This window comes from Monodelphis domestica, chromosome 4 (assembly GCF_027887165.1).
Source record: "Monodelphis domestica isolate mMonDom1 chromosome 4, mMonDom1.pri, whole genome shotgun sequence".
NCBI classification, from domain to species: domain Eukaryota; kingdom Metazoa; phylum Chordata; class Mammalia; order Didelphimorphia; family Didelphidae; genus Monodelphis; species Monodelphis domestica.
In genome coordinates, this window is record NC_077230.1 from 384207423 (window position 1) to 384279511 (window position 72089).

The following is a 72089-nucleotide window of genomic DNA, read 5'->3' on the forward strand; positions in this document are numbered from 1 at the left end:
ATGGACTAATTTGGAATGTAGTGAAAACTTCAGTTTTTCAGTTGGAGCCTGGATGAATGACATCTTGCTTGGGATGTTGAGGAAATTTCCATTTCTAATTCAGAGACACTATAATAGATGATAGTGCAAATGTGATAATCCTCTTTTTTTTTTTGGTCTTGGAAACATAGCAGACACAAAGGTCACACAGCTAGCTAGAAAACAAGTATTGAGTAGCTCCAATTTTAGTGCTTTTCCTCCTAGATGCTAATGTCTGTAATGCCTAGGGGGTGGTAACTTGCTACCTTAGTTTACTCTAGTGTAAATTAACATAGTTTGAAGTTTGTAGGCAACAAATCATCTGGCTGGTTTTGATCAGATACAGTTTGGCTTGTTAGATGTTTGTATTTCTTATCTAGTTAGTAGTGTTTCTCATTCTTTTCTCCCAGATGCAGAGTTGATCTTAAGTCTTCTATACTTCCTCATGTTGTACATGATTGAGGTGACCACTAGAGAGCAGAAAAGTGCCTCTGAAAAGGTTTGTCTTATTTACTACAGCTATTTAAAATCAAGCTGAGCTTCCAATTGCTATGACCTGGGTGATGTGATTTTTAGCAGGAATTTTTCTCTCAGAGACCAGCATTCTTTGAAAGAAATTACAAAGGTTATCAGTTTTGGAGGGCAAATTTAAAGTGTTTTCTTGGGTTAGTCAAACTGTTCAGGACTTGATTATAAAGCCCTTGGTTTCAATGCTTATATGGCTCTATGATAGACCTTCCAATGATGCAAATCACAGTCCTCTACACCTTATTCTCTGTAATTCTTGTCTATTCTCCCATAAAACCCACCCTCTCTATAAAGGATCTTCCTGTAAATACTGGAGGTCATGCTCTAGATTTTAATGGCCTTTGAGTTAATATACTATTACTATATCACATTCTGGTTGTTGGATATCCTTATCCTTTCCCATATGACTGGTTTACTCCTTAATTTTCTGATTATACAGTCCTTAAACTACTGTTTGGGATACTTCTTGCACCCAAGTCATTGTAGGTAAGATATTGCATCCCGCTAACATTCATCATTCATTTTTCTACTGCCCTTTAGGATATCTGCAATTTTGATTCTTTGGAGTTGAGGTACTCAAGATTTGCAGCCATGGTCAAAAATCTATTAAGTTCCTGATCTCAGGTTGTGTGGTAGGTGCTTGAAGGTATAGATAAAACTGAACTTGGAAAGAGCTTAGATTTTAACAAGGTGAGAGGTCTTTGATTGTGGGTTATTTGCAGATAATTCTTTGGACTATCTTTTCCTCCCAACGAAGGTATATTTTGACATTAACCTTTTATAATTTTTAAATTAACAAGCACTTGTTTTTTCTCTTCACTTGACCCTTACTTTATTTGATTTGTTGTTTTTTTTTTAAATCTTACCTTCCACCTTATATAGAATCAATACCATGTATTGGCTCCAAGGCAGAAGAGTGGAAAGGGCCAGGCAATAGGAGTTTAGCTACTTGCCCAGGGTCACCCAGGTAGGAAGTGTCTGAGACCAGATTTGAACCGAGGACCTCCCAATCTAGGCCTGGCTCTCAATCTACTGAGCTATCCAGCTGCCCCTTCCACCCTTACTTTAAAAGAAAAATAAACCACTATAATAGCTAGGCCCAGCTAATCAAAGAAATGTCTACTTACATGTCCAAAGATATATGTCTCATCCATCATGAATGGCTTTGATCATCTTCAGTCTTGGGAAACATGGTTGGAGATTGCATTGGTAAACAATCCTAACTATTTCAAAGTTCTCTTGATTCTATTCAATTCACTTTGCATCCATCCATATAAGTCTTCCCATGTTTCTCTGATCTCTTTTTCTTCCATCATTTATAGGTGCAACATATTACACTCAGATACCACAATTTTTTGACCATTTCCTGATTGATGGGCACTGTCTACTCCATAGATTCCAGTTGCCACTACAAAAAAGAGATGCTATAAATATTTCTGTACAGATGAAGCCTTTTCCTCTTTCTTTGATTTCTTTGGAGTGTAGGTTTAGTTGAGGTGTCACTGGGTTAAAAGGTCACTGTTCAGTCATTTTTTTCAGTATATTTCCAAATTACTTTCCAGAATATTTGTGTCAGTTCTCAGCTCTACGGACAGTGCATTGATGAGTGTTCCTGTTTGCCAATCTGATGGATGTGATATGGGGCCTCAAAGTTACTTTAGTTAGTATTTCTGTAATAGTGGATTAGAGCTTTTTTTTTTTTCATATATCTGTGGATTGCTTGAATGTCTTCCACTGAGAAATGACCATTTATCTCTTTTGAGCATTTATCAGTTGAAGAAAGGGTCTTAATTTTTATAAATTTGAATCAGTTCCTTGCATATTTTTGGAATTTCTATCAGAGAAACTTGTAAAAGTTTTTTTCCCAGTCAGTGGTTTCCCCTCCCTAATTTTAGCTGTAATTTTGTTTGTGAAAAAACTTTAATTTTACATAAAACTCTATCTGTAGATCTGGAAAAATATTTTTATTATTCTTTTAATTTGCTTATAATGTGATCTTTTAAATCACTTTCCATTTGGAGCTCATCTTGGTATATAATGTGAGATGGACAAAGACTTTTCAAAGGATATAAAATTATGCTAAAGTGCTTGTATTCTGAAAGGAATTTAATTTACTCCATCTCCTTTTTCTGGTATTAATGTCTTTTCTATCAGATTTGTAGAAAGTGAATTATTTAGGAGAAATAACTCCTGGAGTAATTACTTGGAAATTACAGGGTTAAATAGTAACTTGAACACTTATGTGAGGAGGCCCATATATATGTGTGTGTATATAAATGTATGCATATAACATGTTAATATGTATATATATTTTTATATATGTATGAGTTAATATGTATACACATTGTCTTTATATACATACCTTTATGTATAGTTTAAAATCATCTCAGAACAAGACATGCTATTGGTTAGAGTGGCTCTACTCTCCAAGTTGTTGTAGAGTATGGGGAAGAGCAGTGGACGGGAATGACCGGGTTCAAATCACAACTCCTGATCTTTATTTAGCTTCATGACTTGGAGCAAGTCACTTGACCACTCTCTGAGCTCCATGTTCTTTTGTTAGTAAAATGTGGGTGCTAATACTTGCATTTTCTACCTTTTGGATATTTGACCAAAAACCTTAAAGTATCATATCAATAGCTAAGACAGCTTGTTGTTAAATCTGTTGTGGTAAAGTGGATGAGAGCCCTAGCTCTGCAGTTAGAAGAATGGGAGTCAAATTTCAGCTCTCACTTATTAGATGACCATAGGCAAATCACAACTCTCATGGACCTCAGTTTCTTCATCTGTGTATGGATAGCTTTGAGTTCCAAATATATCAATTTAGGATTCCTATAACTTCCCCTCACAATTAAGCTGATGTGAAGTGTACTGTCTTGAATTAATCAAAACTCTTCTTGACTTTTGATATTTTTAGCCTATACAACCTCTTAGAGAATGTAGAGAACTGTGTAATGTAGGCCTTAAAAAAAAATCTCCTCTAGATAGCATCCTTCCAGTTTGAAGAGCTATATCCCGTAATTCTGTTGTTTTAAGATTTGAAGAAGTCTGTTCATTTTAATTATAACCTTGAATTGTAATCCCTTCCAACTTTTAACTTTCTAGACATTTTAGCTTCTTAAGTTCAGTTCCCATCCCTACCATGTGCATACTGTGTGACCCAGAGCTAGTCACTACCCAGTACTCTAAGCAGCTGTCTGAAGACCGAAGTTGCAGACAAGATGGTGATTTCTTACCCCAGGGTTCTTTGTAAGTGTGAAAGCCCAATTCCTTATCACTGTCTCCATCCATTTGAATATTACAAATTCTTATCTTTGACTCCTATGTCTTTCATGAGCTCTATATGTGGTGACCAGAGGTAAATAAAATGTTCTGGGTAGATGCAGACTCTGGTTTGGGGGTATAGTAAAGGTTATTCTTGTAGGTTTTATGCCCTTGCTGGTAATTCCCATTTTTCTCTTTGTCCTAAGATAGGGTCATTATCTTCATTTAATGCCATCCTAGGGATTGTCTTTTCCAGTGTTCTTGTTTTATTTTGGGGGCAGCTGAGACCCAGAGAGGGGCCAGGTCCCATAAATTATTAGCAAATAACACAGCTTGTTTGACTTTTCTGTTAAGACTCAACAACTGTTTTGTTAGGTGTAGAAGACAAGTATTAGTATCCTCATTGTATAAATGAATAAACTGAGGTCCAGAGAGAAGTGGCTTTCCTTAAGATATGGTGAGATAGTGAATAGCTTATGGGATATGCCCAAGATCACATAGTATTGAAATAACAAGAAGGAGAATTAAAATGGACTGAGTAGGGGCAGCTAGGTGGCTCAGTGGATTGAGAGGTAGGCTCAGAGACAGGAGGTCCTGAGTTCAAGTCTAGCCTCAGATACTTCATAGCTATGTAACTTTGGGCAAGTTACTTTTGCCTAGCCCATATTGGTTTTTCTGTCTTGGAACTGTAAAAGTGGACCTACAGGTTGTTGAAATAAAGGTTCTTGTTTACTGGATGAGATGATATGCCAGTGAAGTACTGAGTGGAATATGAGAGCAGGATCAGGGTGTGAGGGAAACCCTATGTGAGAGAAGGGATGGCAGTTCCTCTCTTTCAATTGACAACAGGCTGACAGCTATCACTTGATGCCTCTTGGGGAAATTGCTGAGGGGATAAAATGTGTCTCCCTAGTCAGCCCACTTGTTAACTGTTACAATGTCTTTCCCTCACAGGGGGGTTCAGTGGCAAGACTTTAATCTGGGCCCTACCACAGAGGGAATGGTTTCAGGCCTGAGACCTGTCCCCAGTTTCTTGGAGCACCCTTCCTACTATGATTAAAAATCAATACAGAGATCTGACTGCTATTGAGGGATTTATTGTTTGGGATAGGTAATTGGTTGAGAGGAGGGGAGGTAGTCCTGTCAAATTCCTACATGGTCCATGGGCCTGTAACAGTGCCCATCTCCGCCCCTTCCCAGGTAAATAGCCCCTTCTATTGACTTAATACTAATATGTCCTAAAGAAACAAGAAATGATTCAGGGAGGCAGGGAGTCATGCTCTGCTTTTGTGAGTCCAATCAGCCCCCCTCAGGGGTCTGAGATGGTTTGCTACAGTTGGAGGGAAGCAGTAGTTGTGTATCTGGTGAGAGAACAGCAACAAGCTTTGGGAAAGAAGCTTGTCTTCTCGGGTGGTTTCAGTGATCCTTCAGCCTTCCTCCAAACTGGACTTCACCACTTTAGGTCCCAAGGCAGAAGACCAAGAGCTTCCTCAGAATCCTCTCAGAACCCTTAGTTGTCCCACAAGCTCTTGCTCCTTCAACTGTCACTCAACTTCCTTTAGTGCCTGTCTCAAAATTCCAGATCTCCCTTTCTCCATCCTAACAGCTAATACACAGTATTGATTCTAAGACAGAAGATTAGGGCTTAAAGAAAGAAAGTAAATTGAGCCTTGATGTCTGGAGGGAGAAGGAGATAGGAACATCAAGGCAGGGATCTTTACCTTCTCTGTGGCATGGACCCCTTTGGCATTTCTATGGACCCCTTAGGAGAATGTTTTTAAATGCTTAAAATACATAAGCTTACAAAGGAAACCAATCCTGTGGGCAGGTAGTTACTATATATTTTTTTTAATCCATAGACACCCAGTTGAGAACCCCTGATGTATGAGAGAGTAGAGCATCCTGCCTTTTCTAAAATCTTGAGGTGGAGAAACTCTTTTCTGTTGCTAAATGTACTCTGCACTAAAGATCAAAGCTGGAGTTATGCCATCAGTGTAGTTGATACTATACCTGCTTATCTTTCCCAAGAGTCTCTATGAGATTTAACCTGACTTTGGTAAATACATAACCTCAGAGCTTCACTTGCCTCATCTACAAAGCAGGGAATTGGATTAGATGATCTTTAAGGGGACTAGTGGTTCTAAAGCTTAGAGTTTCTGTATATCACTGTAATGCAGGCACAGGTCTAGTGAGACATTGCTAAATTTACTCCAGATTGTTCCTAGTTAGGCCTTGCTAGATAATTGATTTGACCCACTGACAAGAATCTGCCCAAACAAGATTATTCTCCTTTCCTTTACTTGGTGGGTGAGTCCAGGAAAGAATGAACCAAAACACTGTTACACAGTGAATTAATAAACCACAGAATAAAACTGAAATGGTTTTCTCCCAGGTCAAGCCAATTACTGTTTTTTTTTAATAGTTCTTGACTTGTCCCTATCTATATTTAACACCAGTGTCCTCCCCACTCCTTCCCTCTCTTCAGTGCCATGTTTCTGCTAACCCTCTGTTTACTTCTGGTTCCTCTGCTTCCTCTTGACTTGGACTTCTTAAAGCATTTCCCCAAAGCTCAAGCTTAGGACTTTTGACTTTTCTTTTTCCTATGCCTTCCTTAGGGGCCTCTCATCTACTGTTCTGGATTCAGCTTCTACTAATGAGGTAGCCTTGTGGTTCAGTGGATAGAGCAAGCACTGGACTCAAGAGTCAGGGAAGAGCCGAGTTCAAAGCCAACCTTCTGTCACTAGTTGGGTGACTTGAGATGAGTCCCTTAAACTTCAGTTTCCTCATCTCTAAAATGGGGCACCCATTTCATGGGGTCCTTTGTTGTAAGGATCAAATGAGGTAATGTATGCAAAAGCAATTTTAAACTGTTAGACCTTGTATAAATGCTAGTTATCATCATCATCATTATTATTTCTACATATTCCCTGGTCTACTTTTTCCTTATGGGTCTCACCCTCTTTCTGGTCTCCTATTTCTGATTTCCTAGAGCAGCGGTTCTCAACCTCAATTTGTAGCAATGAGAATACATAATGCATATCAGGTATTTACATTCCAAATCATAACTGTAGCAAAATTAGTTTTGAAGTAGCCACCAAAATAATTTTTTGGTTTGGGGTCACTGCAACATGAGGAACTGTATTGCAGGGTCATGGCATTAGAAAGGTTGAGAACCACTGTCCTAGAGGATTAATGAACTAAAATTATTCTTTTCTCCTTCCCCCCAATAGTTTTTTCCCTCCAACTTTGCATATTGTGTTTTTCTACTGATGGCCCAGCTGCATCATAAACTGTTGCCTCCAATGTAATTAACCTAATTGACTTCCTGATTCCCACCATACTCTTGGGTTTAAAACCTTTTAAATTTGTTCAATATAATTACAACTTTGGTCTTGGATTTTATCTTGTTCCTAAGTTACTGCAACTGCCTCAGGAGTCTACCTAGGTAAAATTTCTTTGTCTAGATTAGATTTTTAGAAAATACTCTTTGTAAGCACCTAAATTTTTTTTTTTTTACAAAAAGTATTTTTTGACATCTGAAAAGTGTTGACTTCTCAGGACACTGCCTTTGGTATCTTCTTTTCCAACTTATTCATCAGCTTATTGCACTGTGCCTTTCTCAGAAACATCCAAAAATTTTCTGATATCATTGTTTTTGATTATGGTGGCCTGTTGAAAGAGGGCAGCTGACTTTGAGACAAGTTCAATATCATTTCCTTCAAGAATTAACTCATCTTTCTGAATTTGAGAAACAGCACAAGCCACACCTGGCCTCATGCACATTCTTTGGATATATTTTTCACCCAAGAAATTTCTCATTTCAACAAGTGAGCCATTTTCTTGAATAACAACATTGATGGGGAAGTGAGCATACACAGACCTCATCTTGTAATGAGAACCCAAGATTACGCCTTGCAAATGACTACAGATTGTGCACACAGTGGCAAGTTCTTTTTGATTTCCCCACCACTTGTCTGCCTGGAGCCTTTTTTTCTTTCCAAGGAGACTGAGCTCAACATTGATATGGTTGAAATCCCTTCATAGAATCCCTTCGTAGAAGGGCCCTCTGGGGCCCTTCACAATAACTGTCCGACCCTTAAGAGAGATGTCAACATTTTCTGGGATGTTGACCGCCTGTTTGCTTAGAATGGTCTTCATTCTGGTAATGAACATATCAAAGAAAATGAGCTCCTAAATTTTATCTTGTATCACTATTGCTTGGCACAGTGCCTGGCACATAGTAGGTGCTTAATAATAAATGTTTAGAAGGTCAAATCAATCTTGGCATTTAGGTTATTGTTTCGTTTCAGTCATATTGGGGGTTTTCTTGGCAGTGACACTGGAATGGTTTGCCATTTCCTTCTCTAGCTCATTTTACAGTTGAGGAAATTGAGGTAAATAGGGTTATGTGACTTTACCAGAGCCACACAGCAAAGATATTAAGAGTGGTTTGCTATTTCCTTCTCAAGCTCATTAAGACAAAAAAAAAAACCTCACCTTTATCTTCCATCTTGGAATTAATACTGTAATAAGGGCTAGACAGTGGGGGTTAATTGACTTGCTCAGGGTCATATAGCTAGACAGTGTCGAAGGCTGGATTTGAACTTCGATCTTCCTGACTCCAGGCCCAAAGCTCTATCCTCCATGCCACCTATGAAATGCCATCCCTTCTCCCCATTCCTCTTTTTCCTCATTTTCCCTATTCCTCTTTTTCCTCATTTTCCCTTTCCAGAGCTCTTTATTACCTAACTTGCAAGATAATAGATTGCTGTCCCCTAACTTAAAGCTTGTTTTTTTCTTAATACTTTGTATGCTGTTGCTTGAATATGCAGTATGCTTTCCTTTCCATGTCTTTCCTGCTCTGATACCATTTGTTATCCCTGAGCATTTTATTACTCTGTTTGCCACATTGTCTTTATTAATAGATTCCCCTATTGGGGTTGGAAGGGTTGTCCCTAGCTAGATTTTAACCTGTCTTGTCAGTGATGTTTTTCACCTCCCACACCTGAATGGAATTCTCAGCAAATGCTCATTAACTGACAAAATTTGAGAATATAATTCTCTCTCCTTTTGACATGACTGTAATCTGTCTAGATATAAAATGCTAATGAATGGGTTGGTACATGTTAGAAAGAGTCTTGGATGGGAAATCAAGAGATTGGGTCCTCCTTTCCTCAGTGCCACCAACTAGCTTACCTGTGTGACCCAACGAAAGATACTTTCCCTCTGAGGACTTCAGTTTCTTTCTCTGCAAAAGTGAGAAGATTGGACTGAATGACCTCTAAGAAGTTCTAAGATTTCATGCTCTAAAATTGTACATAAGTCTGTGACATCAGAAAATTGTGTTGAAGAATATAATACCTGATCTGATCTTTGTCTTCATGGGGAAAAAAAAAACATCAGCCAAATGATACATACGTGGGGGCAGAGGGGAGAGGAGTGTTTAAAGAATGTTGGTCTTTTCCAAATGAGTCATTTCTGCCATTCTTAGAGTCTGGTGTCGAGGTTGGGGTGTAGTTTAACGGTTGATGTGAGTTGGATAGTCTGACACAGCAGAAATACTCAAGTCAGATAACCATTACAACAAATAACATAGCCAGAATCACTGCTCCCCTCAAACTACATCCCCCAGATTCTGAATGCCTACCTAAATAAAGTGCACGTGCTTTGGTATACCTCAAATTCTAACATGGAAAATGAATTTCAGACATTTGTTGAGTACTTATGAAGAATTTGATCTGTATTTATAATGGTCTGGAGGCGAAACCTCTGGTAAGTTGCCCAAACTTTGTTATGTGTGACAAACTTTGTTATGTGTGAATTGTTGAATTGTTGGGGAAAAAAACAAACAACTGGGGGTCATTTATCTTGAGGGGGGAAAAAAACGATTTGGTGGGGAGTGCATATCAGTCATTGTTTTCAAATATCTGGAGGTTATCAATATGTCATCAAGCCTTTGTTAAATGCCCCAGACGGATGCCAAACAAAAATTAATTTCTAATCTAATGTTTGCAGGAGCACATTGATTTTCAGGAGAGACAATATGGACACATTGAAGTGTCTCCTATGAAAGAAGCGTTAGACTGGTTCTGTGTACCTCAGAATGATGAATTGAGATTAGTGGGCAGAGGAGGCAAAATACTAAGGGCTTTCTCAAATCAAAATAGGCTGCCTTTGGAGATGACTATGATGATGAAGAGGATGAAGATAAAGGGCTTTAATTTTTTTAAAGGCATTTTTCTTATAGTATCCCCATAACCTAAATGGTATAAATATTATTCCCATTTTACAAATGGTGACACTGAGTTAGTCCCATTCTATCTTTATAGTTTTCTTACTACTGAGTCTTGTCCATGGTTACATAGCCATTGTCAGAATTGAGGTACCCAGCCAGGTCTCCCAAGTCCTAACACTCATTAGGTCCTTGTCATTGATTATCTTCAAATGGAGACCAAAGGTATGTTGTAGAAGTGATTCCTTCAAGTTAAAAGTTGGGATTAGATCATCTGTCCTACACTGAGGTTCTGCCATTCTAGTTCTGGGTCTCCTCCAATCCCTAGGACTTGGTGGGACACATAGCACCTATGCTGCAGAGCTTTCCTATTCCTTCCTTGGATATTACCATCCTTCCATTCTCTAGTCCCCATGAGACTATGCTTTTGTTCTCCAGTATTGGGTAAGACTTTGGGGTCTTCCATAAGCTTCTTTCCCAGTGTGCCTCAGGCAGGCAGTAAGCTAAGGGTCCATTTGTGGCAAAACTCAGAATATTCCCAAGCTGCTTGTAATCAAGAGGATGCTTATAGATAGGCATGTGCCTTCCTGTTGAATTCTTGGGGACCTAATTAGTGACATGTCGAGTGTCATACAGTGAGAAAGCGATAAACCTGTGACAGGAACCCAGGGCTTCTGACTTCCACATCAGACTCCAAACCTTTTTGAAGGCAAAATGGTATGAAGTCAAAGACTTGGTTCTCTTGGAATAGTAATAAAGGCAGAACCCACAGGACATAGGTTCAAATCCTGACTCTCCTATTTAATATCTGAGTGACTTTCAGTGGAAATTGATTCTGTAACCCTATGAAAATCCCTTTGACAGGTTGAGATGAATAATCTCAATTCCATGGGAGTCAACACCAGAGCCCACCTTCCATGACTTTCATTCTGATCCTCTTTCCTAAGAGGCCTGAGTCAGGAATTAAAAACGAGGAATTGAGAGGAATGGAAACTATGAGTCTGTTGTTATCTGTTTCCATTGTCAATAAGTATTTAGTTTGGCTAATAGGAACAGAAAAAAGCCCCTCTCTTCAAGGAGTTCCCATTCTAATGGGGAGATATAACCCATCAATTCGTATGGGCAAGGTGTATACAGAGTAGATGAAAAGGGAGGACACTAGGCCCTGGGGGTGAAGGGAAAGGTCTCTTGCAGGGCATCACATGAGCTGACTGCAAGGAAACCAGGGAAGCGGAGAGACTGGGTCTCTTATGTGGTCTGTGTAGTAGGGGATAGAGAGCCAAGAAAAGGGCACAGTGGATGGAGTGTTGGAAGAATGGAAAGTGGGCCTGAAGTCTGAAGGGAGGAAGAGTAGTCCGGTTGAGAGGTGATAAGGGCCTGAGTCAGGATGATGGTTGAACTGGTTGTGGGGAGAGAGGGTCCTGAATTGAGTGATGTGAGGGCAGAAACAAGATTTGGCAACTGAATATACGAGTGAAGAGTTGATGTTGCGGGCTGAGTCTGTGTGACAAAGGATGGCGGTAACTTATCCTTGTCTCCAAAGGGAAGGTTGGAGGCTAAGAAAGATAAGTTCAGTTTTGAACTTAAGTTCAAGATGTCTATGGGACATCCCATTAAGATGTCTAAAAAAGGCAGTATGAGGGCAGCTGGGTGGCTCAGTGGTTTGAGAGCCCGGCCTAGAGAGGGGAGATCTAACATCAAATCTGGTCTCAGAAACTTACTTCCTCTGTGGACCTGAGTAACTCGGGCCCCAATTCCTACCCTTTACTGCTCTTCTCCCTTAGAACCAATACACAATTTTGGTTTTAAGATGGTTAACAAAAGGGCAATAGTGAAATTCATACTGGAGTTCAGGAGAGACTATGGTTGGACTTATAGATGGAGCAGCCTTCTGTACATAAATGATCATTTAACCTGTGGGGGCTGATGAGATCATGTATGCCAGTTAGCATAGAAGGAAATGATCCAAGGACCAGGTCAAGAGCCTTGAAGGGACATTCGGTGATTAGTCTGCATGACTTAGATGACTATCTGGCAAGGAAGATTGAGAAAAGCAGTGGTCAGATGGGGAGGGAGAGTGTTTCCGGAATTGGGCAATAAAGTGTCAAATGCTACTGTGTCATCCATGGCAGATTTGATAGTTAAATCATTAGTAACATTTTCCCTCTCCTCCTCTGTTCCTTAACACAATCCTTTCCTCCTTCCTTTTCTTTTTTCCCCATAACACCATAACAAACCCACTTCCAGATGCTTTATCTTAACTCCTTTTGTGACCCCTGATTACATGAGGGTTCCAAACGGACACATGTATTATTGTTAACTCTGGACAGAGCAGTTTCAGTTGAATTTAGAAAGCTAGGTGGTAGTGGGGTTAGAAGAGACTGAGAAAAGTGGTATTGCTAAGTGGAGGCAGATTTATCAAGCCAGGGAGTGGGGGTGAGGAAAGACAATGATAGCTGGATCAGGTGAGAGTTTTTAAAGGTGGAGGGGCACATGGGAGACCTGGCTATGTTTGTAGGTAGCAGGGAAGGAAGCACAGGAGAGGAGGAGCTCGGGGTTAAGAGGACTGGGGTGATAGTAGAGAAGATAGGAGGGGTTTAGAGCAAGGGTACACATAGAAGTTTGGTTTTGGGAAGAAGAAAGCCATCTCTCCAATAGTCAGTACTTATTTTGCATTGGGAGCTTTTTTTTTAAAAGATGTTGGTTTTAGTGCCTACTTCTCAGGATTGTTGTGGGAAAAGCACTTCATAAACCTTGAGGCCCTTGTAGACTTGGGTCAGGTTTGCTATTTGGAATCTGGTATAGTGATTCACTCAGAGCCCCAGGGGTTCAAGCAAATAATCCTTTTAACAAAATCCTACTTCTGTGCCTTCAGGTAGAAACAGTTGTCAAAGACATTAAAAAAATAGTTTTAGGAAGATGGAAAAAAAACCCCACAAAATTAACCTTCTTGCCATCAAGAAGGTTAAAGGCAAGGACATTTTGCTGGGATCTTTTGAGTTCTTCACTGGAAACCCAAGAGGTGCTTTTATCATTTTGCCCAGAGGCCCCGACAGCTTGGTCCCAGATCAATCTACCTTGCAGCAAAGATAACCCACACTGCCCCAGGGCTGTGTCTTTGCTTGTACCAGTATGGAGAGACTAGAATGGTTATAGCTAAACTTTGGCCTCTAATTCTACCAGTGTTCTAGGCCATGACGGATGGAATTGTTACAGCTTCAGTTATTCAAGAGATCCTTGCTTTCATTGGTTGGATGAGCTTTGTGCCCATGAAGATCATAACCCTCCTGTTTAGGCAGGTAACCTTTATGAATTGTTACAGCCTGGAAATAGCCCACTTGGTGACAAGTTTTCTCACTTGGCTAAATGGGCCCCAGAACGAATGCTGAAAGTCCACTACCATTTGTAAGCTGGAAGCCCCCCCAGCGTTGGCATTAGAGGACCGGTGAGAACTGGAGTTGCGATGGCTTTCCCTTTGGAAACTCAAGAACCGCTTTACACTAAGAGAGGTCAAAAGGAGGCCCTGGGTGGTAGTAGCCTTTGATGCTCCCAAAGATGGGCCATTTTATGAGCAAGTTCTCCCTCCACTGCTGAAGATTACAGCCTCTAATTTAGAAAATAATCTTTGGGAATTGCAGCTGATGGCAGGTTGATAGTTTGGATAGAGCACTGGGTGTACAGATGGGAGCTCCTGGATTCAATTCACCGCTTATTTCCTAGCTGTGTGACCCTGAGCAAGTCATTTAGCACCAATTATCTACCCCTTGTTGCCCTTCTGCCTTGGAACCAATATTTATTAATTCTAAGACAGAAGGTAAGGATTTTTTTTTTAAAGAAAAAGAAAATTGCTGCTAGAAAACCCCAACAATAAAAAGCCCTGTGCTTCCAATTTGTCCTATGCCTATCTAGCCTTCTCTGTTGTTAGACACAGCAGCTGCCTCAGCCTTTTCTCGGGGCACCTCCCTGCCAGAGTTTGTGCTTCAGGCCTGACTTCAAGAATTTCAAGAACTCAAGGTCAACTCAATATGATGGTGAAGATTCCAGGGGAGGATTGCCATCGGGTTTACTTTTGGAGAGAAAGGAGCCAAAGCACAGCACCAGGAGTGGAGAGGTCCTTCTGGCTTTGATTCAGTGCTATTCAACGACAAGCATTCAGCTCTTGCAGTATGCTAGGCCCAGTTCAAGGTGCTAGGGATACAAAAACAAACAAAAGCAAAATGAGTGTCTGCCTTCAAGGAGCAAACAACATTTGCAAATGTGTACAAAATGTATATGTAGTAAAAACAAAATTATTTACTAACATTTGGGGCACTAACTTGAAATGGGGAAGACTACCCTTATGCTTTGGGACTTGAACCATGTTTTGAAGGAAGCTAAGGGTTCTAGGAGGAAGAGATGAGCAGGGAAAGGAATGAAGTGATAAAATGATAATATAAAGAATACAGAATGCTGATGGATCAGCAATTAAGTGGAGGGGAAGAAGGGCTTGCTTTCAAAGCAGTTGACAAATATAGATTTTACAAAGCCATAATCTGTGTATCTAATTTCAAAGTTTCAAGGGAGTTTCATGAGTTTTTTTTTGTTCTTAATATTGGTTTTAAAATTTAAGCTATTAACCCACAGATTGTAAAAACAATTGAGAGTAAATTTACTTCCTAATTAACAGATTGGATTTTAGGAGATTACAAAGTACCTAATGGAAAGTTGAAATTTCAGGCTAAGCTTATGGTCTGGCTCCCTCTTTGTATTTGGGCCTTTACTGGCATCAGGGTGCCATGGATTCCAGTGAATGGACCTAAGAGGGTTGGTGGGAAAGGTGCTTCAATATTTTCTTTTATTGTGATTCTTTACCCTATCTCTTCCCTCTGATTCCAGCGGCAGGTATTGCTTGGTTATTGTTGCTTTGAATGCTTTGTTTCTTAATTCTTGAAATTTATGCCTTTCTTTCTCAAAATGGGACAATAACATTTGGAAAAGGAAAGCTGCTGGGAAATCATTCAGAGATTTGAGGAATTTGTTAGAACACACTTTAGAATCTCTAATGCCATTGTGTCAAAATAGACAATTTCAAGTCTAATGCAATTTGGGAAAATACATTTGGAATCATCTAGTTCTGGGATTTGGGTTTGAAAATGTTCTTTTTGCCATTTATTTAAATACATTTTAGGCCTCCTTGAGTCCTGGATCAGAAGCATTAGGGGTCTAAATGACTGGTAAGTTATTTTGCTTGCCTTTCATGTTTTAACTCAGCTATAAAGAGCTTTTTGTTAGCTTTGCTGTTTTATATTTTAAGATAATTTAGTCTGATTACATTTATTAACAAAAGACTACTAACTCAGTTTTGTTCAGTAGTTATCTCTGGTAGCCTTGGTCAGGGTTTTGCAGCATGGTATGAGTTTTATCTTAGAGAAGGTCCTTTTCCCCTACTTTTCTTTACCATTTTGCCCCCCCCCCTTTCAGTCCCTAAATCTTAATATGCTATGTATTTTTAGTATCAGCAATAGCAGATATTTTAAATTGCCCTCTCTTTTATTTCCATGAATGCACTATCAAATGTCTCAATGAGAAATGTTCAGCATAAGGACCTTATTTTTTTAAGACCGGAAAATGCCTCCATGTCTGAAAAGGGAATGCTTCTGATCTCCCTTCTCTAAGTACCATCCAAGAATGTGAGAGCTAGCATGGGGCCTTCAAATCTCGGCTACCTGCCATCTGGTCGTAGGAGGAAGCTGTCTCAGAGAGGGACAGATGCTAGATCAAATCTCACAGTGCGAGTTAATGGCCAAGATTTGATTAGAATCCAGGACTCCTGACTCAATTTGATGCTTTTCTACTATATCCCCAGTCATTGGATTATATTAAGTCAGAGGGACTAGCAACAACGAATACAAGCCAATTTATCTTTCCATGTATTTTTTAACAACCCTTATCTAATGTTTTTAGAATGAATACTGAATGTTGGTTCCAAGGCTGAAGAGCAGTAAGGGCAAGGTGATGGGGGTTAAATGACTTATTCAGGGTCACACCGCTAGGAATTGTCTGAGACCAGATTTGAACTTAAGACCTCCTGTCTCCAGGCTGGGTTGTCAATCCACTGAGCCACCCAGCTGCCCCTCCATGTGTTTTAATTTTGGCCAAAAATATGTTGAACCTCTAAACTAGTCAGCTAGTTTGAATAGGAGATCAAATCTTTTAGCACTGAAACTAGGCTACATAAATTGCAGTTTTACTAAAGTAGATATTTATAGAAAACATTTAGCCTAATTCATATGCAAGATTTAGGTCTGATAACCCTGGAGCTGGAAAGAAGAGCCTTAGCAATCCTGGATCTAACCTTTAGGGCCAGCCACCATTTATCTCCCCTTTGGCCTTGGTGATCTCCTTTCATCAGCTGTGACCTGCATTTTGATACTGGGGTATAATGGAAGGAATCCATGAATTTGCATGTGAACAAAATGATGTCTTTCTTTTCATGTACCTCCAACTCAAATTTAGAATAGAAAAAAAAAATTTAAAAACCATTATGTTGGGGCAGCTAGATTGCTCAGTGGTTAGAGAGGCAGGCCTAGAGGGGAGTTCCTGGATTCAAATCTGGCCTCACTTTGCCTAACTCTTACTACTCTGCCTTGGACAGATTCGAAGAGAGAAGGTAAGGGTTTGAAAAAACAAACCAAAGGGGTCCATGGCTCCAGGGCCCTGATCTTGAATCCTGTGATCCTTTCCCTCTAGACTGAAAGAGTTGTGTGGTTTAGAACCTTTATTTTTACATATAACTAAGATTCATTCCTTAAGTATTTTTCACGGTATACTTTACTTGACAGTCAAGTGCTTTACTTAAGGGATCTGGGATATCCTTATGGAGGTTACTACTACAGATATTTCAAAGATGGACTGAGGGGCAGCTAGGTGGCTCAGTGAATAGAGAGATTGGAGGTCCTGAGTTCAAATTTGGCCTCAGATACTTCCTAGCTGTGTGACCCTGGGTCAGTCACTTAACCTCAATTGACTAGCCCTTACCTCTCTTCTGCCTTGGAGCCAATACTTAGTATTGATTCTAAGATGAAAGGTCAGAGTTTTTTTTTTTTTTAAGTCTAGGATAATTAATATGTCATAAAAACTCATTTTCTCTGAAGCCATTCATGAAAAGTTTCTCCCCAAATTAGCTAAGGTTGGTTCTTGGATACCAGACATCCTATCAACATTGTTCAGGGAACCTTTCCAGTCTTTGGTCTAGCCATTGGGAGCTCAGGGTCAGCTCTGTGTAATAAGGCAGCAGAGAGGGCCTTTTATTTTTTTTTAACCCTTTATCTTTTGTCTTAGAATTAATACTAAGTATTGGTTCCAAGGCAGAAGGGCAGTAAAGACTAAGCAGTGGAGATTAAATGACTTGCCCAGAGTTACCCAGCTAGGAAGTAAGTGCCTGGAGTTAGATTTGAATGCAAAACCTCCCATCTCTAGGTCTGGTGTTCTATCCACTGAACCAGCCTAGCTTCTGCCAGAATAGGACTTTTAAAAAATTAAAATTCATTTATTGACACAAATTTTAGTACGTTTTTTCATCAGGCAAATACTCTGAAATTTAAATAGTTCAGGAGGGGGACCAAAACCCCTTGGAAACTAAATGAGAAAGTTGTTTGAACTCCCTTCATGTAGAATAGAATTTACAGGTGAAAACACCCAGTGTCTTTTCGAAGGAAGGTGTAATGGAAAGGGTACTGTTTGGGGTGGGGGTGGGGGGAGGTCATAAGTCTTGGTTTCAAATATTGGCTCTGCACTTATTTATGTGACCTTGGATAAGTCACTTCTCCTCCTGGGTCTCAACTTTCTCATCTTTAAAGCGAACAGATTGCTTTAGATTACGTCTCATGTCCCTTCCAACTGAAGATCGTGTGATTCAAAGAGAGGCTAGATTCTTTGGGAAGTTATTAGAGAAATATATGTGCCTAAGGTAGGATTTTTCTTTAACTCCTTTGGTTTCATGTAACATAATAGAGAACATTAAAAGGATCTTAGAAATAATGTGCTGTGACCCCCCTTACTTTGAAAGGCAAATGACCAAGGCCCAAGGAAAGGAGTTGATTTACATAATTTCTCTGTTTCCTGACAGAGCTGGGGCCTAGGACCCAGGACTGCCCTGGTGGGTGCCTGTTGAGAATTGTTCAGGGATTTGTGATACCCACAGGATGAAGATGACAGATTCCCACCTTGGCTTTATTAGACCATCATTTGTAAGTTCTCGTGGCTGAAAAATTCACCTGTGAACACCCAGGGGACAAGCCTCTCCGGACTGCACCGCAGATGTCATCGGCAGATGGTCTCTGTCACTGAACCAGCCAGGATTCGAAGCTTTTCCAGTTTGGTGGAACCCAAGCTTGGACTTCCCTAGGCTTGACCCAGGGCCACCTCTAAACCTCAAAACAGATTATTGGGGGTGGGAGAATGAGGAAGGATCCTTTAGGTAAGACTTCCCTAGTCCGTTTAAACATTGCTTTTTGTATTTTTAGGGGGAGAGAGGGAGGTAAAGAAGTGGCCCTTGCCAATGAAAACAGAAATGAAAAAAGAATCTTTAATGATTTATTAATGGGAAGTTCATTTTGTTTAACCCAAAGTGAATTTATCTTCATAGCTTATTAGCTAAACTTTAACGGTTACATAAAGCTAGGGGAATAGTGGCATAGCTAATCTTATAAGTGGTCATTTTGCTTTTTGGTTCAAAAGCGATATTAATGGGGACTGTGTCCTGTTTTGGTTTACTTTGCCCTGTTTACTGACCTGGTACTACATCCCTAAATAGAGAAGGTGCTGCCATTGGTGACGTGGGAAATGAATGAGAGTAGCCAGACGAGTAAGAACACAATTCTTCCACCTCTCTGAAAAACGAACAAACAAAAATAGCTCAGAGTATCATCTTTGGGTAAATATTGACCTCACCAGTTTGTTCTGGAAAATGACACCCTTCCGTAAAGTGGTAGCCTTAGGTGGCCAGGAAGCTTCATGTCTGGCGTCCTGGAGAAGGAGCTGTTTAGACGGAATCTCAGCCTCGAACTGGTACTGAACATGACAGGTCGTGGCCCTCTCAGAGGCCTTCCCCAGGCTCTCCCCGAGGACCTTTGAGGGAGAGTGCCCGCGGGGCTGCCCTCGCAGCAGCCTCTGTTGGGAGGCATGAAATAAGGAAAAGGAGAGAAGAGGGAACTTGGAACAAATGGCAGCTTGGGGATTTTTTAGGGAATAATGAGGCCACGAACCAAGAAAAGAGGGTAAGTTGGATGAAGGGGTAGGGGGCATTTGAAGAAAGCAACATTCGGAATAAATGAAATAGTGAATACATGTAAAATTGAGAGGGCAGCTAGGGGGCCAGTGGATACAGTGTTGGGCCTGGAATCAGGAAGGCCAAGTTCAAATCTAGCCACAAAACCTTACTAGCTATTTGGCCCTGGGCAAATCACTTAACCTTGTTTGCCTCAGTTTCCTCATCTGTAAAATAAGTTGGAGAAGGAAATGGCCAACCACTCCAGTATCTTGGCCAAGAAAACTCCAAGTGAGGTCAGTAGTCAAGACATAACTGAAAAGCAACTGAACAACAAAACTTGGCGCCTACTGTGTGCGGTCTGCCGAGATGTAGTCGGCTAATCCATTGTGCTCACCAGGAGAGGAAGCAAGGAATCATGGGCGGATCTTTTGTCATTTAATTGTTATTCTAGCGCAGCTCCTGAAGTTGTAGGGAGCAGAGGAAGGGCTTGTGTGGAGCTCTGTTGGGAAAAGATTAGACAAATCATGGATCTTTCAGGGAGGAACAATGGAAGCCGAGAGCAGGGCCGTCCGAGGCCCCGTGTCTGCGGCGTGACCCGGCCCCGCTCCTTGTTCAACCAGGCAGCCCGTCGTCTCGTACAGGGCGTGCAATGTGGCTAGAGAATCCCCGCCTATAAAGGCAAATGTGGAAGGGTTACCTTTGATGGATTTCCATAGAACTGCGGATCTGGGGGAGATCTTAGATCGGCAGTATTAGAGCTGGAAGGGACTTAGCTTGTTTAACTCCATCATTCTGCGGATGAAGAAGCAAAGATCTGGGAGTGAGGGAACTCGAGGTCCTAACTGCCGGCTTGTGGCAGAGACGAGACGAACACAGGCCTTGGGACTCCCAGGTATGGGCCCATCCCTTTTTTCCCTCATTATGAATTCATTGTACCCCAAGATCCACCCCACCTTTTAAAAAAACTGCTCTCTTCCACCTTAGAATCAATACTATTGGGGCAGCTGGGTAGCTCAGTGGATTGAGAGCCAGGAGGTCCTAGGTTCAAATCTGTCCTCAGACACTTCTCAATACTCAACACGATACTATGTATTAATTCCAAGGCAGAAGAGCGGTAAGGGCTAGGCCATGGGGGTGAAGTGACTTGCCCAGGGTCACCCAGCTGGGAAGTATATGAGACCAGACCTCTAGGCCTGGCCCTCTGCTCAGCCACTTAACTGCCCTGGATTCATCCCCTTTTGAGAGGGCTTGAAAATTAGAGGTTCAGCTCCAGGTCTAGGTTTTTCAGAGGTCTCGCCCTTGAATCCAGATCTTTTGTCATAGTTGTAGGAGAGGTTTTTTGGTTTGTTTGTTTTTTAATGTGAAGGCTGCTACTTTACTGGTGCCATTTATCTTTTCATACTTTTTATCTTTTTTTTCCTGGAACTAGACCCCATTGCCTAATTATTCTTTAAACTTGGTTTTGCTTTATTTCCTCTTTTTAAAAAGGTGGTTAATTTTGGGCCTTTCCTCCCCCTTCCCCTTCTTCACCCAAATCCTGACTTGAACCTTTTCCTCCCTCCCTCCCGCCTTCCCTTCTCCCCCTTCTTTTTTACCCACACCTGAAACAAGGAGCAGATTTTTCTTGAAGTTCAGCACTGGATTTCCCCCTCCTCTATATTTCTTTTTTTTTTTTAAGGAATAGAAGGGATACAGGCCTAAATGTTTTCATGAAGAATAGAGTGTAAGATAGTCCACTGGGTTAATAAGAATCGCTTGGAGGTTTTCAGATGACCTTTACATTCATTGTCATTTCTTACCCAGGACATGCATGCCGGGTGCCCTCTAGAAGCCTTCTCTCCTGGGGCCGCAGTGTCTTCGTGTGTAAAATGAAAGGATTTAACTAGATGATCTCCAGAGTCCCTCCCAGCTTTGACATGCCTGACCCATGCTTTATGAGCCGGCTTTCCTGGTCATTCCTGGCTGTAGCGTATCCTATCTGTCACATTTATGCACTGCCAGGCTGAGGACAGTAGTGCCGCTGCATTAGGTAATTGGGGAGTGGGGGTGTGTGTGGAATGAGTCAGAGAAGAGGGAAGGAGGCAGCTTTAGTCTCAGGACTAGACTTTTTTTTATGCTTCTAGTTGAATCATTGTGTGTCTGATGAATTTTCTGCCCAAATTCCTGAGGCTTATGAAAATGCCGCCAAGCCCGTGGCTCCAGGTGATCACTTTATAGCCCCGTCTTTCTGTTTCCATTTTGGGCTGCCAGAGGCACCAGCGAGGGCTGTGATGAGTTAGCTGAAGAGGGTCTTGCCTTTCAGACCCCATGAACCACGAGTGCCCGAACTAGGACAGACAGCTGGCGTGTACCGGTATTGCTGTCTTCTTCCACACTTTTTAGTACCCTTTCAGAAAATTAATATAGTACGGAGTTTGAGACTAGAGGTCACACATTCCTCGTTGTGGTCTTGGCTTTGCCACCGGGTTGCTTTGTGATGTATGCGTCCGTAGACCTCTAAGCTCTCAAAGGGCCTATAGGGTTTTTCCCCTCTTCTGTAAAATGAGGGGTTTGAACCAGGTAAGCTTTAAATCCTTCATGTTCCAAACTTTTCAGTGGAGCTCCTGCTCCCTTGCCAGTCCCCAAGTTTCTGCTTTCTTTGGGTTTAAACACAGTCTGTTTAAATAGGAACTCGGGGCAGTAAGAAATGAAATTATTTTTTCCCAGAGTCTAAATTAGGAAAATGGGTATCACTTTCCCAGCTGACCTTGCCTTGAATACAGTGTGAAAATGAAGATGATTCCTTTAAAGGCAGAAGGACTGTTCTCTAAATTAGTGTAGGAATGCCGTAACATGATGAGTAAGGCTCTGAGAGCACAGGGAATTCTGGTTATTAGTTAAAATGTGGAAAATAGGATTCTTGCTTTTAATAATACAAAGTCAATGGATCTAGAGTTCTCATTTGTTTCTCCCCCTTTCTCTTAATCTAAACCAAAATTTTAGAGGCCATGTGCTGCCATGGAAAGAAAATTGAGCAGTCAAGAAACCTAGGCTCTAGTCTTAGTATTGCTTCTGACAAATTGCCACATTAAGCAAGTCTCTTCTCCCTGCTTCTCAATTTCCTGTAAATGGGGCTGGGGCTAAGTTCAGCTTGGCATTACTGGTCCTGAGTCAGGAGATCTGATGGCATACCCTGCCTGATGCGTTCAGTTAGCCTATGTGACCATGGGTAAGTCACTTATATTGGTGTATACTAGCACTACCTACTTTATAAGCCCAAGACATTCACCTAATTCATTCTGCCTAATGAAAATAATTTTGTAAACTTAAGACATTCATCTAAGTCATTATTACCAAATTCATTTGCCTTCCTTCTCCCCTCCCTCCCTCCTTCCCTTCCTCCCTCCCTCCCTCCCTCCTCCATTCATATACTCATTCAGTTGTTTATTTTGCAAATAAGGATGCATACCTAAGGTCATACCAGTAAGTGGTAGGAGCAAGACTTGAACTTGTGTCTCCTGAGTCCAAAGCCTATATCTTTTCACTGTGCTGACTTGCCTCCCATGAACAATTCAAGACCTGCCAATACACCTGCCTATCCAGTTCTATCCTCTGTTTATTGTGTCTGACCCTCGAGATTCTCAAAGCAGATCCTGAAATGGGTACCTACTTGACCAGCAGTTTGGAAAAAGCATTCTGAAGAAGAGTGAGAAGGAAGGGGAGCTCAGTCTTAGCCTTCCCAAAGCCTGCGTGGCTTCTCAGCCACTCCATGGTCAAGAGAAAGAAATGGGAGTGTTCATAGACATTGTTGGCCAAGATGCGACTGACTGGCTTGGGAAAGTTTAACTCGTAAGGTAAGTAAGAGTTTGTTGGAAGGGAAGAATCTGTCAGAATTTTAGAGCTATTTGGTTCCCTGTATGTGGGCAGCGTCTACATTTTCAGCTGCACTGACTTGTCATCTTAGAAAGACTTTTATTAATAGCTGGGAGTACTGCGCAGTCTTGAATGTCATGGAACATACAGACCTGCCCTGTTTCCGCTCACCTGGAGTCCTGTTACTTATTACGTAGATGGAGCAGGTTAAGGCCATCCAATATATTCCCCATTTTAGCCCCCAGAAGAACTAACTTGAAGGGGATCTAATGGGAGAGTTGAACGCCTTGCGAAAATTTAATAAGACTGATTTTAAAGTAGAAATGAATTGACATCATTTTACATATATCAGGTACCATTTGGGTACTGTCTGCATCGATTTGATAGACTGTTCCTGTGGTCGTTCCGAAGATGCTTTCTCCAAACCGAGCTAGTGAGCCGGCTCTGAGGCAGACGTGCATCAAGTGAGTCATTCTGAGCCCGTTCTTGGAGCAGCTCTCACTTGATGGTCCCTGAGAGGGCCCGAGCTCCCTTGGGCCGGCCTCTGAGAAGCAAAGATCATTTCCCTTCCAGGACCGGGAGGCCTCCCCAGTGCCTACAGTTCTGTGTTGTGAAATGGAGTCTCCTGGCATCTTCCTAAATCGACTCGTAGAGGCCATTGCTCTGTGCTCCCTGGAATAAAATTCAGGCTGAATGCTTGTGTAAGGGGAGGTCTCGTTTGTGTCTAGTTTGCTCCAGAGGACCAACAACCTGCAAGAATTCTCATTGGCTGAAAAGGATGAAATACATTGCATTTGAGAAGTCCTAGATAAGTGTGTGCTTGGAGACCCTACCCAAAGCATTCTGTGTGTATTCAGTGAAGGTGGCCCCTTGGCAGGATACTTGGTGTAGAGTAACTATACTTCAGCTACCTAGAGAATGCTACATTTTCTCTTTTTTTGCATTTTAATACTTTATTTTCCAATTACATATAAAGACTTTCTTTTAAAAAATGTTGAGTTCCAAATTCTATCCTTCCCTCTCCCTCTTCCTGAGACAGCAAAGAATTTGATACAGGTTTTGTATACACACGTGTGTGTGTGTGTGTGTGTATATATATATATATATGTGTGCAGTCATGCAAAATGTTATATTTTCTTACTAAAATTTGATTTGCTTGTCAAAAAAAATCAAAATCCCCAATTATACAAGTTGTCAATATAGGAAGAATACATATGGACATGGCAGGAGTGACCCCTCCTTTGGAACTAGAGGATCGCCCCTTTGCAGATGATGCAGCCTCCTGCCCCTGAATTAATTTCTAACCATTGCTCTGTGTAGAGAGACGGCAACTTGCCACCTCATGATAAACTCCTCTTCTCTGTCCCTTGCCTTCTCTCACTGTTAATTCTAGGACAGAAGAGTGGTTAGGCCTAGGCAGTTGGGGTGGAACGACTCGCCCGGGGTCACCCATGTAGGAAGTGTTCGAGGCCAGATTTGAACCCAGGGCCTCCTGACTCCAGACCTGGCCCTATCCACTGTGCTACTAGCTGCCCCATGATAAACTTACAACCTAACGGTATTCATCCTCAAAGTATCAGTGAATTGAGCCTGTCACATCATCATTGTGGCCTCATCTGCAAAGCCAGGGAATCTGCCTGGAAGCTCTCTCAGATTCTGATCAGCGCTCATGTTTCTGTTCTAAGCTCCTGCAAGCAGGCACTTTACATTACACGAAGGCAGGAATCGGCCTACTTTTATCCTTTTCAGCCTGCGTTAACTTGCTCCCATTGGTCATTGTCCATACTCGATCTTCTGGCTCAACACATTTCCCTGACAGTGATGATGATGATGATAGTAATACTAATATGTGTGCCAGGCACCATGCTCAGCCTTTGTAAGCAGTATCTTATTTGGTCCTCACCACAACCCTGGGGAGATAGATGTTATTATTATCCCCATTTTACAGTGGAGGAAACTGAGGCAGGCAGTAGTTAAATGACTTGTCCAGAGTCACACGTCTAGTAGATTTTAACTCGGGTGTTTCTGACTTTAGACCCAGGACTCTGCCCTACACCACCTAGCTACCATAACAGAAAGAGAATAGTAAAACTTATTAGTAGGCTGCTTGGTGGTACAATGGACAGAGTCAGGGTCTGGAGTCAGGAAGACTCGTCTTTCTGAGTTCAAATCTGGCCTCAGACACACTAGCTTTGTGGCTCTGGGCAAGTTATGGTACCGTGTTTGCCTCAATTTCCTCCTCTGGAAAATCAGCTGGAAAAGGAAATGGCCAACCGCTCCAGCATTTCTGCCAAGAAAACATTGAATGGGGTCGTGAAGAGTTGGACATGACTGAACAGGACTTACTGATGTCTTCTCTGTAGCTCCTTGTGGCCGATCCCATCAGGGTTACGGGCAGTGTGCATATTTGCTGATGAAGCCATGAATAACAAACAACAATAATGGTAGCAGAAATGCCTGGAGTTCCTTCTGCGTGTGACAGTATAACTGCGTATCTGGTATCTCGTTTGGTCCTCTGCAACTCAGAGACGTTGAGGAATTGCCCCTTTTTACAGATGAGGTAACTGTAGTCCGATGAGGTTAAAATGAGGACTATAAATGAGTCAGACTTCATTCTGGCTTACACATGAATTGTTTAGTTTCCAAACCCCAGGTAGGTAACTGACTCATGTCATAGGCGCAGTGTATTTAGCTCCGCTGCTCCCCAGGGGCCTATTTTACACCAGCTCTTTGTAAGATGGAATTTTGTCTTTTAATAAACTGATCTCTAAAGTGAGTATTTTCTGTCTCATTTCCTATCGGACCTCCTGCCACCTTATGACGTTATGCCCCTCAGAACCACTCTTTCAACTCGGGCATTTGTTATACACTTATGTACCTAGTATTACAGATAAGAGTGGTTGTCATAAATTGTGAAAATATGGTTTCAAGACAGTGTTTTGAGTTAAATAAAAAATAAAGTGGTCGCCATGGGAAAATTCCCAAATATAAAATATACCCAAGTCAGCTGGGTTTTATGGAGATTTTAATTAATACGAATAAAGGAATTAAAGGGAGAGAGACAGAGTAAGAGGGAACAGTAGGAAAGAGCCTAGGCCAGCCTAGGCTTAAGCCTTAAGAGAGACCAGTCAGTCTTTAATCCACTCACCACAAGATTTGTCCCAAGCAAGATTCTAGTGTTCAGAGAGACCCTCCAGTTTCTCAGCTCCACTAAGTTCAGCCACCAAGCCCTCTAATTCAGCTTTGGCAAGCTCCCTCCTTTAGAGGCCTTTCTGACCTTTTAAAGAGAATTTTCTCCTATGTCACCTCCCCTAAGTTCTCACACCTACCAATCACAGTAGACGTTTTCACAGGACTGACCATTCTTAATTCACATCTTTAGTTCTCAACTTCTCTGGGTAGACTAAAACTTCTGAGTAACTTTGTACCTCTTTGCCCCTTGCAAGTTTGCAAGTTGCCTGACCTTTTAGTGATTAATTTGACCTTCATAGGTATTTAGCACCCTTTTGTATTAGATCTAAAAATAGACCCAGCTTAAGGGTTTTAGCTTCACTTTAAGTATGAGTTAAGTACTTTTCACTGTTCAATAAGGAGTTCACAACTTTATCTTCCCCTAAAGTATGCCTAAGTATGGGTGGAGTAATGTTAGAGCTCTCACATTCCTGATCAAGTACCTTCATTGTTCAAAATGGGGAATGGTCTTAACCAAATGTTCTAAGGTAGAGCATGAGAATTTTTAACATTCACAAGTCTGAGAAATTTTAAGATTCACACTAGCATGGTGTTAGATCCCATGGAGGATACATGAAGAACATCAACCAAAATCCCTCCCCCTCACTCGAAGTTGGGGAGCCAGGCCCACCCAGGAATAAAGCCTGGCTAAACTTTAAAAAAAAAAAAAAGCAAGTCATTTGATGAGTATGCCTAGGGCATTTACAGATGAAGGAACTAGGGCTTCTTGGGATTTAATTCTTGAGACTTTCCCAGGCACTCCTAGCCAGCTAGGGCAAACTTCTGTTATTTCAAAGGTACTTTATCAGGACATAGATCCTTTCCTCCTTCTTCCCTCTCCTCCCTCCCTTCCCCCATCCTTCCCTGCCTTTCCTCCCTTCCCTCCCTCCTTTTTCAAAATCTCCCTCCCTCCCATCTTTCTTCCCTCCCTTTAATTTCTTTCCTTCCCATTACATTCTATCTTAGAATTGATACTAAGTTTTTGTTCCAAGGCAGAAGAATGGTAAAGCCTAGACAGTTGGGGTTAAGTGACTTACCCAGGGTCACACAGCTGATATGTAGACTAGATTTGAACCCAGATGCTCCCGACTAGGGCTAGGTGCTCTCTCCGCTGTGCTACCTCATTGCCCTGGAGTCATACCGGTCAGCCAGGCTAGAAGCTCTTAACCTGAGCTGCTGTCAATATTTTAAAAAGTATTTGCTATTTGGTAACTTAATTTCAATCTAATTGCCTCCCTTCGGAATCCTATGTACTTTCTGCATTTAGAAATGTTCCGAGAGCTAGCCCTAGAGATGGGAGGTCCTGGGTTCAAATCTGGCCTCAGACACTTCCCAGCTGTGTGACCCTGGGCAAGTCACTTGACCCCCATTGCCTAGCCCTTACCACTCTTCTGCCTTGGAGCCAATACACACTATTGACTCCAAGACGGAAGGTAAGGGTTTAAAAAAAAAATGTTCCGAGAAAGGATTCATAGACTTCTCAAACTGTCAAGGGGTTCCCCCTCATGATTCTATTCCACCCTTTTTGTGTAAGAACTGAAGTGACTTGGCCAAAGTTACCTAGCTGAGCCGAGGGGAAGGATTTGAACCCGGATTCTGGGACTCCTCACCTGGCTCTCAAATACTCAGTACTTTTGAGAACTTTGAGGCCAGGAGCTTCTTGTTTCATGTGGGTACCCTTCAGCAGACACTAGCGCTGGGATAGATAGACTCAAGTCCCCGCCCTCCGGAAGCTGCCCTGTGATTGGGAAGGAAGGATGGCGTCATGTGACTAGCGCACTGCTCCCAACTGCATAGAGGGGCCCAGATTGTTGGGAAATTGGAGGGCAGTTTCGCCCCTGCCGTTTGACTGGAAGGGGATTGGCGGACGGCTTCTTAGAATATTTACCGCCTTCATCTCCCTGTAAATGCTGGCCCGAAAGCTTTTCTTAGAACTTCGACCATCACAGTCCTTTCTGAAATGAAAGGGATGGGAGGGAGCCTGTAGGAAGGAGACTCGCATGCTAGCCCCAGGGCTGTTGTAGATGGAACAAAGGCCAGGCAAGTTTTCTGTCCTGCCCTGGGCCTCAGTTTCCTCTGCTGTAAAATAAAGTGGGTGGAGCAGCGCTCCGAGGGCCCTGAAGGCTAGCGGGCCAATGCGGAGGTGCGAGGAGCCAGCAAGATCAAAGGGTTAAAAATAAGCCCGTGCCCATATCCAAGGAGCCCACCGTCTATCTAGCCCCTGCTTTTGTGCCGAGCATTGTGCTAAATGCTTTACAAATATTAGCTCATTGGATCTTCCCATCAACCCTGGGACATACTTAGGTGAGGTGCTCTTAGGATCCCGCTTCATTCCACAGAGGAAACTGAGGCTACCCAGTGATTAAGGGCCTTGGCCAACATACACAGCAAATAGCTGGGGGCTGGGTTTGAACTTGGGTCTTCCTGACTCCAGGCTCAGTGCTTTGTGCTGAAAGAATATAAAAGTGGACAGGTAAAGGTGATAAAAGAGGAAACGCTGAAGCACTTCTGGTTTGGAGAGCCCTTGACAATTTACAAAGCATTTCAGCAATATTTGATTTTCAAACGGAGCACACCGAGACAGGCTATGTGGCCTACCTGGGTTCACACATCTAAAAGAGGCAGGATTCAAACTCGGGTCCTCCTAACTCAAGTCTAGTGTGCTCTACGGTGAGCTCAAAGAAGTAATTGCCCAAGAAGAGTCCATATAGGACGCCTTGGAAGCAGATGAAGGGAACCTCCGGAGGGCCGGGAGGAGGAGAGATCTTGTGCTTGGAGAGAGAGACTGATGAAGACAAAAACTGTTTCCTTTGGGGACATTAACCACAGTTGGCTTTTTCAGCCCCCTGAAGCCCTTTAGCAGCCATTATTTTTTCCCAGTCCTCTTCCTCCCAGGCCCATCCAAATTCAGGGCTTTTCGTCAGCAGGGAGGGATCTCAGTCAAGTGAGTGTAGCCTGTAGCAGCACCAGGTGTCGGCCCCAGAGCAAGTCCGGCAGTCTTCGGTGACATCACGCTATTTTATGTCCTTGGTACGGGCTGGGGGGGAAGTGGAAGAACATACATGGCCGGTCATCCTCAAGAAACAAATATAATAAAAGTCTTCCCATTCATTAACTAGCTTATCTCGGTCCCAATTCCAGCTGTTTGTGTCGGGGTCATTTCCTTTGGCTTATTAATTGAATTTCTGCTAAATAAAAGTTGATGAGCCATGCCTGATTCTTGGTGATCCCATCTGGGTTTTTCTACTGGAGTGTTTGGCCATTTCCTTCTCCAATCCTTTTATTTACTACTTTATCCAATATTTTATAAATGAGGAAACTGAGGCCAACAGGGGTAAGTGATTTGTCCGGGGTTACGCAGTGAGGAAGTGTCAGAGGTGAGATTGGAATTTAGGAAGATGAGTCTTCCCTACCTCGCTCGCTCCGGTGCTCTGCATTGTGGTGCCTTTAAATTCCGTTCAGGGAGTACTTTTGAACGTGCTTCAGGCTGACTCCTCTCTCCAACGTGCTGAAATGAAACTAATTTCAAATAGTGTCAGAGCCAAATGAGCAAGCATTTACTGAGCTCCTGCTCTACCTGAAGCAAGCGCAAAGGAACCTATGATGCTCTCGGATTTTTAAAAAAATGTTTCTTTTTTAAATTAAAATTTTCTTTTTATTTAGTTACATGGAGGAACAATTGTTGACAATTGTTTTCTGACATGTTAGGATTCAGATTTCCTCCCTCCCTCCTTTCCTCCACTTCCCCAAGGCGGTAAAGTCAGGAAATTAATTTTCAAGAAAGCCTTTCTTTTTCCTTCCACAAAAAACAGGAAAGCAAAACCCTTGTAACTGATTCTTAAAGCCCCTGGAGTGGGAGTAAGGCCATCTTTAAGGGAGTCTGACCCTGAATGTCTGTGGATCTCCCCAACGTCGATGGTGCCTCACCATCCATGCCTGCCCATCCTTTGGGATTCTCCTCTGTGTCCTTCAGTCCACACAGCGTTCTGCGGGCTGCCTAGCTTCCTTTTGATACCACCAAGATCAATGCTTACGTATGTGGTATAGATTGTAAATGGTGTAGGCTAAACAGCATAGAGAGGTTCAGGGAGGAGGGGGCAGACAAAGGCCAGCTGGAAAGAACACTGGCCTGGGAGACAAAGGTCTTCATTATGTTTACACCACTTGCTGGGCCTCAGTTTCCTTACCTGTTAAATGAGGGAGTTGTCATAGATTTCTAAAGTTCATTCTAGTGTAAACATTTTCTGATGGGCTGAGCTTAGAAGTATAGAATTTAGAGGGCTGAAGGGACCCTAGCAAGGCTCTAGATGGAAGATAGAGAAAACATTTAATTGAGCCTCAAACACTAGCTGTGTGATCCTGGGCAAGTCACTTAACCTCTGCCTCACTTTCCTCATGTGGTCTTTCCTTCCCCACTGAAGCTGCCATTGTATGACTTGAAGGGAGGTAGAATAGACATCTTTAGTCTTGTCTTCTCCTGGGGAAACTCTGGCCAGTGGCTACTCTGCTCTCCTCAGTGAAGGTACCAGGTTAGAATTGTATCTGCTCCCTTAAATATCAATATAATTTCTGGTTGGTGTATGATTGGGGAGAAGCAGGACGTCAAGATCTAGCTATCTTGACCTCTTTCTCACCAAATAATTTCACAAGGAACACAGTGAATGGCCAAGAAATCCCTTCATCCAAATCTGTGGCAAAATAAATTGTTCTACATAGGAGAATATTTATGCCAGATGCTACAGAGTGAAAGAGATCTCCCTTTGGGAGAGAGATAACTCAGCCCAACCAAGAGAGAGTTCTAGATCTCACTCAAAGGGAAATTACCCCTATTGAAGTTAGCTGGGGATAAGGGCATGGCAGATTCTGCCCTCTTCTCTGATATGTTCCCAGACTTTTTTCTTTCAGCAATCTGAAGTAGGTTTGACCTTATCTGTGTGTCCTCTCCCCCCTCTCATCCCCATAAAACCTCTTACCTTCTGTCTTAGAATCAATGCTAAGTACTGGTTCCAAAGCAGAAGAACAGTAAGGGCTAGGCGATGGGGGTTAAGTGACTTGCCCAGGGTCACTTAGCTAGGATGCATCTAAGGTCAGATTTGAACCCCAAACCTCCATCTTCAGGTCTGGCTCTCAAGCCACTGATCAGGTCACTTAATTGTCATTATAGTGTCTCTTAAGGATAGAAGACAGAAGCACTCGAATTGACTTGCCATTTGGAGTCCCCAAAAAGACCAAAGGGAGTTGGTGCTCTTCCTTTCTTGCCAACCCTGCCCCATTCCTCATGGAGGGTAGGGACTTCATCTCCATCAATGAGCAGAGAGACCCATACCACTGGGCTTTGGAGTCAGGGTTACATTTAAATGAAGAGGATCATGGCACCTATGTTCAAGGGTTGCAAGGACAAAATTACATATTTGTAAAGCATTTTTGCAAATTTGTATTTGTTGTGATGCTTTGCTAGCTATGCTCACCATCATCTCTTTCTGTCCTATTCCAATACCTGAAAACCAAATGGAGCATTTTTGCCACATGGTCCCCCATCCTTTGCTGGAAGACCTTTGATGAGAGGGGACTGCTGCCCTTAGAGTATTAACCCTTTCCACTTTGGAGAGCTATATTGTTTGGGGGAGTCTTAACTGATAAGGGTTTTGTGGGATTCCCCTCAATACCAAGGCTGAGTTTGCCTCTTTGGAATTCATCCCTGTTGCCCTGTTGTGTCTAATTTTGCCTTTCAGGACCAAAAGAACTAGTCTAATTTCTGTGACAGTTATATGATTCCTCCTAAGCCTTGTGTCACCATTTCTTAAGCCTCAGAAGGCTTCCTTTGGGAATCAAGGGGGCCTTTTAGGGTACAGAAAAGAGTTTCAGCAAAGCTGGAAGCTGGGCAGCAATGGGCAGCCAGGTGGATTCAGGTTGTGGCTTACCTTGAAAGTCAGCTGGAGTTCCCATTTAGTGTGATGGGGAATGCTGGAACCCTTCCTCTTTCTTGAGCTGGTAAATGTTTCATCTGAGTCAAGAAACATTTAAGCACCATCTACTATGGCTGAAGTACCGTGCTAAAGCCTGGAGGAGCCAGATAACAGAGACCCTCCTCAAGCGTCAAGTCAACAAACATTTATTAGACACCTGTTATGTGCCAGACACTGTGTTGAGCACCAATCCCCTAACCCAAACCCTAACCCTAAGTAATTTGATTGCAAACATTTTTAAGGTTTTGCACACATAAAATCAATCCCGCTGGCATAAAAAGAAGCTATTGATTAAGGAAAAATAATCTTTCCAAAACAATTTTTTTTTGCTAAAAGTTGGCTATTTATATGAATACGTAAGAAAGCAGCCTCTTCCTCAGTGGATAAGTCATCAAAAGATGGCAACAGTTTCCCAAAGAAATGCAAACTCAACAACCACATGAAAAGTGATCAAAATTTCTACTACCAAAATTTCATCTCGTCTTCATCAGTTTAGTAATGGTGAAGAAATTAAAAAATGGCCAATATTGAAGTAACTGTGGGAAGACCCAAACCAATGTATCACTAGCAGAAACTGAGTTGGTGCAACTCTTTTGGAATTAATTCAGAATGGTTTAATTCATCAGCAGTTCTACTGGAAAAGTCACTGCACTGTATTGTACCCTTTGACTGGGCACATACTTCAAAGAAGCTAAAAAAGAGGGAATATATGCAAAAACTAGCAACGAGGGCAGCTAGGATGGCTCAGTGGACAGAGAGCCAGTCTTGGACGTAGGAGGTCCTGGGTTTAAATTTGACCTCAAGCGCTGCCTTGCTGTGTGACCCTGGGCAAGTAATTTACTCCTTTTTTATCATTCTTGTGCCTTGGAACAAATACATAATATTGATTCTAGGACAAAAGGTAAAGGTTTTAAATAAACCAAAACTATAGAAAATGCTTTTGTGGGACTCATATGTGACTCATCTAATCTCCCAAATTATAGTATGTGTACGTATGTATATGAAGAATTTAGAGAAATGGGAAGTATATGAGTTCTTTAAGACTTTACCACTTTTTGTGGTAGTAGGAACAACAAATCAAGTGGGTGATCATAGATCAAAAAATATTGTATATGAATGTGATGGCATGTCATAAAGAAACTATAAATATGGGGGGAGAAGGGAAAGAACATGAATTTTGTAACCATGGAAAAATATTCTAAATTAACTAATTAAATAAACATTTCCAAAAAATCTAAAAAAACTCTACATAAAAAATTTGGAGAAACTTGAGAAGAACACGAGCTCTTCAAAGCCTGTTTTTTTTAACCCAGTTGTTATATTCCCAACACTTAGGATGGTACCTAGTATATTTAATAAATTCAGGTTGACCAGCTTGTATGGACTGACACAGAATAAAGTCAGTACAGCCAGGACAACAATTTTCCTGACAACCACAATAAGGAAGCAGAAAATCGCATTAAAGATGCCAGAACTCTGATTAATGCAGTAACCAATCATGGTTTTAAAGGACTAACAGTGAAGCATAACTCCCTCCTCTTAGAGGAGAGGTGGTGGACACTGGGTGTTGAATGAGGCATGCATTATCACAGCCAGTATTTTGAGAAAGATGAAATTGTTGTTGAGCATGTACTAGATACTAAACACCTGGGCTCAGTTCTAGGAATACAAATACAAGCAAAAAGACAGTCCCTGAGGGGCAGCTAAATGAAGAGAGAGTCAGACTTAGAGATGGGAGGTTCCAGGTTCAAATGTGGCCTCAGACACTTCCTAGCTGTGTGACCCTGGGCAAGTCACTTAACCCCAGTTGCCCAGCCCTTACTGCTCTTTTGCCTTGGAACATAGTAAGGGTTTTAAAAAAACAACAACAGTTCCTGCTTTCAAGGAGCATACATTCTAATAGAAGAAGATGACAAAAAAAAAAAAAAAGAGCTGGATGAGTGCCAGGGGAGAAGGTACTGGCCTAGGAAGAAGGTGAAGTCAGCTGGGGTACAGGAGGAGCAGTGAACACTACTGGCTTGGGTCTTTCTCTAACAGAGGTTCTGGGAAGGTTGGATTGGAAAGAAGAGACCAAAAGGCTGGAGGCATCTTCTTGGGGGGAAAAGGCTGCTGAGAAAGAGGCACCTTGTAGGACAGTGATGCCAGAATCAAGCAGAGGCTCAGTGACTTAGAAAGCCACAAAATAACATCATGTTGCATTTTTATTTATTTTGTTAAATATTTCCTGGTTACATTTTAATCTCTTCAGCCCACACTTAGGCTAATTTGCAAGCCACTAACCATGAGTTTGACACTTCTACAGTAGGGAGAAAAGGTTGCTGGGGTAAGGGCAACTGCAGAGTGATAAGTCTGCTGGGGAAGAGATGGAGAAATCTCCAAGGTCAGGAGAGATCCATTTTTGCTGAATTGAAAGGGAAAGTTCCATCAGTGGGGAGAGTAACTGGAAAACGATGTGTTTTCCTTAATCACCAGTAAAAAACACTTATTTTAAAAGTCGTGAGTAGGGGACAGGTAGGAGGTTTGATGGTTTGAGAGCCACACCTGGAGATAAGAGGTCCTGAGTTCAAATTTGACCTCAGGTATTTCCTAGGTATGTGACCCTGAGCAAGTCACTTAACCTCCAATACCTACCACTCTTCTATTTTGGAACCAATATACAATATTGATTCTAAGACTGAAAGGTAAGGGTTTTTTGAAAATAGCGAATAGGGGGCAGTTGAGTATCTCAGTGGATTGAGAGCCAGGCCTAGAGACTGGAGGTCCTAGGTTCAAATCTGGCCTCAACACTTCCCAGCTGTGTGATCCTGGGCAAGTCATTTCACCCCCATTGCCTAGCCCTTACCACTCTTCTGCCTTGGAACTAATACATAGTATTGATTCCAAGACGGAAGGTGAGAATTTTTATTTTAAAAACAAAAGTGAGTAGTCTGTCCTTGCTCCTTCCATTTTCTTAGTACCCACTTTTTACCCCTGCAATGTGACTTTTCTTTCCATCATTACAATAAAAAATAAATTATAATGAATCCCCAGCATTACACAAAATCACAATAAAGAAATACAAGTTCAGTACCTACTGAACTTCCTGGCTCTCAGATGTAAAGATGATTTCTCAGGGCACATTCTCCTTGTCTATTCTGTAACCCACCTTTACACCAGCCCTGCTTTCTTAAGACACAGGCTTTCCCATTGCGCTTGTCTTCCCAATATGTTTCCCTGTTATTGCAAGGTTCAGCCCGTGACCCTTTGGAGGAGGAGATATTGAGAGGGATGGGCAGAATTCCCAGCCCCCTGCCTGCACAGCTTCCATGGTCCCTGCTCTGGATGACTCACAGAGCCATGTCCAGTCCACATCCTCTCCCCTACCTACCTGCCCCTACAATATATTGTCCCTCACCCCATCCCCAGAGATACCCTGACAATAACTGGAAGAGAATTCAAGGGCTCTCACTCTTCCTACCACTCTGAAGCCAGGAGAATGCATTAGGAGGATACAAAAAAGAATGCTAGGGTTCCCAGAATGGGGGTCCGAAGTGGCCTTGTCCCCAACCCCCACGGGGTTCTGAGTTTCCCATAAGGAATGCTGGCTGATTCCCACGTGGATCTGGGAACAATATCAGTTCTTCCTGTGGAATGTGTTTCCATGGCAACCTCATTATGCCAGAGTTGTGGAATGATAGAGAGTAATCAGCCACACAAGCCCCCAAACACTCCATAATTGTCCCTAGGGAATAATGAGGTGATGGTTTATTCTTAGAGATGGTGATGAGCAGCGTGAGTGGGGCTGGTCTGGTGGCTTGTGCCTAAGACTCTCTGCTCATCTGGTCATTTGAAGGACCCCTCCCCACTGAAACCAGGACTGTCAGGCACCCGAGAACTCAACAAGCATTCATTAAATGCCCGCTGATGTAGAAAGCCCTGTGCCGGTGCCCAGATTGCCAAGACAAAGGGCAACAGTCCTAGCCCTTAAGGGTCTTCCCTTCTGCCCAGTCTTACCTGGAGAGACAAAGATGAGGGAATTTAGGACAGGAGGTGAAACATGAGCTGAGCTTGGAAGTAAGGGGCTCTGCTAGGAGAACAATGAAGACGATGGGAACAACTTCCAAGGAAGTCAGTCACAACCAACGCTGGCCCATGCAGGGACCAATCCCAGGTGCAGAGGGCTGCTGCTGAAGCCTGCTCCCCATCTCCTGACCAAGAGGTGACAGACTCAAGAAGTAGTCAGACATTTATTTTTGGACATGACAAATCTACCAATTTGTTTTGCTTGACTGGATATTTGCTAGAAGGGATTTTTATTTCCTCCCACAGTCAGAGTTGGGGAGGAAGGAGATGGGAGAGAGAGAACATGAATGCTTTCTAATTGAAATTTTTAAAAATGAGTGATTTGTAAAAAGATTTGGGCTTCGAATAGCAGAGATGAAGAGTTGAGTGTAGCCCTGGCATGAAGGATGCCTTGTACAGACACATGGAGCAGGCAGGGAGATCTGGGAAACAGCTAGTAGTTCAGTTGGGCTGGAATGTCTAGTTCATTAAAGGGAAATGATGCGAAATGAGGTTTGAAAGACAAATTGGAGCTTCATCATTAGGGGCCTCATACGGTAGGCTGGAGATGTTATATTGCTTGGTAGAGGCAAGGGGGAGGCTCTGCAAGCCTTTGAGCAGGGTTATGACTTGATCAGGCAACTGTGCCTTGGAGTGATTATTGTGACAGTCCTGTGAAGAATGGCTCAGGGAAAAGGGAGACCGAATGCACATAAACCCATTGGGAAGGTATTGATATAGACCATGGGAAAGGGTAGAAACTTGGGTGAGTAGAAAGAAGGGGACATGAGATATCTTGAAAGTATTATCAGCAAAACTTGGGGTGACAGAGAAGAGAAAAGCCAGGATGATGGAGGTTATACATCTGAGTGACTGAGAGGGTGGGGGTTCTCTTAAGGGAAGTCTGGAAGAGGGATAGATTTAGGGCAAAAGATGAGTTCCATTTTGGGAATGTGACTTAAGATGCCTATGAGACATCCAGGAGGAGCTGTCCAACAGGCAGCTGGCAATAGATACTAGGCAGAAGTCAGGAGAGATATTAGGCCTTGACATAATAACTAATAATGATAGTAATAGTTAAACCAAATAGATGACTAGAGAAATGGCCTTAGAGGCAAGAAGATCTGAGTTCAGGTCTTGCCTCTGACACATACTGGTTATGTGAGCTGTAGGCAATTTTTCAGAACCCTTTATAACTCCATCTGCAGGTTCTGCTGCAGACTGCTGACCTGCACTGGAAGAGAGAATTTCTTCAGCTGGCACTTTACCATATCAAAGAAATCATAGGTCTCATGCCTATCCCTAACAAGTACTTTAAATTTTGTAAAGACTTTGTATGAAGTATATATGTGCCTGTATATGTGTGTATGTGACCTCATTTGATCCTCCCAATAACCCTGTGAGAGGAAGGGGTTATTAGTGTCCCCATTTTATAGATGAGGAAGCTGAAAGTGTTTGTGATTTTTAAATCATTTACATAGAAATGATAATTGAATCCATGGAAGCTGATGAATTCACCAAGGGAGATGGTATGTAGTGAGAAGAGAAGAAGGTTCAGGCTAGAACCTTAAGGGATTCTAATTCCTAGGTTTGGGAGATGGATAACAATCCAGTAAAGGAAACTGAAAAGAGGGCAGCTAAGTGGTTCAATGGATAGAGAGTCAGGCCTAGAGGCGGGAGGTCCTGGGTTCAAATATGACCTCATACATTTCCTAGCTGTGTGACCCTGGGCAAGTCACTTAACCACCATTGTCTAGCCCTTACTGCTCTTCTGACTTAGAACTAATACATGATATTGATTCTGAGATGGAAGTTGAGGATATTTTATGTTTTATTTTTTTCCCTTTTAAACATTATTTTATTTGGTCATTTTCAAACATTATTCATTGAAAAAAAAAGATCATTTTCTTTTCCTTCCCCCCCTCCCACCACCTCTCCCATAGCCGACGCGTGTTTCCACTGGGTATCACATGTGTCCTTGATTCAAACCCATTTCCATGTTGTTGGTATTTGCATTAGAGTGTTCATTTAGAGTCTCTCCTCAGTCGTATCCCCTTCCCCCCTGTAGTGAAGCAGTTGCTTTTCCTCGGTGTTTTTACTCCCACAGTTTATCTTCTGCTTGTGGATAGTGTTTTTTAGATCCCTGCAGATTGTTCAGGATCATTGCATTGACCCTAATGGAGAAGTCCATTACCTTCGATTGTACCAAAGTGTATCAGTCTCTGTGTACAATGTTTTCCTGGTTCTGCTCCTTGGTGAGGGTATTTTAAAAATTGGAGACTGAGAAAAAGTAGAAGAGGACAGAAAACCAGGAGGGGGGCAGTATCTGTGAAGACAAGGAAGGAGAAGAGAAAGCATGTGGGAGGAGAGGGTGATCAACAGCAGCCCTGCTAGAGAAAGTGGGATGTGGACTGAGAAAGGGTTATGGGATTTAGTAGTTAAGAAAATAGTTTCAGGATTGGGGTTGGGAGCTTTAGAGCAAAAAAATGTGAGAGCTGGAAGACCATTAAGATATAGAATGTGATTCAGAGGAAAAACTGTGGGAGTAGAAACACAGAAGAAAAACAACTGCTTGATCACATGGATCGAAGGGATATGATTGGGGATGTAGATCCTAAATGAACATCCTAGTGCAAACATCAACAACATGGAAATAGGTTCTGATCAAGGACACATGTAATACCCAGAGGAATTGCACATCGGCTGCAGGAAGGGTGGGGGGAGTGGAGGGAGGGAAATAATATGATTATTGTAACCAAGGCATAATATTCTAAATTGACTATATAAATTAATTAAAAAAAAGATATAGAATGTGAGAGCTGGGAGGGTCCTTAAAACACAGAATGTCAGAACTGGGAGGGTCCTTGGGAATATCAGACTAGAAGGAACCTTAGAAGACAGACTTTTAGAGCTGTAAAGGACCTTAGAGATCTAGTTCAACTTCCTTTACCCAAATCACTGATAACATTTTTAAGCAGTATCAGCCACTGACGTCTTCTTTCCTAGTTTGCATTTAATTATTTGTTCAGTCATGTCTGACTCTGTGTCCCCATTGGGGGTTTTCTTGGCAAAGATGCTGGAGTGGTTTGCCATTTCATTCTCCAGCTCATTGGACAAATGAGAAAACTGAAGGCAACAGGTTGAAGTGACTTGCCCAGGGTCACACAGCTAGGAAGTGTCTGAGGTCAGATTTGAACTCAGGAAGGTGAGTCTTCCCAACTCCAAACCTGGTACTCTATCCACTATACCACCTCATTGCCATTTAACCATTAATGACTGTAGCATACCAGGCATCTTAGCATCTGGAAAGTATTGATATTGTATCCTGTATATTCATTTACCAGACACATGGTCAGATCACTTAATGTTCATTGTATGGAAAGGGACAGTCCAAAGGACTAGCAAAGGATGGGCAAATTCCTGGGCTGGGTCTTGACAGCCACACTGCCCTGGCTCTGAGTACATTCATTTGCAAAATGCAGGTTCCATTGATTAATCTCCACCTCTTTCTTTGATCTTGTCGTTGTCAATTCAACCAATGTTAAGACCTTTGCCATGTTTCGTATGCGTTGATCTCCTCCCAATCCACATTCCTAAAACCTCCAATAAATACTGGGGGACAAGCATGAAGCTCTCTCTTCCCTCCTCTTCTCTTACACTCAGTTCCCTGTATCTTCAAAGTGCCCTGTCCTATCTTTTCCTGTTGATCCTCGTGACGCTGTCTCCCCAATGCTTTCTATTAATCCTCGGACTCTCTCATCCATAGGAAGCATTAAGGAGTTGTTACTCCCCACCTGTTTTCTTATTCCTCATATTTCCCATTATCTCTCAGTGGGAAATAATATTGGAGTTCACGCCACTCCCCATATCTTCTAACTTGTTGTCTCTGAGTCTTTATTATTCACCCATTTCCTTAGTCTCCCGTCTCCTCCTCAGGTTATTACCCACAGATAAAAATCATGTAGGGACTCCAGGCTGGGTCTCCATAATGACTGACTACTCTTTGGGTCCATGCATTGAACAGGTTGTGACGCTACCTAATTGCACTACTGTCCAGACTATGTTTTTCACAAGAATAGCTTGACAGGCTGTCAAATTCCTTATAAAAATGGTGGCACACTAGATCTGTAGCATGTGCTCAGACTACCAGGCCAGCATCTTATCAGAAAAGGCAATGAGGTTCATCTGCAACAACCCATTCTTGGTGAAGCCCCACAAGGGTAACAGCCAGTTATGAGAGCAATCTCTTTGAAGCCTGGGACACCGCGTGGTTCTCCCCTCTGCTGCTTTCAGGAATTTATAGTGGATATAAATGTAAGAGAAATTGAAATCTCTCTGAGCCCCAGGTAGGAAAATTCCTCACACATAGACGTTTGTGTCTGTCTTTATTTACATCTCCGGCTATCTCTAGCCTTCTTTATGACTGAGACAGTTCCAGTTACCCAAAGTGTTTGGGTTCAGTAGAAAGAGCATCGAACATTACAGTATTTGTTGATAGACAGCACAGGGATGGGAAGTTGGGGAAAGAACAGACCTTTTCTTGGCACTTCCTTCAGTCTTGGAGTAAGTGGTTACATCTGGTGGCATCAGCCTGAATCTTCTGCTCTGAGATGTCTGGAGATCATGTGTCCTTCCTTAATATCTCCTCACAGCTCAGTCCTATTTTCTCTCCCTCCTTTGGATCACTCCCTCTGGATTGTCTCTGTATGGCTGAGCTCTGAAAGCCCTGATTCTTTCTGTTCCACTGCCAGACTTTTGAAAATCTCTCCTCTTGCCAGACTTTCAAATAACTTGAGTTCAGAATGAGTCTCCTATTTTAGGCAGCTAGTTGGCACTTGACCTGGAGTCAAGAAGACCTGAGTTTAAATCCAGCTTCAGACACTTTTCAGCTGTGTGACCCTGGGTAAGTCATGTGGCCTCAATTTGCCTCAGTTTCTTCCACTGTAAAATGGGGATGATAATAATAGCATCTGCCTCCCAGGTACAGATCCAATGAGATAGTATTTGAAAAGCACTTAGCTTTGTAAGTTGTGAGGATCAAATGAGATAATATTTGTAAAGCATCTAGCATAGTGCCTGATACATATTCGTTGTTATATAAATGGTGGCTATTATGAACAACCCATAAGGTTCCGAAATGAATCTGCACATTCTTCCTATCAAAGGTCACTTTGGTTCATCCAAGGACTTTTCAGTTTTAATCAAAAGTCTTTAATCACTTGCTCAAGACTTGTGTTTACCTGATCAGTATTTCAGGGCTTGTCCTCTTATCATTTACTTTAAATGGGGGAGGAGTAGCCGAGGGACCCCCAACCTTACACGAGATCTTGGCGAACAAAACATTCCTTTCTACATATTCACTAACCATCCCCTTAACAATACTGTGCCTGGCATATCGGAGGCATTTAATAAATGATTAGTGACCTGACAATGACTTAATAATACGCTCCAGATTTTTGCCAGGAGTCAGGATCTAGTTTGCAGACTCCATGCTCTTCTCTTTTTTGACAATGGGGACATTCGCCCCTCTCCAGTGCTCCAAAATCTTTAGTTATCCCAGCGGTGGTTTGGCAATAACATTGACTGAGGCTGTCAGTATTAAGGAGGTAGATCACTTGGGTTAGATGTGTTGAACTCATCAAGGACCGAAAAGTACCAACCAGTGAATCGTTAAGGGTTTATTAAGTGCCTACTGCATACCAGTCATTGTCTTTGGCACTGGGGATACAAAGAAAGGCAAGTGACAATCTGCTCTCAAGGTGGACAACTAGGTGGCACAAGTGGATAGAATGCCAAGCCTGGAGTCAGAAAGACTTGAGTTCAAATTCAGCCTCAGATATTTACTAGCTGTGTGACTTTGGGCAAGTCTCTTCACCTTGTTTGCCTCAGTTTCCTGATCTGTCCAATGAACTGGGGAAGGAAATATCAAACCACTTCAGTATCTTTGCCAAGAAAACCCCAAAAGGGGTCACGAAGAGTCAGACACAACTGAAAAGACTGACCAACAAGTTTCAAAGGACTTCACAATCTGATGGGGGAGATAGCATGCAAACAACTATGTTGAAGCAAGTTATATACAGAGAAGGAATTAACATGAAGGGGCAACGGGATAGGATTCTTGTTGAGGGTTAGATTTTAGTTGGGATTCAAAAGAAATTAGGGAAACCAGGAGGGAAAGTATTCCAGACATTGGGGGAGAGCCAGTAACATGCCTAGAGATGGAGTAAGGATCCAGTGCCACTGGATCCAAGAGTTTGTGGGGGTAAGGGATATAATGTCCAAGAAGACTGGAGGGGTACCAGGAGTCCAGGTTATGAATGCCAAATAGATGACTTTTTTTTTTTAATATTTTTTTAAACCCTTACCTTCCGTCTTGGAGTCAATACTGCGTATTGGCTCCAAGGCAGAAGAGTGGTAAGGGCTAGGCAATGGGGGTCAAGTGACTTGTCCAGGGTCACACAGCTGGGAAGTGTCTGAGGCCAGATTTGAACCTAGGACCTCCCGTCTCTAGGTCTGACTCTCAATCCACTGAGCTACCCAGTTGCCCCCAATAGATGACTTCTTATTTGATTCCGTAAGTGATCAGGAAGCTTGCTGTTATGCTTCAGTTGTTTTAATCAGGCCACTCTTGCTTACTCCATTTGGGCTTTTCTTGGCCGAGATACTGAAGGGGTTTGCCATTTCTTTCTCTTGTCCATTTTTTAGATGAGGAAATGGAGTCCAGCTCAACTAAGTGACTTGCCCAAAGTCACCCAGCTAGGAAGTGTCAGAGATCAGATTTGAACTCAGGAAGAAGGAGTCTTCCTGATGCCAGGCCCAGTGCTCCATCCACTATGGCATCACCTAAATGCCTGAATAGGAAGCTGCTCGAGTTTACTGATTAAGGCAGTGGGAGGTCAGATTTATATTTCAGGTGCTCTCTTAATGTCTCTCTGCTTATAGTACAGGGATTCATCTTCTTGACCATTTTACTTCTGTTTTTTTCCCCCCAATCCAAAGATCATTTCAGTGGCAGAGAAAAGCAGAGTGGAACAAAAATCGAGCATCTCTGCCTTTTTTCTGTCCCACATCATCCTTTATTCTCTCCTCAAATTTCCTGCGAATGGCAATTCTGTCCTTTCTTTCATAATCATCCCTCTCTGCCCTCCATCCATCCCCCGATATCTCTTAATTTCCCACCATTCTTTTGTTGTCCCTCACCTTCTCCAGAGCTTCACCTCTCTTGCGCCTTTGGCCCTCTGGACACTCTTCCTCTGGGACCATGCCTTGCTTTTTGGGGTATTAGTCCTCCATTATTGGCCTGACTTGCATCTTTTCTATATGTCTTGGAAAAAGCTAAGGAAATTAATAAATTGCCCATGAATCCAGCATAGACAGACTTGCATCAACTAGCTTAGGGGGTATGATATGGAGGCAAACAAGGAAGAGAGGAAATAGAATATGAAAAGAGGAATATCTAAGATCTTAGCTCTTCCTAACTAGTCTTCATGATGGATTAACAGTCCATAAAGACCAGGCAAATTTCCTAATATACTCACTATCAAGTCTTGCCTGTCCTCAAAAACCTTCAATGGTTCCCTATTCCCTTTTTTTTTTTTAGTCTTACTTTCTGTCCCAGTAACAACTCTAAGACAGAGGGGCAAGGGCTAGGCAACCAGGATTAAATGACTTGCCCAGGGTCACCCAGTTAGGAAGTGTTGGAGACTGGATTTGAACCCAGGTCCTCCTGACTCCAGGCTTGGTGCTTTATCTACTGAGCCATTTAGTAGCCTCTCATTCCCTTTTACTTTACACATAAAGCTGGTCCTAGTATTTAATGCTTTCTAGAATCTGGCTCTGACCTACCTGTCTAGTCACTAGCCATATTAGATTTCTTTGCAGAGCCTACATTTGATAGATCTTCACATACCCTAGACCGGTCCCATCACACCATTCTCTGTGATGAATGTGGGCTTCCCCTTCTTTCAAGGCTCACCTCAGGTGCCACATCCTACAGGCAGCTCCCTCCAGTGAAAAGGATTTCTCTCCTGTCTCATTACTTTGCCTACTTCTACTTTGTGGAGCTCATTGAACTTGGAGTCACGGCACCTGAATTCAGATCTCTGTGGTATCACTTAATAATAACAAAAGTAAAAATAGCAAACATTTATGTAGTGGTTACTATGTGCCAGGCATTGTGCTAAGCACTTTACAAATATCTCATTTGATCTTCATGATGATCCTGGGAGGTAGTTACTATTATTGCCCTAATTTTACAGATGAGGAACCTGAGGTAGACTGGGATTAAGTGACTTGCCCAGGGTCACACAGCTAGTAAATGTTTGATGTGGGACTTGTACTCAGTTCTTCCTGATTCCAGGTCCTGTGCTCTATCCACTGTGCCATCTAGCTGCCTTAGTAACTATGTGACCATGAGCAATTCATGAAACCTCTCAGTTTCCCCATTTGTCAAATTAGGTAGTTGAATTTGGCAACCACTTTGGGTACTTTCCCAAGATCCTATGACTCTATTAAAAAAACCCTTCTCCTCCCTCCTTCCCCCACTGAAATGCCCCAGTTGAGAACAACACATGGGGTTAGGTCACCTTCATCCCATCCCCAACATCTTCCATGAGGGTGGATGGAAGGAGATGGGCTGGTAGGGAGAGCCCTGTAGACTTGGCTTCTCTTTCCAGCTCTGCCCTCGATTGGCTCCATGAATTCTGGCAAGGTGCTCTGCCACTGTGGGTCTCAGTTTCTCTGCCTGGTAAGTGTGTGTGTGAGTGTGTAGATAGGGTGGGGAGAATTTCAATGAGAGGATCTCTAAGGCCCTGGAATAGTCTATGATTTGCTGAAAATCTTTGCTAAGCCAAGGCAAAGTGCTGGGAAAGTCAGTGTGACAGGATGTGAAAGCCCCACTCCACTTAGCACAAATGCGAGCTGGAGCGAGATGTATTTCTGGGCTGACATCTGAAATGGAGGCTTAATTGCTGATAAGTGGCTGACAACTGGCAAATGCATTTGGGGGAGATGAGAGGAACTAAGTCTATAATGGGCCTCGGAAGCTGCTTCAGAGAGTTGGGCTCTTACTGAGGACGTGGGTGTTGTGCAGGTGCGGGGGGAGAAGAGACCAGACTCAGGGGAGGAGCGGCGCCCTCCAGAGAGCCCAGTATTGTACTCAGGGCAGAAGGAGTGGGGCTGCAGATGGGCTAGGGCTGGTCATAGGAGTATTCCAGGCCAAATCATTGACTGGGATTGACTCCTGACGAGTAACGATGAGACCTCTCATACCTCCTCTAAGTAAGAGAGGTTGTAGGGGGGACTACAGGTATGGAAAGAGGCATACGCTGTCAGAAGGGATCAATGGATCAATGTGGATTGCTTTAACTTAGAATAAAAAAAACACTGCCCCCTAAAAAAATGACATTGTACCTATTTTGTGTCTCTTTCCCAAGTCATCATGGTATTGTAGACACACCTGGATTAAAATCCTGCTTCAAGTGCTTACCTGTATGACCTTGGGCAAGTCATTTATCCTCCTTGTGTGGAGGCAAGACTACATAGGCAGGAACTCTTGTTTTTTGCCTTTCCAGTCCCAATGCCTAGCACATTTGTTATTGTTTGTTTATTACAGTCATGTATGACTCTTTGTGACCTTATTTGGGGGTTTTCTTGGCAGAGATACTGGAGTGGTTTGGCTGTTTCCTTCTCCACCTTATTTTACAGAGGAGTAAACTGAGACTGACAGGGTGAAGTGACTTGCTTAGGGTCAGAGCTAGAAAGTGACTGAAGCTGGATTTGAACTGAGGTCTTCCTAACTCCAGGACTGGCCCTTTCCTCACTATACCACCCAAATGCATACCTGGTGCACAGTAGGCAATGGGCGAATGTAGTACTGAGAAATGATAGCAGTGGATTTTTCAAAAGGATCAGGAAAAATTTTTTTAAAAAGATGTGATTCACTCATGGTCTGGAGGAGGCTGTTGTATAGAATTACAGAAGAGTAGACCTGAAAAGGACCTTGAAAATCACCTACTGCAGCCTACTTATTTTATAAAGAAAAGGAGGAAGATCTGACAAAGCCAAAGTAAAAATAGATCTGATTAAAAGAGATAGGGAAGGTAGTTACATTCTGATTCAAGGCAGTATAGACAATGAGGAAATATCAATAATCAACATGTATGCACCAAGTGGTATAGCATGCAAATTTCTAAAGGAGAAACTAGTGGAACTCAAGGATGAAATAGATAGAAAAACTATACTGGGGGGGGGGGCGTGAACCTTCCTCTATCAGAACTAGATAAATCAAAACAAAAAATAAATAAGAAAGAGGTAAGAGATGTGAATGAAATCTTAGAAAAATTAGAGTTAATAGATATGTGGAGAAAAATAAATAGGGACAAAAAGGAATACACCTTCTTTTCAGCAGCACATGGTACATTCACAAAGATTGACTATGTACTAGGGCATAGAAACTTGGCAAACAAGTGCAAAAAAGCAGAAATAATAAATGCAACCTTTTCAGATCATAATGCAATAAAATAATAACTAGTAAGAGAGCCAAATCAAAAATTAATTGGAAATTAAATAATATGATCCTCCAAACTGGTTAGTTAAAGAACAAATCATAGAAACAATAATTTCATTGAAGAAAATTACAATGATGAGACATCCTTTCAAAATCTATGGGATGCAGCCAAAGCAGTACTCAGGGGGAAATTATATCCTTGAGTTCATATATTAACAAATTAGAGAGGGCAGAGGTCAAAGAATTGGACACACAAATCAAAAAATTTGAAAGGGAACAAATTAAAAATCCCCAGTTGAAAACTAAATTAGAGATCCTAAAAATTAAAGAAAAAATTAATAAAATCAAAAGTGAACAAATTATTGAATTAGTAAATAAGACTAGAAGCTGGTATTTTGAAAAAACATAAAATAGACAAAGTTCTGGTCAATTTAATAAAAAAAAGTAAAGAAGAAAACCAAATTAACAGTATCAAAGATGAAAAGGGAGACCTCACCTCTAATGAAGATGAAATTAAGGCAATCATTAAAAACTATTTTGCCCAATTACATGGCAATAAATATGGCCATCTAGGTGATATGGATGAATATTTATAAAAATACAAGTTGCCTAGATTAACAGAAGAAGAAATAGAATACTTAAATAATCCCATATCAGAAAAAGAAATTGAACAAGTCATCAAAGAACCCCCTAAGAAAATATCCCCAGGGCCTGATGGATTCACAAGTAAATTCTATCAAACATTCAAAGAACAACAATACCAATATTATACAAACTACTTGACATAATAAGCAAAGAGGGAGTTCTACCAAATTCCTTTTATGACACAAATATGGTACTGATTCCAAAGCCAGGCAGGTCAAAATAATGAAAGAAAACTATAGATCAATCTCCTTAATGAACATAGATGCAAACATTTTAAATAGAATACTAATAAAAAGACTCCAGCAAGTGATCATGAGGGTTTTTCATTATGATCAGGTTTATACCTGTAATTTATACCAGTAATGCAAGGATGGTTTAATATTAGATAAACCATCCACATAATTGACCATATCAATAAGCTAACCAACAAAATCATATGATTATCTCAATAGATGCAGAAAAAGCTTTTGACAAAATACAACACTCATTCCTATTGAAAACATTAGAAAGTATTGGAATAGAAGGACTATTCCTAAGAATAATAAATAGTATATACCTAAAACCATCAGCAAATATCAATTGCAATAGGGATAAATTAGAAGCATTCCCAATAAGATCAGGAGTGAAATAAGGATGCTCATTATCACCTCTATTATTTAACATTGCACTAGAAACACTAGCTGTAGATATTGAAGAAGAAAAAGAAATTGAAGGTATTAAAATAGGTAATGAGGAGACAAAGCTATCACTCTTTGCGGATGACATGATGGTCTACTTAAAGAATCCTGGAGAATCCACCAAAAAGTTAGTGGAAATAATCAACTTTAGGAAAGTTGCAGGTTAAAAATAAACCCACATAAATCATCAGCATTTCTACATATCTCCAACACATCTCTGCAGCAAAAATTAGAAAGAGAAATTCCATTTAAAGTCGCCCGAGACAATATAAACTACTTAGGAATCTATCTGCCAAGACAATCACAGGAACTGTTTGAACACAACTACAAAACACTTCCCACACAATCAAAACTAGATCTGAATAATTGGAAAAACATTAATTGCTCATGGGTAGGATGAGCTAACATAATGAAAATGACAATCCTACCCAAACTAATTTCTTATTTAGTTCCATACCTATCAAACTACCAAAAAACCTTTTTACTAAATTAGAAAAAATCCCCACAAAGTTCATTTGGAAGAACAAAAAATCAATAATATCAAGGGAAATATTGGAAAAAATTTGAAGGAAGGTGGCCTTGCAGTACCAGACCTCAAACTATACTATAAAGCAGCAGTCATCAAAACAACATGGTATTGGCTAAGAGACAGAAAGGAGGATCAGTGGAATAGATTTGGGGTAAGGGACCTCAGCATGACAGTCTATGATTAATCCAAAGATCCCAGCTTTTGGGACAAAAATCCACTATTTGACAAAAACTGCTGGGAAAATTGGAAAACAGTATGGGAGAGATTGGGTTTAGATCAACATCTCACACCCTACACCAAGATAAACTCATAATGGGTGAATGACTTCAATATAAAGAAGGAAACTATAAGTAAATTAGGGGAATACAGAATAGTATACTTGTCAGATCTTTGGGAAAGGAAAGATTTTAAGACCAAGCAAAAGTTAGAAAAAATTACAAAATGTAAAATAAGTCATTTTGATTACATTAAATTAAAAAGTTTTAGTACAAACAAAACCAATGCAACTAAAATTAGAATGGAAGCAACAAATTGGGGGGAAATTTTCTTAACAAAAAACTCTGACAAAGGTCTAATTATTCAGATTTATAAAGAACTAAATTAGTTGTACAAAAAATCAAACCATTCCCTAATTGATAAATGGGCAAGGGACATGAATAGGCAATTTTCAGATAAAGAAATCAAAACTATTAATAAGCACATGAAAAAGTGTTCTAAATCTCTTATAATCAGAGAGATGCAAATCAAAACAACTCTGAGGTATCAGCTCACACCTAGCAGACTGGCTAACAAGACAGCAAAGGAAAGTAATGAATGCTGAAGGGGATGTGGCAAAGTTGGGACATTAATGCACTGCTGGTGGAGTTGTGAATTGATCCAACTATTCTGGAGGGAAATTTGGAACTATGCCTAAAGGGCACTAAAAGACTGTCTGCCCTTTGATCCAGCCATAGCACTGCTGAGTTTATACCCCAAAGAGATAATACAGAAAAAGATTTGTACAAGAATATTCATAGCTGCGCTCTTTGTGGTGGCAAAAAAATGGAAAATGAGGGGATGCCCTTCAATTGGGGAATGGCTGAACAAATTGTGGTATCTGCTGGTGATGGAATACTATTGTGTTAAAAGGAATAATGAACTGGAGGGATTCTATGTGAACTGGAAAGACCTCCAGGAAGTGATGCAGAGTGAAAGGAGAAGAACCAGGAGAACATTGTGTACACAGAGACTAATACACTGTGGTACAATCGAATGTAATGGATTAGTAGAGTAACTCTACTAGCAGCAATGCAGTGATCCAGGACAATTCTGAGGGACTTATGAGAAAGATGCTATCTACATCCAGAGGAAGAACTGTGGGAGCGGAAACACAGAAGAAAAACAACTACTTGTTGGGTCGATGGGTCGATGGGGATATGATTGAGGATATAGACTCTAAATGATCACACTAGTGCAAATATCAATAATATGGAAATAGGTCTTGATCAGTGACACATGTAAAACCCAGAGGAATTGTGTGTTATGGGAGGGGGTGGGAGGAGAGGAGGGAAAGAACATGATTTTTGTAATCCTGGAAAAATACTCTAATCAATTAAATAAAAATTTAAAAATGCATAAAGATAAAAAAAGGGAGGAAGGAAAGAGGGAAGAAAGAAGGAAAGAGGGAAAGATGAAATGGAGGAAGGAAAATGAAGGAGGGAGGGAAAATGGAAGGAAGAAAGAAAAGAAGGAAACAATCATTTAATAAGTGCCCAAAGTGTGCCAGGCACATAGACAGTTAGGGCAGTGAGGTGACTCACTGGATCGAGTGCCAGGTCTGGAGTCTGGAAGGCTTATTTTCCTGAGTTTAAATCTGAATTTGAATTCATACACTTACTAACTTTGTGGCCCTGGGCAAGTCACTTAACCCTGTTGGCCTCAGTTTACTCATCTGTAAATTGATCTGGAGAAGGAAATGGCAAACTATTCTAGGGTCTCTGCCAAGAAAACCCTAAATGGGGCCACAGAGTCAGACGTGACTGAAATGACTAAACAAAAAGAAGACATGTGCCAGGCACTGGGCTAAGTACTTTATAAATATTTCATTTGATCTTCACTATGACCATCAGAGATGGGTACTATTATTATCCCCATTTTACAGCTGATGAAACTGAGGCATACAGAAGTTAAGGGACTTGCCCAGGGTTCCATAGCTAGTAGATGTCTGAGGCTAATTTTGAACTCATATCTTTTGGACTCCTGGCCAGGTACTCCATTCTCTGTACCACCTGGCCACCTTCCAGGAGGCAAAGAAGGGAACTGAGGCCCAGGGAGGGGGAAAGATTTGCCCAAGAACATACAACAAACCTGGAAATCTTGCCTGGCAGTCTGTTATATCTAGCAGGCAAAAGAAAACTCCCATGGAGGACTCTAGGAAGCATCTAATGGACTTCAAGGTTCACTGAGTCCGAGATGATGATAATATTTGAGGGAACTTGTTCTTCTAACCGTTAGGCAGAGACTGAGGGAAGGTCTTACTGGGGAAATGGAGAAAGCTCCTTCACTACTGTTCAAAAGAATAGATAGAAGAGGGCAGCTAGGTAGCAAAGTAGATAGAGAGCCAGACCTGGAGTTGGAATGACCTGGATTTAAATCTGACCTCAGACACTTCCTAGTTGTGTGACCTTGGGCAAGTCACTTAACCCCAAATGCCCAGTCCTTACAGCTCTTCTGCTTTGAAACAGATACTTAGTATTGATTCTAAGACTGAAGATAAGGATTTAAAATTAAAAGATGCTCATAGACATTCAAGCTAGACATCCCCTTAGAGCAGAGGCTCTTGGTCTTTTTTGGTGTCTTGGGGGAAAAATTGTTTTTGTGGGAGTGGGGAAAAGAAGGGAGAAAGGAGCAAGCTTTTATTAAGCACCTACTATGGGGCAAGCCCTGAGCTAAGTACTTTATAATAATGATATCAGGGTTGACAGTCTGGGGAGACCTATGAACCCCCTTTCATAAAAGTGTTTATAAATGCATAAAATAAAATGCATAAGAAACTAATTTTATTCAAATGTCATTATTAAAATTCTAAAAACAAAGTCCCAGACCCCAGGCTAGGCTAAGAACTGCTCCCTATCACATCAGCTTAGACACTGGCTTTTCCTGGTATCCTCTCGGTTTGTCTTCTGCTTTTTCTCTTTGAAAGGATCATATTTTATGTGGATGTAGATGTTCAGTGGGGTGGGGGTGCAGTGCAGAGAGTTGATTTATCCCAAGTCAACCACCCCCCAGCCTAGTTAGTCTGACTCCTTGGCAGTTAATGGCTGCCTTCTTGGAGGGAACCCCTCCTTTCCCCCTTCCCAAAATATAACCACCACCTGTCACTGTGCCTGAAATTCCACCTTTCATGATTCATTCCTTTGGTGTCTGAAGGCTTTTGAGCTTCTGGAGATGCCTAGGAAGCAGGGAGCTGGTTGGGGAAGTGGAAAGTATACAGAATTAGGGAGGGAGGAGCCCTGGGAGAGAGTGGGGTGGGAGAGAGATGCTGAGAAGTCACTGAAGAAGAATTTCATTCATAGGACTGACCCCAGGCTGGACCACATGCATGGGTCCAGAGTAGAGAGGCCCTGTAGGGAGAGGGAAGGGGTATCCAGCTCTTTGGATGCAGAGGTAGTTCCTTAATATTAGATTATGAATCAGGGAAAAGGATGGAAGAGGGGGTGAGGGAATCTAGAAACAGGAAGACATTAAAGGGAAAGAGCCAGTTAAAGAGAAACATCATTTGTAGATTATTGTGAAGATCAAATGAGATAATATTTGTAAAGCACTTAGCCTAGTGCCTGGCATGGGCGTTGCTGTTCAGTGTAGAGCACACTGTCTAATCTTTCATTTGATCAAATCTTTTTTTTTTAAACCCTTACTTTTTGTCCTAGTAGTAACTCTAAGAGAAAAGGGCAAGGGCTAGGAAAATGGGGTTAAGTGACTTGCCCAAGGAAGAGTCTGAGGTCAGATTTGAACACATGCCCACTCAACTCTGGACCTGGTGCTCTATCCACTGAGCCATCCAGCTGTCCCTTAGATCCAGTCTTTTTTTTTTTTAAACCCCTACCTTCCGTCTTGGAATCAATACTGTGTATTGGTACCAAGGCAGAAGAGTGGTCAGGGCTAGGCAATGGGGGTGAAGTGACTTGCCCAGGGTCACACAGCTGGGAAGTGTCTGAGATCAAATTTGAACCCAGGACCTCCAGTCTCTAGACCTGGCTCTCAATCCACTAAGCTACCCAGTTGCCCCCTAGATCCAGTCTTATTGTGATTTCCTGTTGGTTCAAGGGTCTTACCTCCCTGACTGGACTATAAACCCTTAGAAGACAGAGATCTTGTCTTATTCATTCTTGTCTCTAAGGGTGCACAGAACTGGACACAGAATGAATGAACGAATAAATGAATGGATGACTTTATTAATCACTAAAGTGAATAGAGCATCATGCCTGGCATTAGGAAGACCTGAGTTCAAATTCAGCTTCAGATACTTCCTAATTGTGGGGCTCTGAGCAAGTCACTTAACCCTGTTGGCCTCAGTTTTCCTCATCTGTAAAATGAGCTAGAGAAGGAAATGGCAAATCCCTCCAGTATCTTTGCCAAGAAAGCTCCAAATGGGGTCATGAAGTCAGACACAACTGAAAACGACTAAACAGCAATAATCGCTCACCCTGTGCCAGGTACTGCTCCATGTACTGGGGATACAAATGGGAAAAGTAAGAGAGTCCCAGCCCTTTAGATGCCTACATTCTAATAAGGGAAGCTACCTCTAGGGAAGTCACACTGATGTTGAGTAGAACCATTGGGCCAGATGTTGGTCTTTCCAGGAATGGTGGTGTGGATTTGACTGATGTTCCCAGATGGAGAGAGAGAATGGCAAACCAAAGCAGGGATAGGCTGGAGTGTAGCATGGTACATCCAGGGTCACATAGCTAGGGTAAACTCTTACCAATTAGGGAAGCACAGTCCCAGGGAGCTGGAAGACCAGGCAGGAGGCCAGCAGAGACACAGAGGAAAGATGGCCTAGAAATCCTGCAGCCTGCCAAGGCCTCAGGACCAATGAATGAATGAAACAGTATTCACCAAGCACTGGGTTCGGTCCCTTGGACCTTAAGCTCCTCCAGGTCAGGGACCATCTTTTGTCTTTCCTTGTAGCCCCAGTGCTTAGGGAAGTGCCTGGCACATAAGAGACCCTTTTGTTGTTCAGTCATTTCAGTTGTGGAGGTTTTCTTGGCAAAGACACAGGAGTGCTTTACCATTTCCCTCTCCAGCTCATCTTACAGATGAAGAAATTGAAGCAAATGGGGTCACACGATTTGTCCAGGGTCACACAGCTGGTAAGTGTGTGAAGCCAAATTTGAGCTCAGATCTTCTTGATTTGAGGCTCAGCATAGACATTTAATAATTGTTAATTAATTGGCCGACTAATACAAAAAATCAAGATGGCAACTCACAATGGATTCAACCATTCTGGAGGGCAATTTTATTATGCCCAAAGGGCTATAAAACAATGCATACCTTTTGATCCAGTAATGCCACTACTAGGTGATCTGTATACCAAGGAGATTTTTTTAAATGGGAAAGGGCCTGTTTGTATAAAAATATTTATGGCTGCTCTTTTTATTGTGGCAAAGAATTGGAAACCAAAGAGATGTCCTTCAATTGCAGAATGTCTGAACAAATTGTGGCATATATGATGGTGATGGAATACTATCGTGCTCTTAGGAATGATGAACAGGATGATTTCAGAAAGAATTGGAAAGAACTGCATGAACTGATGCAGAGTGAAATCAGCCAAACCTGGAAAACTCTGTATACAGTAACTGCAATATTGTGGAGTAATCAAATGTGATAGACTCTACTACTAACAGCAACGTAATGATCCAGGACAGTTCTGAGGGACTTATGACAAAGGATGCTGTCCACCTCCAGAGAAAGAACTATGGGAGTAGAAATGCAGACGAAAACATAATTGATCACTTGTTTATTTGGGGTTGAGTTTTATATAATAATAATAATAATAATAATAATATAGTGTGTCAAGGAAGATCCTCCCCTCCTCAGTAGCTTGATCCGTCCATCAAACATTCCTGATATACCACAGTTGCGCCAATAAAGGTCTAGGTTTTGGGTTTCTGATGGGGAGAATCGAGGGACAAAGAGAGAGAATGGAGAAGAGAATGAAGGAGGAAGAAGTCAGGATGCAGAACAGGCAGGTGAGGAGTGAAAGAGGAAAGAGACTTGCAGGCTAGGGATCATGCGGTCAGGTTACTTAGGAATGATTGTCTGCCCTCCCTAATAAACTTTATAAAGTATATATCTGGGTAGAAATATTATTCCAATTCTTACAACAGAAACATGTCTTGTGTGATATTACATGTATAATCCAGACCAAATAGTCTGTCAGCTCTGGGAGGGGGAAAGGAAGAAGGGAGAGAGACAGTAGATCATATGACACTGGAAAACTTATGTGGAAATTTGTTATTAAAAATAAAATTAGGGGGCAGCTGGGTAGCTCAGTGGATTGAGAGCCAGGCCTAGAGATGGGAGGTCCTGGGTTCAAATCTGACCTCAGACACTTCCCAGTTGTGTGACCCTGGACAACTCACTTAACCCCCATTGCCTAGCCCATTCAGCTCTTCTGCCTTAGAACCAATACACAATACTGATTCCAAGATGGAAGGTGAAGATTTAAAAAAATTAAATTAAATTAAAATAAAATTTAAAAAAGATGGTGAAACACTAAAACTGGGGTGGGGTGGGGGTGGGGGTGGAGGGCAATACATGAAACTGTGTAGCTGCAAGAGATATGGAAAAGTGCTAAAATGCAAAATAGCGATGGTAGAGATGGGACTGTCCAGGGATTATTTGGTAATGCCAGGAGATCTTAGGCAGGTGCACAGATATTTGGGGGAGTCACGGCAGGGCACATGGCAAGGGCTAGAGTACCATAACAGGCATTTTCAAGACCAGATTCAGATATGCAGTGACAAGTACATTGGAGTCTATGGGGTTGGCTCATGGCTTACAATATCAGACTTGTCTGATGTGCTGTTTTGTTATGCTGGTTTTTTTGTTTTTTGTTTGTTTTTTGTTTGTTTGTGATATGGGACGGTTCTCTTGGAGCTGGGCAGGGGACTTTAGAAAAGAGCATCTTGGGAGATGAAAGTCATATAAAAACAAAGGATGCCAATAAAAATAGAAAATAAAATCTATTAAAAATTCAACTTTTTCTAAAAAGAGAGTGTTGGCTTAGAGTCAGGCCACCTGGTTTGTTTGTTGTTTTTAATTCTTACTTTCTGACTTAGTATCAAATTTTTTTAACTGTTACCACTGTCTTAGAATTGATACTATCAATTCCTAGGCTTAAGAGCAGTAAGGGCTAGGCAATGGGACTTAAATGACTTGCCCAGGGCCACACAACTAGTCAGTGTCTGAGGTTAGATTTGAACCCAGATCCTCTTATCTCCAAGATTGGTGCTCTATCCACTGTGCTACTCCCACAGACCTGGTTTTCTAGCATTTAGCAGCAACATGACTCAGGACAAGTCACTTTGTCTTTCTACCTTTGTGCCCTCCACTATAAAATGAGAATTTGTATCAGCTACCTCAGATTTACTGTGAAGAAACGCATTTGTGAACACTGAAGAGTCACAGAAAGGCGAGTCGTTTTTCCCAATGGAAGGCAAACCCCTTGAAGGCAAGGACAGTTTCTTTTTTTTTGCCCTGGCATTCTCAGTACCTAGCAAACCAGCTCGCACTTTGGAGGTTTAAAAATATATGGGACTGAATTGATTTGGACTAAGAATTCAGAGGGCAGGGGAGGCCCCTTCCAGGTGGTCCTAACCACCAACTTCTCTGTTCCTGGCCTGAGCTGGACCACCTTATTAGACAGCCCCTCCAGCAAAGCAAGAGCCTCCTGGATCTCTGCCCTATGGACATCCTGAGGATCGATGAAGGGCAGAGCATTCCAAACAGTCCCAGAAACCTTTTTAGGGGAGGAGGGAGCGCCATCTTCCACTGGTCTGGTCCACTGGAGCCCCATTATCAGCTTGCTAGGCTTAGGTCTCCAATATTTTCTGAGGAACAAATACAGAAGTCAATGGGGAAATGCTTTTCCCTCTGGAAAACTTCAGACCCTTTATGCAAAGATCTGAAGCCATTCAGGACAGGACTTGGAGTCAGGAAGACCTGAATCGAGTCTCACCTCAAGTTGTGGTCACACTAGTTGTGTGACCTTGGGCAAGTCAATTCATCTCTCTCTGCCTTGGTTTCCTCAACTGTAAACTGGGAATGAATAATAATAATTCCTGACTCCCAGGGTGTTCATGAGCATCATTTGAGATAATATTTGTAAAGAAAACCTTAAATAGATGCTAATCATTAGCTACAAGAGCAGGACAATTCAGCGTATCAAAGGACACATCTGTTCTGGTGCAGCCCTGCGATACATCTTTTAGCAGCCTCAGTGGGTCTTGCTTCATTGTGTTTTCCAGAGCATTAAGCCTTGGGAAGGTCAGATCTGTAACTGGGAAAAGGATTCAGTTGCTTTAAAAACCAGGAGCAGATGTATCTGATCTCATGTGTGATGGTTGCCATGGAAACATTTCGATGTAAACTTTTATACTATGGCGATGCAAGCTAAATAATTGGTCAGGAGAGAGGGATGGGGGGCGGGGGGGGGGGAGGCTGCAGTGGTGCAGAGAGCAATTTTCCTCACAAAAGAAAGAGGAAGAAAAGAAAGAAAGCTCCAGCCAGCCAGGAAGAAACCTTTTCCCAGTGGAGAAAAGGCAGTCATGGTGTTGGCTCATGACTGGTGAAGGGACACACATATGTGCCATATCCGTCATCTTTCTTTTAGTTTTCTGTCTCCAGACAGATGGATAGACAGCAAAAAGTCTAGAAGAAGATCCAGAAAAAAGTAGGTCAGAGGAAATAGGAAGGTTTCAAGACATCACAAAATAGTTACAGAGACGGAGAGAAACTTTGAGGCCACCTAGGCTAACCCCCTTGTTTTACAGATGAAGAAACTGGAGCCTTTATGGGTGAAATGAGCTCCCCCAAATTACACTCATAGTAAGTAGCAGAAGCAGGATATTGTCTTAAGGCCCTTGACGTCAAGCACAGTACTCTTTCCATGGCACCATCTTGCTAATTGATAACCCAGAGGACTTGGGCTCACACCAGCCAAAGAGATCTCAAGGCTGGGAAGGAAACTTATTGGAGTGGAAGCTTTGGGAGGTCAATCAGGATGGAATTTTCCAACTTGGTATCCGTAGAATCAGACCAATCCCGTGTACCTAGTAAGAGATTAATAAGTATTCCCCATGAATTAAATCCAATTAGAAAAGTCACTGGCAAGGGCTTTTTTGATGCCACGCTTCCCTAAAGTCCTGCAGAAGTGAGTATTACAGCCCAAGAAGCTTCACATTTCAGTAGCTGATTCAAATGAATAGATCCAGATTGAGTTGAAAGAAGTCATCTACTGCTTGATAACAGTTAAGAAGTAAGAATAATTGGGGGCAGCTGGGTAGCTAAGTGGATGGAGAGCCAGGCCCAAAGATGGGAAGTCCTGGGTTCAAATGTGGCCTCAGACACTTCCCAGCTGTGTGACCCTGGACAAGTCACTTGACCCCCATTGCCTAGCCCTTACCATTCTTCTGCCTTGGAACCAGTACACAATATTGATTCCAAGACATAAGGTAAGGGTTTATTAAAAAAAGAAGAAGAAGAAGAAGAAGAAGAGAGAATAATCAACCAATCATCAAACACATAGGAGATGGGCAGCTGGGTGACTCAATGGACAGAGTCAGGCCTTTAGACTGGAGGTCCTGGGTTCAAATGTGGCCTCAGACACTTCTTAGCTATGTGACCCTGGGCAAGTCACTTAACTCCAATTGCCTGGCTCTTACTGTTCTGCCTTGAAACAGACTTCAACTCATACTAGGGACCTACTATGTGCTGGGCACTAGGAATACAAAAAGAACAACCAAGCAGCAGCTTCCCCCAGGCCAAATCCTGCTACTGATGGGCACAGTGATCTGCATCTTTTGCAGCTTGAGCCAATTTGATCCTCCTTAGGGGCTCCTCGGACTTGGATGTCAGACTTTGCACAGACATTTGATTGGGGTAGCCCATCACAGCTCGGAAAAATTCCCAAGCTCAAGAGATCTCCTAGAAGAAAAATGACAGGCATACGCTACCACACCCAGCTAGGAGTTCAGTTTTTGCATATATTGAGTTTGAGATATCTGTGGTATCACGTCCAAATATTGGGTGTATATTTGATATTCAGTTCTGTAACTTTATTCTGTTTTTGGTGCAAAAATCCAAGCCTCTCCTTTGCCCCTTCGTGAAGAAGCTTGTTAGTTCAAGGTTCAGTCTTCCTCTCAAAGTAAGACACCAAAGGGTTAAGCTTTCCCGCCATCACTGTTAATTGAAGAGAAACTCTGAGCTTGGTTTAGAGAGTTGTTATCCCAACAAACACCTGTAGATCTTTTCTGCCTGTGGAACCTTGTTCTAAATTCAGTTTCTGCGATAGTGATAGTCAATTCGACTTGTGGGCTAGTTAAGAAAGCCTACAAGCTGCCCATGTCCCATCCCAGGGCCCCATTCTTAGACATATTGGCTGGTTTTAGCTCATTCCCGGGCACTAGCAAGTCTCCATTCAGCCCCTATCAGGGACTCCAGGATGTAGCTGGGATCTGTAAATTCACAAGAATATTCCTTCGGGATAGAGAGGGGTCGTCTTCATCTCATCATACGGCCACCTTCTTTTCTGTAACCAATCGTGATCCCTCGCCTTGTGATGCCAGCTAGTTATGATTTCTTTTGATCTATGATTATAAAAGTAAGTTCCATCTTCCATTCTGGCTCTTTGGCATAGAAAGGAGATAAGCCATTGACTCATCTATTGCTAGGAAGCATGCCCCTGCTATTTTGTATGGAGAATTGTCTCAATATAACTTTTTTTTTGTAAAATTTTACCCCTGGGCAGCTAGATGGCACAGTGAATTGAGAGCCAGGTTTAAAGACAGGAGATCCTGGGTTCAAATCTAGCCTCAGACACTTCCTAGCTGTATGACCCTGGGCAAGTCACTTATTCCATGGCTTAGCCCTAACTGATCTTTTACTTTAGAACTGATACATAATATTGATTCTTTTTTTAAATTAAAACCCTTACCTTCTGTCTTAGAATCAATACTATCTATTGGCTCCAAGGCAGAAGAGTGGTCAGGGCTAGGCAATGGGGTTAAGTGACTTGCCTAGGGTCACACAGCTGGGAAGTGTCTGAGGCCACATTTGAACCCAGGACCTACTGTCTGTAGGCATGACTTTGGCCACTCAGCTGCCTCCACATAATATTGATTCTAAGATGGAAGGTAAGAGGTTTAGGAAAACAAAAACAGTGTATTTCAAGGTTTATGTATTTTTTTAAAAAATCATGTTTTTGTAAATAGAATAGGAGATAGCTTAGTCATGTGATAAAGAACACTAGACTTGAAATCAGACTTGGACCTTGATAGTAGCCCAACTCTCATAGTAAAACAAAACAAAAACAAAACCCATCTCTCTTTTTCTTCCAAAAATCTACGGGAAGCTTAAACAGCTCATAAGGCTTATAATGGCACAAGCAAAGACATAAATATTTGTGCATTGGAAAATGCTAGCAGTTTGTTTTTTCCTATAGTTTACAGCTAAAAATGAGAGGTTAGGATCTGGGATTGTTAGCATAAACATCTGCTAGGTCAAGATTATAGTTACTAGGGTAGCTGAGTGGCTTAGTGGATAGAGAGCCAGGCCTAGAGATGGGAGGTCCTGGGTTCAAGTCTTACTTCAGATACTTTCTAGTTGTGTTGCCCTGGGCAAGTCACCTAACCCCAATTATCTAGCCCTCATTGTTCTGCCTTGGAAAGGATACTTAGTATAGAATCTAAAACAAAAGGTAAGGGTTAAAAAAAAAGGGATTGTAGTTTATATTACTATAATCTGCCACAAGATTAGTAATCATCCAGTTTCCCCAATTTTGTTTTCAAATACTTGTTTTGTTTTTATACTATTTAAATCTCCCCCTTTTTAATTATTGTAACTCCAATTTTGCCCAAGCCAGTGTGGTTTCCTTGAAGGGCAGTCCTGGGATGGTTCATGATGGTGCCTATGTATAAGGGAACATTACTCCTGAGTGAGTCCACAATGCTGGGACTTAGAAATGGCAGACTAGAGAGCTCCTCTGGACTGCAGTGCCACGGAGAAGGCAGCCCCACCATGCCCCTGACTTGCAATCCTAGGGACTGCTAAGAGCAGCCTTCCTTGTTTAGATCACTCTATTTCTCTCTCCTTGGGCCAGCTGAGATCGCATCATCTCCTCTCAGTCCCAATCAAGGGGCTCATTTAGTCATATGTTCTTTCAAACAGTCAGTCAATAAACCTTTACTATGTGCCAGGCGCTGTTCTAAGCATTCAGGATAAAAAGAAAGTCAAAAGATAGTTTCTGTTCTCAAGGAGCTTGCAATCCATTTCAGGAAGACACTATAGAAATGAAGTAGAAAAGGCCAAGGGGATTGGGGTGGGGAGAAGGGACCCAGCATAGGAGCATGAGTCAAAAGTCCAGAGGAGCGCAGTCTAGTGGGAAATGAGGACATGGCTGACTTGGGCTCCCTTCTTAAATGGACTTTTAGGGATTTGGGGGAGGAGGAGTAGTGAGGGGGGGTGGATGACTGCAGAGCTGTCTGGTGAAAGGAAATAAGCTGTTAAGCACCTGTGGAGATATTTATTTATTTATTTTTAAGCCCTTATCTTCTGTTTTAAAATTTATACTAACTATCAATTCAAAAGCCTTAAAGTGGCAAGAGCTAGGCAATGGGGGCTAAGTGACTTGCCCAGGGTCACATAGATAGGAAGTGTCTGAGACCAGATTTTAATCCAGGTCCTCCAGTCCTGGCTCTCTATCCACTCTGCTACCCAGCTGCTCCTAAATGGAAATTTAGGGAGGAGAGGTTTCCATCTTCCAATCAGAGGAAGGAAGAGTCCCGTGGGCAGATGATGCTGATGAGTTGTGATTTCCAGGGTTGAAGTGATCTTGTAAACATCTGAAGAGCTTCTAAGGGCATGATGGAGAAGTGCAGGGATGCAGCCATGTGAGAAATGAAGATTCTTCTAGTCTGGATAATAGCCCTAATTTCTGTTATTGCTTCTATTGGATATTGAGTCTATTGGATAAAGAGGTTTATTATTAAGCATTTTTGATTTATGATGATCTTTTATGTGCCTAGGCTTTGTTGGGAAGAAGCTAATTTGGTGATATTAAGATATGTGTTACTTGTTTCTTGAAAATGATCAGGTTATCCTTCAGTTGGGGAACAGCTGGACAAGTTGTTGTGTGTGATTGTAATGGCATATTATTGTGCTATAAGAAATGATGAGCAAGAGGATTTCAGAAGGACATGAACTGATGCAAAGAGAAGTGAGCCGGATCAGACCATTGTACATGGTAACAACAATATTGTTTGATGAACAAGTGTGAATGACCTAGCTAATCTCAACAATACAGCGATTCAAGACAATCCCAAAGATTTAAGATGAAAAATGCCATCTGCTTCCAGAGAAAGAACTGAAGTATGAATGCAAGCCAAAACTTCCTTCCTTCCTTCCTTCCTTCCTTCCTTCCTTCCTTCCTTCCTTCCTTCCTTCCTTCCTTCCTTCCTTCCTTCCTTCCTTCCTTCCTTCCTTCCTTCCTTCCTTCCTTCCTTCCTTCCTTCCTTCCTTCCTTCCTTCCTTCCTTCCTTCCTTCCTTCCTTCCTTCCTTCCTTCCTTCCTTCCTTCCTTTCTTTCTTTCTTTCTTTCTTTCTTTCTTTCTTTCTTTCTTTCTTTCTTTCTTTCTTTCTTTCTTTCTTTCTTTCTTTCTTTCTTTCTTTCTTTCTTTCTTTCTTTCTTTCTTTCTTTCTTTCTTATAGATAGTTACAATTCTAGCCTATTCTCTTTTTGAAGAGCATAGAGACCACCCAGCTATGACAGTCACTGATCTTGCTTGTCACTCCCTCACTAAGCTACTGGTGGCTCTGGTATGAACCTCCTCTTCCTCTCCACAAAGGTAGAAATGACTGTCTTAGAGATGGGGTAGCCAGATTCCACAAAATGTGACGCCCAAGTTAGCCATATCTTTTAAAATTTAAAAATACATTTTATTAATTCCTTTTGTTTTTAAATCACTAGAATTTCTCCTCCTTGCCTCCTTTCCAACCCAGAGAGCTATCCCATAAAAAAGAATATTTTAAAGGAAAAATAGAAAAAGAAGAAAGAGGAAAAAATTACCAAAACAGATATATTTTAAAAGATTGAATATATTTGTGGGGGTAGCAAAGTGGCTCAGTGTGGATTGAGAGTCAGGCCTAGAGATGGGAGGTCCTAGATTCAAATGTGGTCTCAGACGCTTCCTAGCTGTGTGATCCTGGGCAAGTCCCCACATTGCCTTGTTCTTAGCGCTCTTCTGTCTTGAAACCAATACACAGTATTGCTTTTAAGAAAGAAGATAGGGGTTAAAAAAAAAAGAAAATGTATATAAAGTTTCAAAATGAAAGAGCTCCCTCCACTGCAAAGATATGGGTGTGAGAGTCCTCTCATTTCTCTTCTTTGAGGCCACGTTTATTCTTTGTAATTTTGCAACATTCATTTTTGTTATTTTGTTCTTATTTCCACTTGCATTGTTATAGTCATCATGCATATTGTGTTTTTCAAACCAGACCTCTTTATATTAGACAGTTATCACATATGTCTTACATTATGAATCAAAATCAAAATCAAATCAACAGCATGAACTTTTCATATAAAGAACAGAAAGAGAGGTATGGCTGCAAAACTAGGAATCTTTTTTATTTTTTTATGTACAGCTTATTTTTAAAGCAACATTAAGTTTTACATGACGGTACTAACACCTCTCTAGTTGTGTCTCCTGGACTTTCCTTCTACTTTCTTCTGTATATTTTCCATTTTTTTTGCATCATTGACACTCCCAAATACAATCTCCCATACTCACTACCCTCCAAAATAAGATCTGTCTTGTAACAAATAAATACAGTTGATCAAAGGGATATATACATTGATTATGTCTGAAAATGTATGTCTCATTCTGCAGTCTATCACTTCTCTTTAAGAGGTGGGCAGGATACTTCAAGTAGGTAGGCATAGTGATGGCACAGAAGATAGAGTTCTGGGATCAGACTTTGCCCTAGATTAGATTATTTTGGGACAACTGAAGTCTTGTAGGTCCCCAGCCCGAACTGTCTCTGAGATCCTGGAATAACATGATACTTCATATTCTAAGAAAGTAGCAAAAGAATCCAAGAAGATACAAAACAGAACAATTTTGGTCTGACAATTCCCTCCAGAAGTACCCAGAACTTGACCTTAAAATGAAGTTTTAGAATAAGGAAAGAAGGCTTCAAAAAAGAGCAAGCAAACAAACAAACAAAAAAGAATCCTACATTAAGAGTTAGTTTGGTGTCAGAAAAGCTTAAGAGATTCAGAAGTAGAGAATAACTCCAAAACATTTAGAAGCACATGCTCAAAGAAAAACACAACTTGGTCAAAAGTTCAATGAAAATTCCTGGAAAAGGTGAAATAAGAACTATTGAAAAGAGCTAAAAATGATTTGATGGATTAAATGTAATCTCTAGAGAAAATAATTAGAAAAGAAATGAGATCAATGAAAGAAAGAATTAGAAAGAGAATTAACAGCTTGGTATGAGATGTGTAAAACTTTACCTAAGATAAATATTCCTTAATATTAAATTGGGCCAAATAGAAGTTAATGACTCTTTGAGAAGATTAGAAAGAGTGAATTGATGTGTGCCACAGTGTGCCTGACCTGATCAAGCCCAGGGCAAGGCCAAAAGCCCCTGCTCAACCCTGAGGCCAGATTCTGAGCCCCAGCAAAGTATAGTTCCTAAGTGCTTTGAGCTCTGCAAGCCATCATCTGTCTTGGTGAGGTTGATTGAATCAGCAGTGGGAGGTGACTCAGAGCTTCCAGCCCACAGGTCATCATCCTTGGAGGAAATGAAACTTGCAGGATCCCATAAATAGAGCTAAGGGTAGCAGCAAGGAAAAACTGAGGTTTAAGAGAGTCCCCTCTCTCCTCTGGGAATAGAGCCCACCTTTATGATAAAAGAGAAAGTGAAGAAAAAGACTCGGAAAATGAGCAAATATATAAAAAAAAAAACAAACTCAAAATACCATACCATAGAAAATGTTTGTGGGGACACAAAAGAGCAAGTCATAGACACAGAAGGGGATAGTGAAAGCAGTAAACACATGTAAAACTTCAAAGAAAAATATGAATTGGGCTCAGACTCTGAAAGAGCTTAAAAAGGATTTTTAAAAATCAATTAATAGAGGAAGAGGAAAAATGGGGAAGAGAAATGAAAGCAATGCGAGAAAAAAATAACAACAAAATTGGCAAAATAAAAGAGGAGGTTCAAAAGCTCACAGAAGATAATCATTCCTTAAAAATTAGAATTGGGCAACTAGAAGCTAATTCCTTGACAAGACATCAAGAAACAAAGCAAAATCAAAAGAATAGGGGAAAAAACCCATGAAATGTCTCATTGAAAAAACAACTGACCTGGAAAATGGATTCATGAGAGACAATTTAAGAATTACTGGACTATCTGAAAACCATGTTTAAAAAAAAACAACTGGACATCATAATACAAGAAATGATCAAAGAAAACTGCCCTGATATTCTTTTTTTTAACATTTAATTTAATTAAAAAAATTTCCCCACAGTTGCATGATTCTTGTCTCCCTCCTCCCTTCTGGAGTCGACAGGCAATTTCACTGGGATATATACATACACTATCAATCAAAACCCATTTCCATATTATTCGTTTTTATAGTAGAATAATCTTCTAAAACCAAAACCCCAAATCATACTCATGGTTTCTTCTGGATTTCTACTCCCACAGTTCTTCCTCTAGATGTGGATAGCATTCTTTCTTGTAAGTCCCTCAGAGTTGTCCTGAATCATTGTATTACTTTTAGTAGAAAAATCAATTACATTTGATTGTTCCATAATGTTTCAGTTACCATATATAATGTTTTCCTGGTTCTGCTTATTTCACTCTGCATTAGTTAATGTAGGTCTTTCCAGTTCTTATAGAAATTGAGTAGTTCATCATTCATTATAGCACAATAGTATTCCATCACCATCATATACCACAATTTGTTCAGCTATTCCCCAACTGAGGGAAACCCCCTCATTTTCCAATTTTTTGCCACCACAAAAAGTACAGTTATAAATATTTTTGTACAAACAGAACCTTTCCTATTTAAAAAAAATCTCTTTGGAATACAAACCCAGTAGTGGAAAATGATAAATGTTGGAGGAGATGTGGCAAAATTGGGATACTAATACATTGCTGGTGGAGTTGTGGACTGATCCAACCATTCAGGAGGGCAATTTGAAACTATGTCCTAAGGGCTATAAAACAGTACATGCCCTTTGATCCTGTAATACTACTACTGGCCTATATCCCAAAGAGATAATAAAAAATGGAAAATAACCTAAGAGCAATATTGTATGATGATCAATTGGGAAAAGTTGGCTACTCTCAGAAATGCAATGATCTGGGACAATTCTGAAAGACTTATGATAGGGAATACTATTCACCTCCAGAGAAAGAACTGAGGTGTTAGACTGATGCAGATCAAAGCATACTATCTTTCACATCAGTGTATTCATGGTTTTATTTTGAGGCTTTTGTTTTTTATGAGAATTCTCTTATAACAGTAGCCAATATGGAAGTGTATTTTGCATGATAATATTTGTATGGCTCAGATCAAAGTACTTACTATCTCTGAGTGGCAAGAGGGAAAGGAGAGAAGGAAACAATTTGGATATTATAATTTTGGAAAACAGGTTGAAATTATTACATGTAATTAGTAAAATAAAGTATCTTTCTATCAAAAATATTAACATTAAAGTTTTAAAATAAAATGTTTTTTAAAATTAAAAAAGAAAATTTAGACAAAAACCCTCAACATGATTTTTCAAGAAATAAAATAATAAAATTTCCTATATCTCTAATAACCAGAAGGCAAAGTAAAAAAATATGCTGGTCAACTTCTGAAAGAACCCCTAAAACAAAACCTCCTGGAAATATTATGGTCCAAATCCAGAGCTTTCAAGGTTAAAGAAAATTCTGCAAGCAACTAGAAAGAACGAATTCAAGTATCAAGGAACAACAGTCAGAATTGAACAAGATTTATGCAGCCACCAATTAAAGGATCAGAGAATTTGGAATATGATATTCCAGAAGGCAAAATATATAGACTTATAACCAAGAAATATAACTTACACAGGAAAAAAAATGAGGATAATACAGGAGGGAAATGGATTTTTAAGGAAACAGAGGATTTCCAAGAAACCCTGATTAAAAGATCAGAGCTGTATAAAACACATTGAAATATAAATGTAAGAATCAAGAGAAACATGAACGAGGGACAGCAAACTCTAATCAAAGCAATGACCAACCACAATTCAAGATGACAGAACTGTGAACTGGTCCAAACATTTAGGAATGCAATTCTGAACTACATCCAAAATATTATGAAGCTCTGCATTCCCTTTGAACCAGTGATATCCCTTCTAGGCCAATACCTTAAAGAGGCTAAGAGATATTTATGTACCAATCTTCATGGCAAATAATTTGGTAGTGGCAAAGGATAATAACCAAAGGAAGTACCCATCAATCAAGGCTTGAACAAATGGCAATATATGTGTATAATGGAATTTCATTCTGTCTTAAGAAATGATAAAAGGGTTGGTTTCAGAGAAACCTAGGAAGATACATAAACTGATGCAGAGTGAAGAGAGCAGAACCAGGATAAGACTTTATATAGTAACAATGACATTGTAAAGGCAAAAAAAAAGACTTAAAAATCCTCATCAATGCAACAACCAGCCATGATTCTAGAAGACTGATGGAGGAGTGTGCTCCCCGCCACCTATCAGAAAAGTGATGGATTTGAGATGTAGAGTAAGACATATGTTTTCATATAGCCAATGTGGGAATTAGATTTGCTTGACTATGAACATTTCTTAGAAAAGTTTTGCCTTTCTTTTTTTTTTCTAATGGGGATAGGAGTGCAAAGAGAAAATAAATGTCTGCTAATTGAGAAAAGGCAATTTTTAACTAAAAATTTTGTAAAGATGTTTTATTTCACCAATTACACATCATAAATTTCCAGATATGTTATCTGAAGTTATAAGATCCAAATTGTCTCTTTCTTTCCCTTTCTGGAGCTGATAAATAATTTGATTTAGATTATATGTGTATTATCATATAAAACACATTTCCATATTATTTATTTTTGTAGGACAATATTTCTATAAAACCCAAACCCCAAAATAAAAATTCAAATAAACCAAAATGAGAAATAGTATGCTTTATTCTGCATTCTGACTCTTAACAGTTCTTTCTCTGGAGGTGGAGAGCATTCTTTGTCCTAAATCTTTCGAAATTGTCCTGGATCAGTGTATTTCTGAGAGTGGCTAAGTCTTTCACAGTTGATTATTTCACCATGAAGATTTTAATAGAGAGAGAGGGAGAGAGAGAGGGAGAGGAGAAGGGGGAGAGGGAGAGAGAGACAGAGAGAGAGAGAAAAGAAAGGCAGAAAGGAAGGAAGGCAGAAGAAAGAAAGAAAGAAAGAAAGAAAGAAAGAAAGAAAGAAAGAAAGAAAGAAAGAAAGAAAGAAAGAAAGAAAGAAAGAAAGAAAGAAAGAAAGAAAGAAAGAAAGAAAGAAAGAAAGAAAGAAAGAAAGAAAGAAAGAAAGAAAGAAAGAAAGAAAGAAGAAAAAGAAAGAAATTTAGGAAACTCTTACTGTGGCTCACTTAGCCTGTGAACTATGCAAGTCTTTGGATGAGAAACAAGGTTTAGGCACTTGTCCTCCTGGAACTCCTAGTCTATTGGGAAGATATGATGCATTCATTTGAATATTTTTTTTTTTTGAGGAGTGAAGGGATTGGAAAGTCTGGATCTAAAATTTCATCTGTGTGGAGAACTTCCTGGTGTGGAAACTCTCTCCACTGATGCAAATCAGCAACTCCTCTCTACCTTAGAGTCTTTTTTTTTTTTAAACCCTTACCTTCTGTCTTGGAGTCAATACTGTGTATTGGCTCCAAGGCAGAAGAGTGTTAAGGGCTAGGCAATGGGGGTCAAGTGACTTGCCCAGGGTCACACAGCTGGGAAGTATCTGAAGTCACATTTGAACCTAGGACCTCCCGTCTCTAGGCTTGGCTCTGAATCCACTGAGCTACCCAGCTGCCCCCATCTACCTTAGATAAGTCTTAGAGAGTGGTTGGGGAAACTAAGAGGTAAAGTGACTCGTTTCAAGGTTACCCAGCTGATTTGTTTTCAAATCAGGACTTGAACATAGGTCTTCCTTTCTCTAATGCCACTAGCCCTCTATGCACTGGGTCTGCTTTATTATCACACACTATGGTACAGAGGCTCTGTACCATGAGAGAAAGAAGAAAAGAGAAACTGAGGCTCAAAGGTAGTGTAAGGATTATATGTGAACTAGACACTAGTATAACTTTAAGAATGGTTAATGGTAGGAGCCTTGATTGGCTAGCTCCTACACTCTCACTCACTCCTCCTGGGTAATGCTGTTAAGGGGTGCTACTCAGGAAATTGGGGTTCCCCTGTTATGTGAGGGTGATGGGAAGATGAAAGAGGGTCTCCCCTATCAGGTGATGTAAGAGGTACCCCCAAATTCCCTGGCACGAGGAGGTCAAGGAGACAAGCCTTCCCCGAGTCTTTTGACTCAGCAGGGAAGGGTCTTGATTAGCACTCTGTTATGGCTGATCTGTAGCCTCAACAAACTACCTTCCTTTAGTTCTTAGAAATAAGCCACTTGATAATATCTGACTGTGTGTAAAGATCTAATTTTTTTAACCCTCACCTTCTGTCCTAGAATTAATAGTAAGTATCAGTTCCAAGGCAGAAGGGTGGTCAGGGTTAGGCAAAGGGGGTTAAGTGACTTGTCCAGGGTCACCCAGCTAGGAAGAGTCCGAGGCCAGATTTGACCTCAGGAAGACTTGTCTTTCTGACTCCAGGCCTAACACTATCCACTGTCCTACCTCGGTGCTTTGACATCTTATGTTTGAACATTCTATGCTCTAGATGTTTTGCAGGAGGGCTCCAAGTCCTGTGGGTACGACACTGACATCCTTCTGTCAATAAACAGGATGCAGTTTTACATGTCTTCACTCTCTGTTTCTTCCCTGTACGTGACCTGTCCTCCAAGCTCGACTTTGAGGTCTGAGACCTGTTTCTGGCCTCCTAAAGCAGCCCTCAGAGGACAGGCAGATGTAGTTTCTTCTCAGGAAAGAATCCGATAAGTACAAACCATTAAAACTGGAAGAGACTAGAGAGCATTGAGTCTACCCCCCCACCCCCACTTTTTTTTTAAACTCTTACATTCTGTCTTAGATTCAATACTATGTATGTATTGGTTTCAAGGCAGAATAGTGGTAAAGGCTAGGCAATGGGGGTTAAGTGACTTGCCCAGGGTCACACAGCCAGGAAGTGGCTGAGGTCAGATTTGAACCCAGGACCTCCTGTCTCTAGGGCTGGCTCTGAATCCACTGAGCTACCCAGCTGCCCCCAAATTCCTTGTTTTATAGAGAAGAACATTGAGGTCCAAAGAGGCAAAGGGACTAGTCCTAAGGTCACACAGCTTAGAACTGGTAATGGTAGAATCCAAGTTTCTTGATTCCATCAACAGCTTTTCCAGCCCAAGGAGGCCACTTCTGATGATTGACTGGAAGATCTGTGTGTCTGGAAGGTAATTAAAAGCGACACTGCGCATTAATAGCCTTTGTGATTTGGCCAGTGAGCAGCCGACCCAGTTCTTTTTTGAAATAATTAATCGCTGTGTGCGTCTAATCTCACTCGAGGTGTGAGGAGAGGCAGGAGGGGCCGCCGCTTCCCCCTGGCTAAGGAGTTAGTAGCTTATTTTTAAATCTATCCCAGGAGACAAGGCTAAACCATGGCTACTCTGCCTGCCTACAGCGGTGTACACTAATTCTGCTGGATTGACCGGCCAGCTGTCCTGGGCTCTCCGAGGCATCACGCCTGCTTGCTCACAAACAGCTATGCGCACGCAGACACACACACACACACACACACACACACACACACACACACACAGAGCTACAGGGACAATCCTGTGCACACTGGTCCCCATAGTCACACAGAACAGTCACTTTCCCCTTCCCACAGAGAGTCACTCAAAGATGATCTCTCCCACATGGTTGCATTTACCTCTTCCACCTGTACGCCCACATACTGCACACTGGAGTGCTCAGCCTTTTATAATCACACCGGACTCAAGTCTCACACACAAAGCCACCCAGGAGTGCACAGACACCCCACCCCTCTCTCCCTCCCTCTCCCTCTCTCTCTCTCCCTCCCTCTCCCTCTCTCTCTCTCCCTCCCTCTCCCTCTCTCTCTCTCTCCCTCCCTCTTCCTCTCCCTCTCCCTCTGTCTGTCTGTCTGTCTGTGTCTGTCTGTCTGTCTCTCTTTCTCTCTCTCTCTGTCTCTCTCTCTCTGTCTCCCTCTCTTCTCTCTCTCTCTCTCTCTCTCTCTCTCTCTCTCTCTCTCTCTCTCTCTCTGCCTCTCCCTCTTCCTCTCTCTCTCTCCCTCTCTCCTCTCTCTCTCTCTCTCTCTCTCTCTCTTTCTCTGTCTCTCTCTGCCTCTCTCTCTGTCTCTCTCTCTGTCTCTCTCTGTCTCTATCCTCTCTCTCTCTGCCTCTCCCTCTTCCTCTCTCTCTCTCTCTCTCTCTCTCTCTCTCTCTCTCTCTCTCTCTCTCTCTCTCTCTCTCTCTCTCTCTCCTCTCTTCCTCTCCCTCTCTCCTCTCTCTCTTTCCTCTCCCTCTCTCCTCTCTCTCTCTCTGCCTCTCTCTCTCTGTCTCTATCCCTCTCTGTCTCTCTCTCTGCCTCTCTCTCTCTCTGTCTCTGTCTCTCTGCCTCTCTCTCTGTCTCTCTGTCTCTCTGTCTCTCTGCCTCTCTCTCTCTCCCCCCTTTCTCTCTCTGTCTCTCTCCCTCTCTCTCTCTGTCTCTCTCCTCTCTCCTCTCTCTCCCTCTCTCTCTCTGTCTCTCTCCCTCTCTCTCTGTCTCTCCCTCCCTCCCTCTCTCCTCCCTCCCTCCCTCTCTCTCTCTCTCTCTTTCTCTCTCTCTCTCTCTCTCTCTCTCTCTCTCTCTCTCTCTCTCTCTCTCTCTCTCTCTCTCTCTCTCTCTCTCTCTCTCTCACACACACACACACACATACACACACA

General features: G+C 41.7%; 2 long non-coding RNA genes and 1 pseudogene across 2 annotated transcripts; 1 reads left to right on the top strand and 2 right to left on the bottom strand.

Moving 5' to 3' along the window:
• Positions 1-7398: 7398 nt before the first annotated feature.
• On the bottom strand, positions 7399-7975 carry LOC100022810 (60S ribosomal protein L9-like; annotated as a pseudogene).
• Positions 7976-28856: 20881 nt separating this feature from the next.
• LOC130458896 (uncharacterized) lies at positions 28857-35911 on the bottom strand. Its single transcript, XR_008918261.1, has 4 exons — positions 35834-35911; positions 32297-32363; positions 29789-29894; positions 28857-29412 (listed from the first exon to the last, which is right to left on the bottom strand). It is a non-coding gene; the product is annotated as an uncharacterized LOC130458896 (long non-coding RNA).
• A 151-nt stretch (positions 35912-36062) lies between these two features.
• LOC130458897 (uncharacterized) lies at positions 36063-37723 on the top strand. Its single transcript, XR_008918262.1, has 2 exons — positions 36063-36539; positions 37591-37723. It is a non-coding gene; the product is annotated as an uncharacterized LOC130458897 (long non-coding RNA).
• The last annotated feature ends 34366 nt before the right edge of the window (positions 37724-72089 follow it).